At 36.6% G+C, this 72089-nt stretch overlaps 4 protein-coding genes, 2 long non-coding RNA genes and 1 pseudogene across 8 annotated transcripts; 4 read left to right on the plus strand and 3 right to left on the minus strand.

Moving 5' to 3' along the window:
• Positions 1–6492: 6492 nt before the first annotated feature.
• LOC116023206 lies at positions 6493–7656 on the plus strand. Its single transcript, XR_004099378.1, has 4 exons — positions 6493–6726; positions 6943–7171; positions 7256–7393; positions 7478–7656. It is a non-coding gene; the product is annotated as an uncharacterized LOC116023206 (long non-coding RNA).
• A 1393-nt stretch (positions 7657–9049) lies between these two features.
• Positions 9050–10794, minus strand: LOC116023768. Its single transcript, XM_031264778.1, has 4 exons — positions 10419–10794; positions 10260–10305; positions 9728–9803; positions 9050–9174 (listed from the first exon to the last, which is right to left on the minus strand). Exons 1-4 carry the CDS (start codon positions 10655–10657, stop codon positions 9068–9070), a joined length of 468 nt encoding a protein of 155 aa, XP_031120638.1. The 5' UTR covers positions 10658–10794; the 3' UTR covers positions 9050–9067.
• Positions 10795–25872: 15078 nt separating this feature from the next.
• Positions 25873–30337, plus strand: LOC116023074. 3 transcript variants are annotated; one of them, XR_004099357.1, is made up of 5 exons: positions 25873–26674; positions 27155–27229; positions 28748–29368; positions 29453–29578; positions 29689–30337. It is a non-coding gene; the product is annotated as an uncharacterized LOC116023074 (long non-coding RNA). The 3 variants fall into 3 exon arrangements; XR_004099358.1 differs by having other exon boundaries at positions 28748–29578; positions 29671–30337; XR_004099356.1 differs by having other exon boundaries at positions 28748–29578.
• A 20821-nt stretch (positions 30338–51158) lies between these two features.
• Positions 51159–51836, plus strand: LOC116023354. Its single transcript, XM_031264349.1, has one exon. It carries the CDS (start codon positions 51159–51161, stop codon positions 51834–51836), a length of 678 nt encoding a protein of 225 aa, XP_031120209.1.
• Positions 51837–56908: 5072 nt separating this feature from the next.
• LOC116023809 (protein TIC 20-I, chloroplastic-like) lies at positions 56909–60401 on the plus strand. Its single transcript, XM_031264825.1, has 3 exons — positions 56909–57017; positions 58594–58796; positions 59496–60401. Exons 2-3 carry the CDS (start codon positions 58616–58618, stop codon positions 60239–60241), a joined length of 927 nt encoding a protein of 308 aa, XP_031120685.1. The 5' UTR covers positions 56909–57017; positions 58594–58615; the 3' UTR covers positions 60242–60401.
• On the minus strand, positions 59081–59265 carry LOC116023840 (annotated as a pseudogene).
• LOC116023811 (photosynthetic NDH subunit of subcomplex B 3, chloroplastic) lies at positions 60285–63451 on the minus strand. The gene is made up of 6 exons (XM_031264826.1): positions 63206–63451; positions 62970–63083; positions 61586–61639; positions 61149–61211; positions 60986–61048; positions 60285–60557 (listed from the first exon to the last, which is right to left on the minus strand). The coding sequence occupies exons 1-6, from the start codon at positions 63404–63406 to the stop codon at positions 60522–60524; spliced, it is 531 nt and encodes a 176-aa protein (XP_031120686.1). The 5' UTR covers positions 63407–63451; the 3' UTR covers positions 60285–60521.
• Between the last annotated feature and the right edge of the window lie 8638 nt (positions 63452–72089).

The raw sequence follows: 72089 nt of genomic DNA on the forward strand, positions 1-72089 counted from the left end.
GTTATGAACAATACTGCATTGTAATAGAGTTAGTAGTATTAAAAAAATGATTTCTTAATTAATAATATTTGTTTCCTTTTTCAATTTGTCAATAATGATTATTACCAATTATAATTAATAGATATTATTTAATTTTCATATAAAATTTTCTTACCAATTAAGTTTTACTAATTATTTTACTAATAATAAATTATGTAATTAAATATTAGCAAAAGTTTGAGCGGGAAAAAATTTGGAAGGAATATGTTACTTTTATATATAGTATACAGTATAGATAGATATAGAAGTATAGATTATACAGATATAGATTATTAGCATATATATATATATATATATATATATATATATATATAATATAATATAATATAATATAATATAATATGATTGACATTCGTAAGTTTTGTATCTCAGCCAGAATTTGTAATTCGTGTATAATTTTTTTTGAAGACAATGTTCGTGTATATATAAATATTACCAATTTTTATTGCACGTAAATTACTGCTATTATCGTGTATAAGTGACATTAATATGATAATATTTGTTACGATTTAATGAACAAATTAATTTATAATTAATAGATATTATTTTGTAATTTTCAATTCCAATAGTATGTTATATTCTTGATTTAATTTTCAATTCCAATAATATCTCATATTCTTGATTTAATTTTCTACTAATAAATGATTACTTTATGGACGTGATCTTCGTGTATATTTTTTTTAAGACAATTTTCGTGTATATATAAATATTACCAATTTTTTATTGTACGTACATTACTGCTATTACCGTGTATAAGTGGCATTAATATGCTAATATTTGTTATGATTTAATGAACAAATTAATTTAATAAAATAATATTATGTAAGCAAACAATTCGTGTTAGTAGGTTATTATCATTTGAGAATTGGTTAGAAATGGTTTGAAAATAAAATATAATAAATATTTGATTTAATTTTACATGGCAATTGTCAATTACAATTATTAGATATTATTAGCATATATAATATAATATGATTGACATTCATAATTTTTGTATCTCAGCCAGAATATGAGTACATTTAGGTAAATATTACCAAAAATTGTAACAATCAAAACCACATTCTTATCTCATTAATATTATTCTATCATAATAATTACCATAATTACTAATAACCTATTATAACCAATTATAATTAATATTATTCTATCGTTAATATTATTCTATAATAATAATAATTAATATTATTAATATTTATTATTATTATTATTATTACCATATTATTAAAATATCCATACTTTTGGGCAGGAAAATTCTAGAGGAGAATAATACTTTTATATATAATATAGATAGATTACTGACTCTTACAGAGATATTATTGAGCTACAAGCTACTTGGCCACAAATTAAGTACATAATTAAACTTATTAAGTAAAACTTTTCAAACTTTTTCTAGTTTTCATTCTTTTCAAATAGAGAAACATGGGATTTTCTCTCTCTAAACCTTAGAGAGCCCTTTTCCTCCGCAAGATTTTTGGGGTATATCTATTATATTTGTGTTCTATATATGCTGCTGGGTTCTGAACATTTGTCTACTTTGTTTCGGCTCATTCCATTGTAGTGTTTGTTTCCATGCTTACGCTTTGCTCTTTGCTCAACCTTAATCGTCTGGGATGGAGGACCTGTCACACAAATGGGCTACTATAACTTTGGAGAGCGAAGAAGNGGGGGGGGGGGGGGGGGGGGGGGGGGGGTTGACTGCGGTCTCTGGGCTCATCAATAAGCTTCATGGGTGATCGTCGACAGATTTCTAACGGATAAGGCGATTAACATTGATATCAAGCGCAATGTTCTGGCTTCAGTTTGGCATTTGCTTATGGAGGTCTATGTTTCAGAGGTGTAGAACAATCTTTTTCTGTTTGAATTTTTTGATAAGTCTGACGTTCAATGTGTCTTGGTCACACTGTTGCAAAAATCTCCCGCCTAGGCGCTAGGCGCCCCTAGACTGAGACCAATTGCTCCCTAGGTGTCCGCCTAGCGCCTAACTCGGCCGACTGGACCGAATTTGGCCAAGTTAACTCGCATAACTCGGCAGAGTTAGCTGAGTTAACTCGAGCGAGTTTGCCTTGTTACTTTTTTTTTTTTATATTTATATATATTTAAATTTATTTATTTATATAAGTAAGAGAAGTAAGAGATATATATATAATATAATATATGACATACACCCACACACCTGCATTATTTTTTTTTATTTTTATAGGTCGCCGCCTAGGTACCGCTTAGACCGCTTGGGCGCTAGGCGCTAGTCTACCGCCGACTAGCGCCTAGCGTCTACTACAACCGTGGTCTTGGACGAGGGACTTCAGGCTTTCGAGAATGGGTTTTTTTGTGTGGAAACTTCTAGAGTTGAGCGAGGTGTCAGCTCTCAAAGTGTTGAATCGATTGAACTACTGTGTGCAAGTTTTTGATCAGCCGCATGGATATACGGGGAGCTAATGCTTGAGCGAGTTGTTAATTTTCTTGGGATGTTTGTTGACTTTGATAGGACTAACTTAGGGGGGTCTTGGAAAAGTTTCTACCGTATAAGGGTTAGGATGGATGTAACGTGACCATTAAAACAATGCATGAAGTTCTTCATGAGAAATGATTCATGGATGTGGGTAAACTTTAAGTATTAAAGGTTGCACAATTTTTACTCTTTTTATTTGTGGAATCTTAAGCCACACGAATCGATTTTGGAGCTCTTTTGGAAAAAGAGCAATGTTGCTACATTATTGAGCTTTTCTTGGAATCACATAGATTTGGAAATCATGATCATTGATATGCAACCATGGTGTTTGATATGTTACTAAAACTTCCCTGAAAGGAGCAGAATAGGGGAGGCCTGGGAATTCTTACTCTCATTAAAAGTCAGTCGGTACTGCATTGGGTTGTATTGGTGGATTTTAACGATCTGGCTTATCAATCGGGGAAGAGAGGTCTTAGGTTGCATCTTGAGAGTTTATTGGGTGGCTTTAGGGAGGTTGTTGAGGACTGTGGGATGGAGCACCTGTTGGAAAAATAACACTAAAATGACATTTAAGTGGCCATTTTGTGGTATAAATATATGTAGGGTCCAAATCCGATTTGGGTCGTGTCAACATGGATTCGGATTTTTCGTAGTAAGACGAAGAGAGCGATATATTATACGCACAAAATGGATAATGGGTGAATGAGAAATTGGTTCTCAAAGTAGACCCATTGGAGATGGAATTTTAAGTGAGGAAAAGCTTATGTAGCTTTGTCCCACATTGGTTGGGAAGGAAGATTTGCCCCACTATAAATACAAGAGTCTTTTTAAGGCTAATTGACTTGTATGGTATAGAGGCTCTCTTTCGCGCGTAGGGGGGTGCAAATCAAATCCCAAATTGAGCCTAAAAAGGCTTAACTCGTGTACGCCGACATTGGCGAACAAGTTTTCCATCTTAGTCCACGTAAGTTCGAGACATCAAGACGAACTGGCGCGCGCGTCCGATGTCTCGAAGCATGCACTTCTCGATGGTTCACAGACTGGACCATGTCTTGCACTGCGACTCTAGTCCGTTCATAAATGACTCTTGGCATTACGAAATTAATTTGATTAATTCCAATTAAATATTCTGCTAGTGGGATGAGGTTACAAATGGATTATCAATGTCATGGTTAATGCTATGATCCATTTCCTCCACTATATATTCGTTGTGAGCAGTAGGTTTGGAACACACAGTAATACACTGTTTTCTCCTCAAAACTCTGCTCACATTTCCTTCTAGCCACCTGCGTTGAACCCACGTTCCTAGTTCGCCGGATCCAAGTTTGTGTGCTCAAACGGAGGATCGTAGTACGTTTTATCCTGGGAAACCTAGACCGCAACGCTCCAGCACCCCGGGAGGCGCTCAATAAGGTTTTAAGGATAGTGGCAACACGACTCATGCTTCCAACCACCCGAGTTCGTCCGGATTTCATCCTCAACCGTAGTTCAGGTTTTTCAACCTTTTGTAGGTTGTATTTTCCTGTATTATTATCCTTCGTGGATAATTTTCTGTTGTAATTTCCATTATTTTCTTGTATTTTCGAGATCAATTTTGTTTTGTAACAGCACCTACCTATGGTAAGATATCCTTTTGCTTGGGAAAGAGGGAGGGAAACAGTTTGCTGGGTTAAAAAGAAGTTGGACAAAGTTCTAGTTGGAATATAGACTGGTGTGCTTATCACGAGGTTACAAGGGTGTTTAAATTGACACACGTGTTTCGGAGCATCTGACATTGTTTTTAGACATTTTAACACATTTTCTAATATATGTAAATAGTGTATGTTTATAATATGACATGAAGCACGTTGTGGAGCATTTTAATACGTAGAATAATGTGTTTTCTTACGTATATTGATGAATTTTAAGTGAATAGGTGCATTTGGTTATAGTGTAGAATTGTGTGTTTTATCAGTCCTCTGGTGCATTTTAGTACGTAGAATGATGTGTTTTGTAACATATATATATTGCGCATTGATTTTGATGACTTGATGTAATCTAATGGCTGAAAAAAGGCCGCATGGCCACACTTGAACTCAACTATATATATATTCTATTTCATACCCAATATATAATTGCCAAACTCTAACCCTCCTCCTCCAAAATTCCATTCTAGATTATGATTTAACTATAAACATTGTTGCTAATCCTGCTATAAGTATTCTTGTTGTTTAATTTTTTATTAACTATTCTTACTGTCATAATATTTAATGAAATGTCGCAACTTAATTTTATGAGTTGATTATTTATGATTTATGATATGTATAGGATAACAAATAATAATACAATTTAATTTATTTATAAACAAGTTAACGAGCATGCTGATGTTGTGAATTAATACTATTGTGTTTGCATTGTGGTGATATACTTATATAATTATGTATTAGGTATATTTCTTAAATTATTTAGATATACTTATTAAAGTTTTTAAAAAGTCTTAACATGTAGACTTTAGGCTCAAAGTAAGACTTACTTTGAAATCTTTTTAATGGCCTAAATATTAAACAGGCTTTTGAAAAGGCTTTAGGCTAGGCCATGCCAATTGTACGCTCAGGCTTGAGCCTAACAAAAAGTCGACATACAGGCTCAGGCTCAAGTCTAGACTTTAGATTTTTGTAACAGGCCAAAACCTAATTTTCTAATGCTCGGCCTATTTCCACCCCCTATATATATATATATATATATATATATATATATATATATATATATATATATATAATAGATTTTGAAAAATAATGAGTTATACCTCAAGCTTGCTAGCCTAATAGCACGAATCCCTCCTCTATCCTTCAGTGTTGCCCACTTCCTTCACCTCCTAGATGCCCAGACCATCATATAGAGCACCAATGTCATACACAAGCATATACACACATGAACAAACATAAACATTGGACAAGGAAGGAAGAGGAAGAAGAAGGAAATAAAGAAAATGGAAGAAAGGAAATAGAAAGGAAGAGGATGGTTACTGAAATGTCTCTTGATCTTCTGCCTATGCTAATTGCTAGAGCTGTCAAAACGGGCCCAACTAACCCGTCAGGTTGGGCCCGTTTACCCGTGTTTTTGGATGGGTTGGGTCGGAGAAGTCCCAACCCGTCCCATATTCGACCGGACCCGTTTAGCCCGTATTTGATACGGGCTGAACCCGGGTAACCCACTGGTTACCCGGCCCGTGTATATATATATTTAAAAAAAAATTAGACACGGACCGCAAATTTTACTGTGGACCGCGCATCAAAACGACGTCGTTTTGATTAATGAAAACAAACGGTTGAAACGGCCTCCGTTACGCGCAACTACAGTTTCCTTTCAACACAACTACAGTTCCTTTTCAATACAACTGCAGTTCCCTTTCAACACAACTGCAGTTTCTTTTCGATATAACTGTAGTTTCATTCGACATTATACACTCAAATATGTGAAATTATTGTTTAGTTTTCTTTCAACACAACTACAATATCATTTCGATATAACTACAGTTTCATTGAACAATATACACCAAAAAATGTGAAACTGTTATTTAGTATCAGTTCAACACAATTTCAATTCCTTTTTTTATATAACTACAGTACCCAAAAATGTGAAACTATTATTCAGAATCAGTTCAACACAACTGCAGTTCCCTTTCAACACAACTGCAGTTCTTTTTCGATATAACTGCAGTACCCAAAAATGTGAAACTGTTATTCAGTATCAGTTCAACACAACTGCAGTTCCTTTTCGATATAACTACAGTTTCATTCGATAATATAAAAATAAATGTGAGGCAGTATCATTTGAGATGAACTTTAGTATCAGTTACGGAGCTCCGTTATGACTAACAGCCGCTGTTTCTCCCACTTACTGAAACGGCGTCGTTTTATGACCATGGTCCACCATATAACGACCGACCACGGACTTTGGGCATCTGTCGAGTGTCGACTGTGGGAGTGTTTGTTAGTCACGTATAAATAGCAAAATCCCTAAATCCTAATCCCTAATTCCCTATCTTTCCTCTACTGATTGTTGCGATTCCTGCGAACTTGCGAAGTGCGAATGACGAACAGCGGCGAAGTGCAACTCCGACCAGCTGCGCGGACGACGGCGACCAGCCCTCAGCGACCGCGACCAACCCTCCCCTCCGCAACCGCGACCAGCGACCATCCCTCTCCACGCCTCCGCGACCGCGACCAGCCGACTGTGTTCAGTGTTCTGGACCTCTGGTAAGTCAGTTAATATTTTTTTTAAAAAAATTTCTATTATTATTGATTTATTGTTAATGTCGTAATGAATATGAATATATGATTTTCATATTTGGTTGTGATTTGTGAATATTGTTGAGTCAACACAGTATATTTGTTAGCCTTATTCATATTGTATTGCAGATTTGGTTGTGATTTGTAAATATTGTTTGTGATTTATGAATATATGATTTGCAGATTTGGCATATAAGTATATTGTTAATGTGACAGTGTGACTGTGAGTAAGAGGGGTACTGACTAGTGACTACGGAGTGTAAAGAGAAAGATGTATGTTCTATTTTCCTAATATGAGAATGGGACAAGTTTAGTTTCTACTTCAATTTTAACTTCAGCTTCAACTTCAACTTCATCTTCTTCACATGTTCAAGCACATTCCTCTCATGCACGACAAGTAAATTACTTTGGAGTAAGTGTTTTAACTTAATAAATTTATTTCAAATTTTATTTAATATGCTTTCAAATTTTAATTGTGATTTGTGCAATTGTGTAGGAGTATACGGATTTTTCTAGTGAAAATGTTAGTGTTATTAAAAAAATATGATCTAGATACATATCTAGAAGAGTGAATCACTTGAGAAGGCTTCTAACTTCTAATGTTCTTGGACTCTTGGTGAATGAAGTCGTGAAGGTATTTAGAGTTTAATTTTTTAATATTTGTATATCAGTTATTGATTTATTGTTTATTATTATTATTATTATTATTTTTTTTCAGATGAATGATGATGGCATGATGCTAATAATGCTATTTGTATTGAGTATTGTCTAGTGGAGTATTATTAAAAAATTATTGTGATAATTGATGAATGCAAATGAACTTGGAATGTTTAACTTCTTTTGGTTGTTTATGGACTTAAGACTTTAATGATTTATTGATTTATGGACTTTCAAGAATTATAGGATTTGTAGCATTTCAATTTTTTTTTCTGTATATTAATTTTGTCATTTAAATACAAAACTACAAGTATACACCTCTACAATTAAATTGTAATTTGTAAATGTAAATTTATTAAATATAAGTGAATATAACAATGAAATAAATGTTTCAACAACACATTTAAAATAAAAAAAATTTTCTTAAAAAAAAAAACTGAATACGGGCTGACGGGCTGGGTTGGCATTTTTCCAACCCGTATGAGAAATGGGCCGAGTCGGGCCGTCACGGCCTGTTTTTTGCCAACCCGTGACGGGCTAGCCCGTATTGACAGCTCTACCTAATGCTAAGTCTTACCAATCAAGAGATTGGATTTATTCACGGTCCAGGGACCTCCATTCCCACTCACTAGATCTCATTAAAAATCCAATCTCCCGATTGGTGAAACCGATCCCTAAATTGGTAAAATTTGGTCGCTAGATCACACTAAAATCAATTCAATCCCTCGGTAGTCTGAAAGATTGCACTTGCAATTGTACTCTTTTTCCTTTAGCTAAATTTTTTCTCACGGGGTTTTCTTAGTTTAAAGTTTTTAACAAGGCAACCGATGTAAATCGCACCCCTATGCTCAACTTAGACTCAAGGAGCTCGTCATGAACTGTGTACTCGAATCTTTCAACCCAAGCCCTTCCTCGTTAACTCGACGTCAGGGCACAAACTGGGACAACTACTTGATAGGGAATATATCTCGAGTATACTACATACGTATTTTGTATGTATATTTGGTATCGGATACGAGTCTAAGTGCCTATAAAAAGAACCCTAGCCCTTCATTAGAGGAGGCTTTTCCACTTCTCATCTACCTTCTCTAGAAGACTTACTCATTTCCTCTCTACTCCCTCTAGAAGGATGAATAAAAAAGCTTCTAATTGACTAATTTGCTCTACTCTTCATAAATTTTCTCTACACACACTATACATTGACGGAATTTACTATATCAATATATATATATTTAAAGAAATAAGAATTGTTTTGGATCGTCCATCTTTAGATTTTTGATGGCTAAGATTATTTCTTTTGTTTTTTCCTTTTTGAAAATTACTCGTATTAATTAGTGGGGTTTTAGTGTAATTTTGACAGCTTTTTATTTTAGTATGATATTCTATGAATATATTGTGCTTAATTTTAGGTGTTTTAGTTTTGGTAGGATTGTATATTCTACGACATGCCTGCAGAAGATAAAGAGTTCACATCCTTGAGGTTGAATTATAAGATGGTAATACTCTTGAACCTAATCAGTATTCCTAGTTGAAATCTTCTGCTTCCTCATTCTCGAGCAAGAGCTGTTCGGACAAAAGAACATCTTCCAGTTCCTTGCTAAAGTCGTCGTTGTTGTCTTCCTGCAATTCGCCCGCTTCCTCTAAGTTTCCATCAACTTGCATCGGTTCTTCCTGTTGTAGAGATTCTATAGCCAACTGACGACCACATCCTGTTTGTTGATAGAATGAATCCTTCTGTGCATTCCAATCTGCAACTTTCTGCTCAATTGTTTCTCCAATCAATCTCTTATTCTCCGCTATGTGTTTTATGGTTTCAATATCTACAATATTGCTAGACTCTTCAGAAAGTAAACAGGAACAATCAGTGAGCTCAAAAGAAGTTTAAAGGAGGAGCATTTCCTTAAATTATATCATAAGACACATAGATATATTAGACATTAAAAATGTGGAAATTAAGAAGAATAAAAGAGTTAGCAAAGATCATAATGTAATCAGTTGAAATCAGCAGGGAGGGCTTCATTAAGAAATAGAGCCCAAATAGAAGAGAAGTTTCAGGTATTTCAGAGACTTTAGAAACAACTTCGAGTTCAAGCCAGTGGCAAACTAGAACAAATTAATACACAGTTTTCCAAAAGCAAAACAAAAAAAATATTTGGGAAATATTACATGTAGTTGGACAAAGTCTAACCACAGGTACTAAAATGCATTATCTTCAAGAAAGATATAATTCCAACAGAACTTCCACTTTACTTATTTGACTTGAAAATGGGAATAGTACAAGAAATGTAAAGATATTGAAGCAGTTACATACCTTCAATGGTTCGTCTCTTGGCCATTGCATATTCTGTTGATCTTTGCTTGATCAAATCCGCATCAAGTTCCATTCCCTAGACCAATTTTTTAAAGAAATACCATTTTGAAAACACCATGACAAACATGTCACAAGGCATTGATAAATGACCATGTAAAAGTGATCATGACAGCCAATAATTAGCAAAATTCCTTTCATTGGTCAAACTGACCACATTGTACAAATCTGCATATCAGTATAACCCATGGGATATGTGCACATACATAATAATCTGCCATGTCCATAAGTAAAGCAACTTTCCAAGAAAGAATTTGACCAAACTAATGGCACACAAGTTTTACTTGTCCAATAGCTATAAAAGTTTATTTTAGAAGCTACTTACATTCTTTACCCTCTACACACTAAATAATCACATCTTTATTCTATTTCTCCATCTGAAGTGTTGCTAGCAATACTTATGCAACATATGCCTATTTGGAAATGCACATAGCAAGAAGCAATCAATTATCTGACTAGGTGTTGTGGAGCTTACCATGTCCAAATGGGTGTAGTGCTCAATTTTTGTGTTTGCAAACAACCTATACAGCAAAAATGGTTATGGTCACTTGGCCAGTTGCAACAAAGAAACCAAAGATCAAATGGAAGGGAATCCCTTATGTTAATGTGGGGTTTTATAAAATTTAGTCCTTACTTCGCATATGCTGTCTGGACTCTAGCATTCTGTATTTCTGTAAGCTCATTTACTCTCTCTGTTGCAGAGCCTTCGTTTATATCCACAAACCCAAAGAGAAACATGTTTCTATCCAGCATTCTTTTGACTAAAGCACAGACAACATTTATATTGTTGGCTTTTGCATCTGCAACAAGGTTTTGCAGCCTCTTCAATTCTCCTGTAAAAGAGTTAGTATGCATCATCACATCAATGGTCATAGCTATGATTTCAGCAACTGGAATCACTTTTGAAATGGGTACACATCCATTTATTTCTTAGTAAACAATTTGACCTATCAGACCAAATAATGAACAAGGTGACAAGACATTTTTGTCCAATACTGACATTTTGACAACCACCAGCTGGTCTGTTAGAGTGTTAGTTTATCATTACCTATTGTTATGGAATATAGATATAATATATAGAATCTCTATAGATTAGGCACTTAGGCAGTCTTAGAGATTTTGGTGGGTAGGCATATAGAAACTTGTTTCCTTGTTTGGTGTCTTCTAGCTTATATATATATAGGGTTGGGTTGAGTATTCTCTTTTGCGAAGAATGTACAGGATATTAATAAAGTATTCTCTTTACTTTCGTAACATGGTATCTGAGCCTTTACAATAAAAGGATTTTTTTTTCGGCTTCTGCAGTCGTCACCACCCACCTAGGAAGGTTCGCCAGCGTTCGGTGACCGTACTTGCAAATTTCGACGTCGATATGGACCGCGCCGTGGGCCTCATGCACCGCCGCAACTCGCTCCACGCGCTGCCGCGTGCGGCGTCTCCGACGACCGGAAAGTTTCCTGGTTGACACCTCCAGGGTTGCCTGAGTTCAGTAGTCTCAGACCTGGACTTGGTTTGGATCAGTTGCTTCGGTTCTATGGTCAGGTTGTATCGTACACCTTCAGGTTCCTATTTTGTGTGCTTTGTGATCTGGTTTTTGTTTGGGTATGGCTGAATATCAATCTGATATATTTGCTAAGAAAGTCATAATCTTTGCTGATTAGTTTGCTGAGTTTTCTCGGTACTAAGCCTCTTTAAAGCATTCATCACCTTCAGTCACTGCTATTGCTAACTCTGGGAACACAACTTCTTGTATTCTCTCGTCCTCTTCCAAATGGATCATAGACTCAGGAGCCACAGATCATATGACAGGTAAATCTAATCTATTTTCCACATTTTCTCCCCATACGCATAGTCCTCCTGTCACCTTAGAGGATGGATCTTCCTCCCGTGTACTTGGGTCTGGTACCATTTTGCTTGTCCCCTTGCTCCCATTGTCATCTGTCTTGAGCCTTGGTTTGGAAAATTTAATCAACGATGAATTGCTCGGTGGATTTACAAGATGCTCTCCATCAACACTTATTAACACACCGAACAACGGTACAAATACTCAAAAATATAATGTAACATAATATGTTAAATGATATGCCAATTTTGAGTTCTTTGTTCTATTAATTTGCAATAGTTAATGTTCGTCAAAGTCTGTTCTAAGATAATTATGTGGCCACCAGAGGAACACCATTGAGTGCAATCACAAATGGTATATGTTATATTCAAAATATCATTTATTCTTGAGTTTTTTCCCAAAATGGTCCCTCGACTATTGCTCATTCTCAATTTTGCATTTCGACTTTCAATTGCACCTAATGTGGTCCCTCGACTTTCAAAAACTCACCCAATTTGGTCCTTCGTTACATATTCTGTCAAATCAGTGTTAAAATGGAGGATATTTTCGTCCATTTACCTATTGTTAGCCTAATAAACATTGAGAAATAGTTGAGGACTGTTTTGAGGATAGTCAAGGGACCATTTTGGGAAAAACTATTTTATTATTTCATTTTTGTTTATTTTCATTTTTCACACTATAAAAATAGAATTTCTATACATTTTTTCTTACAAATATAAATAGTTAAAATCGCGCAATCCAACCTCAAAATTTTTAACTTTCTTTACAGACTTTTCCCCTCTAAATATACAAACTATTCCTATGAAGTTTTACAATAAGTTCCGTAAATTTCATAAATACTCATATACTTCTTTTTTTTTTTTTTAATTTTTTATGTTCATAGACAATCAATCACTATGTATCACATTAAATATTACTTTTACCATTGAAATAATATTTTTTTTCAAGCGTAGACACCCAAAGAGTGTAAAATGTAGGGAAAATATTGGACCGAAAGGTAAATTTTTCTAGTAAACTTCTCAGGTGAGCCGAAAGTAAAATCTCGTCAATGTTTCCTGCAATATTTTCTGTATTTGATTTCGAAGTAATTATTAAATTTTATATTATTTTACATTATTTAAGATATTGTATGACATCTTTTATATGTTTTCCTCTTCTTATTTTTTTTTTAATTATTAATTATTAAGGCAAGTATAATTTATTTTGTAATGTGGACACATTATATTTAAAAATTTTGATTTAATTAAATTATACCTTAATTATAAAAATCCTACCTAATAATTTTAGTATATTACACGGGACACAATAATTATTAAAAATAATGTTTAATAATTGTCAATTTGTATTCAACAATAAAATTTATAGTTAATTTTTAAGTCAATCATAAAATCTTTTGTGATGTGCGCACATTATTTTTAATTATTTGAGTTTAATAATATTATATCTTATTTATAAAAAATCCAAAGTAATATATTTAGTATTACGGATGTGACTAAGAATTATTTTAATCGATGCTTAAAAAATGAGTATTTATAAAATTTACGAAACTTATTGTAAATCTGCATAGGAATAGTTTGTATATTTAGATAGAGGGAAAAAGTCTGTAAAAAAAGTTAAAAATTTTTAGGATGGATTGCACGATTTTAAGTATTTATATTTGTAAGAAAAAAATGTATAGAAATTCTAATTTTATAGAGTCTAAAAAATGAAAATAAACAAAAATGAAATAAATAAAATAGTTTTTCCCAAAATGGTCCCTTGACTATTCTCAAAACGGTCCCTCAACTATTTCTCAATGTTTATTAGGCTAACAATAGGTAAATGGACGAAAATGCCCTCCATTTTAACACTGATTTGACGGAATATGTAACGGAGGACCAAATTGGGTAAGTTTTTGAAAGTCAAGGGACCACATTAGGTGCAATTAAAAGTCGAAATGCAAAATTGAGAATGAGCAATAGTCGAGGAACCATTTTGGGAAAAAACTCTTTATTCTTCAATACTAAAGTAATTTGATATGAGTTAATTCCATTTTTGGTCCTAGATTTATATGTGACATTCCACTTTTAGTCCTCTTTTATCAAAACATTCACATTTGGTCCTAGTACTATTGTGGCATGACCATTTTTGGTCCTCCGTCAACAAAATTGTTGAATGTCGTTAAATACAATGTTTTTTCAATCATTTTTATACAAAGTAATTTGACCCCGCTATATTTTTATGTTTATTTTTTTTTAAAAAAATCTGTAATTGAAGACCGAAATGCCATTGTATTTAACGACATTTCAACAATTTTGTTGACGGAGGACCAAAAATAATCATGACACAATAATACTAGGACCAAATGTGGATGTTTTAATAAAAGAGGACTAAAAGTGGAATGCCACCTATAAATCTAGGACCAAAAATGGAATTAACTCAATTTGAGTCCAAAATTGTCTGATTTTTACACGTTAACTCTATTTTGTGTTTATTTGTTTCTATTATTGTTTTTTTTTATGGAGGACTAAAATTGTCTTTGACACTATAAGTCTAGGACCAAAAAAGGAGTTGACTCTTTTATTTAATTAGTCATTGTTTGATTTTTACACGTTAACTCTATTTTGTGTTTATTTGTTTCTATTATTGTTTTTTTTTTTTAAAAAATATTGTAGTTGCTAGCAACCCAAATTTATATGCATTGAACACAAATATTCGACCGGGCACACCGTTAACTGTCACAACAGATAGTAACATTTTTCTCCATTAATTAATTGTCTATTTCTTCATCTGTTGTATATATGCTAAAATTTAGGTTATATATGTTTTAATTAAAACACAATATATATACTCTTAATCTCATGTTAAATATGTTTTAATAAAAAAATTGTAGTTCATATGTGCAACATGTGTCCACCGTCCACTCAATATTCTTTTAATATGTCAAATATGTCTACTTCAACGTATTCATCACGCCAACCATTAGTTGATGTATCAAATGGTAATCTAGATTACACTGTTCACGATTTTTTCCATCTTTGTTATTCCTATTTTGTTTTCCCAACTTTTTAAAATTATTAAAACAATAATTAACAATTAGTTATGTTTTCTTTTAAAGTGAAACGAGCAGCACATCCTCATTGTAATCGTGTTGTGCAATCAGTTTTGAGAAATTCTAGTACAACATCGTCAAGAACAAATGCGAGGAATTTAAATATAGATTTCGAACAATTAGTATCTGAAAAGAGTTAATTCCATTTTTTGTCCTATATTTATAGGTGACAATCCACTTTTAGTACTTTTTTATTAGAACATCCTTATTTGGTCCTAGTATTATTGTGGCGTGATTAGTTTTAGTCCTCTATCAACAAAATTGTTGAAATATCGTTAAATACACAAATATTTCAATCTTTTTTTTTTTATATATATAAAAAGTAGGTTGAATGGCTATATTTTTATGTTTATTTTTTTTGAAAACATCCATAATTGAAGACTGAAATGTCTTTGTATTTTACGATATTTAAATTGTTTTGTTGATAAAAGACCAAAAATGGTCATGCCACAATAATACTAGGACCAAAAGTGGATGTTCTAATAAAAAAGGATTTAAAGTGGACTGCCACCTATAAATCTAGGATAAAAAATGGAATTAACTCTATCTGAAAGTAACGGATATGGTGATTTTTTATGAACTCACAAATCTTAGTTATGTTCATTTTCATCACACAACCAATAATATGCGTTAATTATAAACTATTTATGTAATTAGATTACTATTTGGACCTTGGAGATGTTGTTCATTCCTGTAATTATTGTGGTGCCTTATTCTGGCAACACAAGCGCTCAAATCAAAATGTTACATGACGATTGCCGAAATACACAAAGTGTTACTAATAGGCAAGATCCAATTACCTCGCATGAAGGATCCTCCCCATGTTATCCAGAGCCTATACTTTGGCGATAATGAACTGAGCAGACACTTCCTCAATAATATTTGAAGGTATAACAACATGTTCTACTTCACATCTCTGGGAGGTAGACTGGTAGAGTCGATAGGTCAATCAACACCAGTAACACTCCTCTCGCTTTTAGGATTAGTGGTCAAAATTATCATTGGGTTAGAAGCTTGGTTCCAGGAGAAGTTTGTATGCCAAAGTTTGCACAGCTATATATTTATGACACATATATTGAGATTAACAATCGCATCAATTCTGTTATGCAAGTATCCAAATACGTAATAACTTTCGTCTAGATTTCACCAAGAATGACAAGTATTATTTACTTACTCCCATTTGTTTCCTATGAAGAAGATACATTAACTTATGGGATATCCACGAAAATATTGTTGAGGAATTAAAGAACATGCTGGATCGAAATAATGTTTTGGTCAAATGTTTCAGAATGACAATAATTGAAATCTAGTATAATCTAGTTGTTGAGGTTAAAATGAATTTAATAGGTAGGTAGAACAAAGATGGAAGGACATACAATTTACCTACCGCTAACGAGGTGGCTGCACTTATTGTCATGGACCTAGACCCATCAATGGGTGATCTAGACATATTGATCGAGAGCAGAACTGGACAGTTGAAAAGAATAAACCATTTGAACCCCGCATATTTGCCGCTACAATACCCTTTGTTGTTCCCATATGGCGAAGATAGTTATCGTGAAGATATTACATTTTCTGATGCATGGTGCCAAGGACATCATGGTGGTAGGACAAGAATTAGCCCTAAAGAGTATCTCTCATCTATATACATTTTTCTAATTTCTTCCTTAATTCACTATATCATAATTGTTTCCGCGCATCGCACGGGTAAGATACTAGTTCTATATACATGAGAAGGTAAATGAGAAGCATACATTGTTATATTCTAGGAGATTATTTCAACAATACTTGGTTGATGCATATACAATGATCGAATATGCACGCTTGATCTACATTAGAACTCATTAGAAGGCGTTGCGTTATGAAGCTTATCAGGGGTTGAGCAATACATTAACAAGGGGAGAGTTAGATCCCACAGCTCGAGGTAAAAGAATTATACTCCCATCATTATTCATAGGTGGAGCTAGGTATATGATGGCAATTTATATCGTGCACCCCGTACCAAAATGTTAGGATATGAGTTCTGTATATTCTAAGTAATCGTTCTGTGTATTCTAGGCAATCATTTTGTGTATTTTAGGCCACCGTTCTGTGTATTCATGTTAGTAACACATGTTGTGATGTGTTTGTGCATTCGAATGTTTAGGAGGATGAGTTCTGTGTATTTTATGTCCATATTCTGTGTATTCATGTTATTAACACAGGTTGTGATGTGTTTGCGCATTCGAATGTTAGGAGGATGAGTTCTGTGTATTTTGTGTCAATATTCTGTGTATTATAGGTAAACGTTCTGTGTATTCTAGGAAAACGTTCTGTGTATTCTAAATAAGGATTCTATGTAATATAGATAATGAATTCCCTGAAGTCATTCGCGTCCGAGTCCACTAACATCGAAACGACGTCGTTTCGGACCAGGGTCTATAGTGCACTGTGGACCCTGGTCCACGATATAACGATTGGTATATGATTCAAAACTATCCAAATGCAATGGCAATATGCAGACACATCGGTTATCCACATCTGTTCATAACATTCACATGCAACCCGAAGTAGCCTAAGATTGAGCAGTATGCTGCATAACGTGACCGTAAAGTAGAGGATAGACCCAATATTGTTTCTCGCGTGTTTAAGATGAAACTTGATGCTATGATTGAAGAGATCAAAACAGAAAAGCTGTTTGGGGACATATGTGGAGGTATTTGATTATCGTGTATACTTTAATGTGCCATAATTAAATCTAAATTTCAAGTATAAAATTCAACTATTTTTTTAAAAATTTTCTGTTTAGTTATCTATACGATTAAATTTCAAAAAAGAGGACTCCCTCATGAGCACATATTGCTATTTGCCAAAAAAATAAATCGGGCAAATTTTACAGCTACAATTGATGCATTGATTTTTGCTGAAATTACAGACCCAGATACTGACACCGAGTACAATGACGCAGTTAGCGAATTCATGTTGCACGGACCATGCAGACAACTCCGGAAGAATTCGCCGTGCATGGTAAATGGTAAATGTTCAAAGTATTTTCTTAAAAAATATGTTAGTTAGACGATTTTGGATAAAGATGGTTACCCAATCTACAGAAGGCAGGACAATGGACTCACAATCAGTAGGAATGGAATCGGAATTTATAATCATTACGTTGTCGTGCATAATAAACATCTGCTTCTAAAATATCGCGCACATATTAACTTTGAATGGTGTAACCAATTGAGATCGATTAAATATTTATTCAAATACGTGAATAAAGGAAATGATCGAGTCACGGTAGAGTTCATGAGTAATTATATGAATAGACTCAATGGTGATGTGGTCGATGTGATTAAGATGTACTACAATTGTCGCTATATATCAACATTGAAGCCACCTAGCGGCTGTTTGGGTACGTGATACATTAACGCGCACCACTTGTGGAGATGTTATGGGGTCGTGTAACAACTTGTAATAATGGAGGATTTTCCAAAAAAAATGGAAAATTGGAGAAGTAGAAAAAGAAAAATTGGAGAATTGAAGTTGTTTACTAAATTTATTCTTCCAATTTCATTCTCCACTACATTCTTCCAATTCTTATACAAATTTGAAGAGATAGAAATTAGCATTCTCCAAATGGAGAGATGGAAGACACATGTGAATAGTGATTTTGAATGAATAGAGTGCAAAGTCGTGGGGTTGAATCCTACTCAGCACCCAACTTCTCTTTTTCCCATTCTTCTTATCTTGGTTTTCTCCCCTCTTTTTCCCATTCTTCTTTTCTTATGTTTTCCCCCATTCTTTCTTATTTTCGTTTTTTCCCCTCTTTTCTTTCTTCTTTCCCCCCCCCCCCCCCTCCTTTCTTTCTTCTTTTTTCCCCTCCTTTCTTTTTTTCCCCCTCCTTTCTTTCTTCTTTTTTTCCCCTTCGTCTTTTTTTTTTTTCTCATTTCTTTCTTCTCTTATTATTATTATTATTATTATTATTATTATTATTATTATTGCAAATGGCAAATGATTTCTTTACTTCTGTATTTTTAGATGCAATTATAAAATTCGAATATAGATTTTTATGCCTCTACAAATAATGATATTTATTTTTTTTTATAAAAATGTACGCTTATTACTTAATTTTTTTTTACTTTTGTATTTTTATACATGTTATTATTGTGTATTTTATTTTGTGATCGGTTATAATTTATGTAGTGTAAGGTTTTTATTGGTGTATTATTATTATTATTATTATTATTATTATTATTATTATTATTATTATTATTATTATTATTGCAAATGGCAAATGATTTCTTCACTTCTGTATTTTTAGATGCAATTATAAAATTCGAATATAGATTTTTATGCCTCTACAAATAATGATATTTATTTTTTTTTTATAAAAATGTACGCTTATTACTTAATTTTTTTTTTACTTTTGTATTTTTATACATGTTATTATTGTGTATTTTATTTTGTGATCGGTTATAATTTATGTAGTGTAAGGTTTTTATTGGTGTATTATTATTATTATTATTATTATTATTATTATTATTATTATTATTATTATTATTATAATTATTATTGCAAATGGCAAATGATTTCTTCACTTCTGTATTTTTAGATGCAATTATAAAATTCGAATATAGATTTTTATGCCTCTACAAATAATGATATTTATTTTTTTTTTATAAAAATGTACGCTTATTACTTAATTTTTTTTTACTTTTGTATTTTTATACATGTTATTATTGTGTATTTTATTTTGTGATCGGTTATAATTTATGTAGTGTAAGGTTTTTATTGGTGTATTATTATTATTATTATTATTATTATTATTATTATTATTATTATTATTATTATTATTATTGCAAATGGCAAATGATTTCTTCACTTCTGTATTTTTAGATGCAATTATAAAATTCGAATATAGATTTTTATGCCTCTACAAATAATGATATTTATTTTTTTTTTATAAAAATGTACGCTTATTACTTAATTTTTTTTTTACTTTTGTATTTTTATACATGTTATTATTGTGTATTTTATTTTGTGATCGGTTATAATTTATGTAGTGTAAGGTTTTTATTGGTGTATTATTATTATTATTATTATTATTATTATTATTATTATTATTATTATTATTATTAGAGAAATGAATTACGGGAGGAATATGGAATGAAAATTAGAAAACTGAAGAAATGGAAAAATGGAAAAATTGAGAAGGAAAACTAGAGAAATGGAGAAACGGGAAACTGGAAATGGAAAAAATAGAGAAATGAAGTAAACGACCCCTAAATTTTCACTTAGAGCACCAACAGAATGTTATTTATGGGGAAGATCAAACCCTCGACCAGATTGTTGAGAACCAAACAGTTAAGTAGAGCTAGTTCAAAGCTTGGTTTGAGGCAAAAAAAAAATACGAAGATGTTCGGTCGCTCACTTATGCAGAGTTCCCCAGTAAGTTTGTTTGGAAACAAGATCTGCGTGAATGGCATCCAAGGGAGAAAGGGATGATTGTTCTATATTCTGCCAGGGTGTGGAGAATTATACTATCTATGATGCCTTTTAAATCTCATACGTGGACCTTCAAGCCACGGGGATATTCGCACTGTTGGGGAGGCCATTCACAAATCGTTTATGGATGCGTGTTATGAATATGGATTATTAGATGATGACAAGGAGTAAATCAACGGTATTACTGACTCGCGTTACTGGGCATCCACATCTGCATTGCGAAGGTTGTTTGCTATGTTGTTGACTTAAAGTTCAATCAGTAGAACTAAGGTGGTGTGGAATACCGTTTGGAAATTTCTTGCGGAAGATGCACAGTTTCATTATCAACGTCTCATGCACAATCCAGGTACATCAACATCCAATCTATTTATTCGACATTCTTATTTGCTTATCATTATTTATTTAAAAAAAACCATTCCCTGATTTTGTTTTTGTTTTGTTTCGTTTTGGACTATGAAGATTTGTTAGTTATCGGAATATGATAAGCAACAATTAGCTCTGGTAGAGTTGGAGAAGTTGTTATCTTTGTGGGGGAAGAGCATGTGGGTTATTGTTGAAAAAATTGGTCTTTAATCACGGCCAATTGTACGTGGCTTTTTCCTAATTCACTCATCTTGATGGCTTAAAGGTTTTAGCTCTAGACGATGATGGACAAAATTCTGTTACTACTACTAATGTCGTCTACAATGAGATTTTCAACAATGTGTAATTCAAAGCAGTTATATTATGTATTCTTCTTATAGAAATATGACAAAATTGTTAGATATTTACATATTACATATACATTCCGTGCAAATAATTTCTATAACTGAGTTACTACACAACAAGATAATGAGACCAACTAATACAAATCCAAAACATTGATATATAAATTGTTTAAAGTTTCAACACCATATGCATATATCTACATGTTAACTATTATTTGGGTAATTTTTTCCTAGAATTAAAACAATAATAACATCATAAAACATAATCGATTAAACTAAAATCATCAATTGCTCTATATAATATTCAATGTTATAATTTACACTATTGAATATTGATGTAATTATTATTAATATATTATAACAAATACATTTTGTGCATTGCACGGGTGTAAATACTAGTTGATATTAATAATACTAATTTTTTATTATATATTATATTAATAGTAATAATACTAATAGTTTTATTATAGGCTAAAGTGTCATTTAGCACGATGAACTATATCCAATTATTCATGCCGCATCCTGAACTTTCATATCGTATATATCGAGCCACAAACCAAAAAACAAAATTCACCTAGAAATTTTAACAGGTTTCCCTGTCTTCCTGCTGACATGACGCAGATTTCCCATTGATGTGGCATTTGTTTTAACCTTATGTGTCCATGTAAGCATTTACATATTAAAAATTAAAATAAAAAAAACAAAAAAATAAGATACTAAAAAAAATTAGCATTTATATAAATTTGAAAAATTGAAAAAAATACTAAACAAAAAATTAGCCAAAAAAAAAATAAATTCTAAAAAAAAATTGAAACATTAGAATTACAAAATTGAAAAAGTATACATTATGAAAATAAAGAGAAGAAAATTCTGGTTATTTTAATATAATATATATTTTTTAATTTTTAATATGTAAATGGACAACATAACTGTTAAAAGAAATGCCACATCAGTGAGAAACATGCGCCATGTCAGCAAGAAGACATGGAAACCTGCTAAAAGTTCTAGGTGAATTATTATTTTTTGGTTTGTGTCTCGATATATATGATATGAAAGTTCAAGATGCGGCATGAATAATTGGACATAGTTCATGGTGTTATTATATTTCATTTGATAGGTTTGAAGGAATTGAAGGATTTGAAGCTTGGTAGAATGTTCTTTCATGGAATCTATAAATCTATCAATGTGTTTAATTGTTCATCACTTTGAAATGATTTTATTACTTTTTTTAGACTTGGTAGTAAACCAGTTTGTATTAATATTTGTTGACAGTTGGTGTTGGATTTTTTCTGTTTGTGACGTTGAGCATTGGTATTTGGTACTCCTAGTGTCGCCAGTGTGTATCATTTGATATTTTGGATTTCGACTTTGGGCATTAGTAGTAAACAGAATGTATTAATGTATATGTATTAAGTGTTTAATTTACTTGAAGTATTGCTTACTTTGTTTAAGGTTGGTTTTTTGGTAATCGATCGAAAATCGACAGTCAATTTTAGAACCACATTCGATCAATTACAAAGGTAAAAAATCATGGTCGGTTTTTCAGTTTTTTGGTCGGTTACGTAACCAACCGACCATTTTTGGTCGGTCTCTTCTCCCCCTAACTTTTTGGAGTTTAGCTTTTGACTCGAAGAAGAGCAATCCATACAACCTCAAGGTTGTATCAATTGGTGCTTTCATTAAAAATATCAACTTGATAAAATTATTTCCAATCTTGATACAAAAAAAAAAAACAAAAAAACAAAACAAAAAGTTTCATTCGCCAACCCATCAACAACGGAATTGGAAACTTCCACCATTTTATCAACAATGATTTGGAAGTGGAGATCTTCAAGCCAAATCCACAGCGCCATGACTAGTAGAGATTCCACCGGGCAACGAGCGAGGTTGATGACAAGGCAAGAAAAAGCTATTCTGTCAATTGTGTGGAAGAACGGGAGGTCTTCAATGGTGATTGTTGACATTGTTTTTTATATGATGATGGAGACATATTGTGTTAATTATCACCTTGAGAACAAGGTGATTTTGATGGGCGCAGAAATGATACACTCAGAACGTTGTAGTTATTATTATTATTATTATTATTATTATTATTATTATTATTATTATTAGTGTATAGTGAAATCATGGGCAGTTATAATACAGTAATGGGTTAGTGGGTAGTTTTATGACACTGTATATATACCTACCTGTGTATCTGTACCATTCACCAAAGAGTATGACTGCGATTCGTGTTGATAGTGTATTGTAAGTTCAGTCTACTTTGCTTTTACTTTCGAGAGGTTAACACAGTGATCACAATAGGTATATGTGAAAGCAAAATGCATAGAGAATATGTAAAAAGTAGAAGAGAGAAATCTGATAGAGAAAAATGCCAACGTGGACATTTTTCATTAATAACTATTATATATATACACTACTGATCTCGATCGTACATAAACATAAATATAGGAAAAGTGAAAAGGTGGGGATAATGGCCACAAACTGCAAAGATATTTATAACACGTATATAATTTTGTTTAGATTAGTTTTATCATAATAATATTGATAGTATATATATAATTTAAATTTTTGTAATAATTAAGAATATTAGTTTCTAACCTTTTTAATATTTTTAAAAATTAATATTGATAAATGCAGTAATGACCTAAAGAGCTGGGGTGGTGACTTTGCTAAGAGGATTGGCAAGGAAATAGAGTTGGTGCAGTCCCGACTTAATAACTTGAGAGATAGACGTGATGCCGCTGGCTTAGCATTGGTGCGAGAGTTAGATGTTAAATTATGTTTGTTACTTGATTAGCAGAATGCCTATTGGCGCCAGAGAGCCAAGAAACATTGGCTACTAAAATGTTATAGGAATACTAAATTTTTTCACTAGTATGCCCCGGCTAGGAAGAGGAAAAATCGAATAGTGAAACTCTGGGATGAATCGAATCGTTGGGTTGAAGGGAAGGATGTATTGAGGCTTGCAATGCAGTATTTTCAGTATGTTTTTACGACCAAGGGGACAACACTTGGAGAGTCGTTAGATGATTTTATGCTATCAATTCATGCTGTCGATAACGATCAACTCCTTAGGCCTTTTACCATTGATGAGGTTAAAGAGGTGCTATTTTCAATGGCACCGGACAAGTCTCCTGGACCGGATAGATATAGCCCGACTTTTTACCAACATTTCTGGGGAGAGATTGGTGCTGACATTGCCCAGTTTGTTATCACTTGTGCGAGTGAGGATTTTTCCCACCAAGTTTTAATGATGCATATATCACACTTATCCCGAAGAAGGCGACTCCAACCACTATAGGAGATCTCTGGCCAATTGCTTTATGCAATTTTTTGTGTAAAATCCTTTCGAAGATGTTGGCTAACAGGCTGAAAGTGGTTCTTGATCAAGCGATCTCGGTAAGTCAGAGTGAGTTTTTTGCTGGGTCGTTTGATTACTGATAATGTGTTAATTGCTTCAGAGGTGATCCACTTTATGAACTGTAAGCGGGAAGGGCGTGATGGGTGGTGTGCACTAAAACTCGATATGGCCAAAGCGTACGACAAAATGGAATGGTCCTTCCTTGAGACTATTATGAGTTGTATGGGATTCCACGATAGATGGATCCGTATGATTATGCGGTGTGTTACTACGGTCCGGTATAAAGTAGGGGTAAACGGGGAATTGTCCGACTTTATTATGCCATCATGTGGGCTCCGGCAGGGTGACCCTCTTTCTCTCTATCTTTTCATATTATGTGCGGAAGGCCTCTCCTCTCTCCTGTCTAAAGCTACTAGGAGTAACTTGATATCCCATTGCATTGTTGTTAGAGGTGCTCCTGGTGTGTCACATTTGTTTTTTGCAGATGACAGCTTGCTGTTCTTCAAAGCTATTGTCCAGGAGGCTGAAGTGGTTAAGAGCTACTTAGTGGATTATGAACGGATGTCTCGGCAATCAGTTAATTACTCTAAGTCTTGTATTGTGTTCAGCCGAAATACTATTGATGTCATGCGTGCTGTTGTAGCCAACGTTTTTAATGTTGTTCAATCTCCTGACATTGGCCGTTACTAGGGGCTTCCTATGGGTATTTGATTGGTCGTCTGAGCGGCTGGAACAAAAAAATTCTATTCAGGGCCGGTAAAGAAGTGCTTTTAAAAAGCGTTGTGCAAGCTTTACCCACATATTCTATGAGCATCTATTTCCTTCCTGTTACACTTTGTGAGAGAATTGAACGAGTTATGAATAATTTCTGGTGGGGAACAAGTGGTAATAGAGGTGGAAGCATTCGTTGGATGTCCTAGAGTGCCTTGTGTTCACCTAAGTCGAGAGGAGGGCTTGATTTTGAGGTTCTCAGTCGATTTAATGTGGCTCTTTTGGCTAAGCAGGGTTGGAGACTCATGACTAATCCTACGTCTCTGGTTGCTAGGTTATATAAAGCAAGATATTATCCCCAGGATGAGTTTCTTGATGCGAAGATTGGGGCGTACCCGAGCTACTGTTGGCGGTCCATATTAGGAGGATTGGTAATGGGGTGTTACGTATGGGGTCTTATAGGAGGATTGGTAATAGCTAGGATACAAGGATATAGAGACAACCATGGCTCCCGGATGAGGGTCTTCCATACATTCAGACTCTTGTTGTAACACCCCGTATTTTCCTACCACTATTTTAAATAAAGGGGCCTATTTACTCATTACTAATTATTGTAGTAAGATGATTTTTGATATAACTATCTTTGGGCTTGGGTTAATATATTTCTATAGCATATTAATATTTTTCTACCAAATTACCTTAGCCCAATATATATATATATATTTCATAGCATATGATTTCTATAGGGCTATGGACCCAATAAAATATCCTAAGGTCAAATTATAAGCTTACTATTACTAGTCTTGACCCAACTAATTTTAGTCCAATGGTATAGCCCTTTCCTATAAATAGCTCATAGCCCATTTTTGGAAACCTACCCTAAATAGAATATGATCATTGTATTCCCATTTCCGTCTTTCTTCATCTCTGTCTCTCTACCCTCTCCATCTTTCGCCTCTCCCTACTGAGCTAGCATCCAGCAACACCAAGGAAGGTAGCCGGCGACGCAATGGTGAACCAAGATTCTACCTCTTCCCCACTTGGCGGTAACAAGTGCATGGCAACGATGGAGGATCCCGGCAGCCTCAAGCAGGGCATTTAGATGAGCTTTCTCCGATCGGTAGCTCTATTCTCCCCGGCAGCACCTTTTCTCCCTCAGCGGAGGTGAGCTAGGCGAAGAGTGGCAGCAGCGGCAGCGACGGGATCGTGACCGGCGGAATTCCACGACAGCAGCTGTGAGCTTGAGCGGCGAAGAACGTGTGAGGTTTCGGCAATCTCTGATTCGGTTTTCCGACGAGCAGCGGCAGCTCCTCCGGTAAGACCGACGATACGCGATGGCTTCTCTATTTCCGGTAAAGCTGAGCGACGACGGAGCCTTCCCTGTTTCGTGAAGTGAGAAGCGGCCAGCAGCCAGCAGCACTCCGGCGTCCTCTCGTTAGCGGATCAGCGACGGTGAAGGTGGCGGAGCGTCCTTCCCAGTCCGACGTAAGCAGAGCAACGACGCCATCTCTCCCTCGTTCGGCGTCCAGCAAGAAGAATGGCAGCTCGCGTAGGATGGCATCGGCGTGTCTTTCCCAACGGCGTGCACGAATGCATGGCGGGTATCGACGGTAGCATCTGGACCTTGGTTCTCAATTTCTAGCGTCGCAGTAGAGGAATGAAGTGGATTAGCGCCTAATGTCTTCCTAATGAGGTAATTAGCCCAATTCATTAGTTTAATGGTGGTAGTTGCTGCTAGTTAGATCGTTTAGGAGGGATGCTAGTATGGGTTAGCATTTGTATTATTAAGGTACTCCTAGGATTAATTATTAAGCTTATGGTTTAAAAGCTAATTATAAGTATTAGGCCTCAATTCAATTAGTGTTACTGGCTCATGATTAGCATATCTATACACTAAATAGGTTATTCAGTTTAATTATGGTTCGGGTGTTAGTTAGTATTAGTACATAGTGAGACTATAGCCCAGTTAGTTGATTAATTATCGGTTATTAATAATGGCCTAGTTATGGATAAAATGCTAATGACCCTTATTGGTACCTAAGGATGGTTACGGTGCAATGAGTGATTAATTATGGACTCCGGGTAAGGACATTTGTTAGGCTAAATAGGGATCTCAATATTATCATTGTTGTGATAGCCTATAGTGATGGTATTAGAATTGATTAATCTTCAGGTTCATGATTATGGACCTAGCTTATGAGCTGAGCTTAGAGTTGGTGTTTGCTCTTGGATTAATACGCTACAAGAGGTAACCATCATGTCCACTAAAACCTATTTTACACTCTTGATCTATGAATATTATTTGGTGTATTGGAATCCTGTGGAATTCTTTGCTGCTTAGCCTATTCTTTGTTGGTTTGTGAGTTATTTTGATGGATTTATGAACTTGTGTTCTTGATCCTTTGCACCTTGATGTTTATGAACATTTGTTGGTATGGATTCCATGTTTATTTGGCTTCTGGGAGATGTAATCTAGAAAATCTGATCCTATTTTTGTATTCTGGAATGAATATTGCGTATTCTGTCTATTCTGGTCTGGGAGTGGTTTGGAGTTGCTCTTGCGGTAAGGTTAGGCGGTATAATGTGTCCCGCCTAAGTGGTCCGCAAGAACAACGGAGGAAGGGTGTGGCGGAAGGTGGTGCACCGCTGGGCGGCTTCGTCCCTTCGTGCGGAGAAGGATGGTAGACCGGCGTGCTCCGTTGGAAGGCACCGTTGGTGTGGACGGTGGAGTGTGGCGGCACAGGGTGTTCCGCCAAGGTGTACCGCTAGTGTATCCTTGGTTCTGTTTCCAGTGAGTTGTTTAGTGATCTGTTGTCTGGTTGTTTCACCTTTGGTTTTGGATTTTGTTGGGATATTCTGTTGGGTATTTTACCATGTTTTTGGAGTATTTATTCACATCTCTTGGTTCATTATATGAGTCTATTGGTTGGTTGAATCCTTGATTGTATTCTCTGGGAGTTGGTTGTGTTCATAATCTGAGATGAACACTGTGAGTGGATTGTTCTTGGGTTGAGTCTGAGGTTGGATATGGAGTGGTGGATCTTTGAGTATCTTTTGGGCTGTTGAGGGTGAACTAACTGTGGGCATCATTTGCCTCTGTGAAACTAACTTTGGGCTTTTGCCTCTGTGATTGGGCATTCATTGCCTCTGTGATTGGGCATTCATTGCATATGTGATTGGGCATTCATTTGCCTCTGTGATTGGGCATTCATTGCCTCTGTGATTGGGCATTCATCGCCTCTGTGATTGGGCATTCATCGCCTCTGTGATTGGGCTTTTGCCCCTGTGATTGGGCTTTTGCACCTGTGGACTAACTTTGGGGTTTGGTGATTGGTATGAGGGATGGTATTTCGGTTGGAGGGTAAGGTTTGGTGCTTATCTTTGGGTTGAGGTCTGTTTGGTTCCTTGTTGATTCTTGAGTTGTATCGTATCTCGTTGATTTTTTGTTATTCCTTGATATATTGCGGTTTGGTTGTTTCTTGTGAGTGTTTGGTTGAGTTTATGATTCGGCTGATATTCCGTTATAGAATTGTTGTCTTGTGCAATTATGTTGGATATTGGTATTGTTGGAAAGTCCTTGGTTTATTGCTTATTCAGCGTGTTGTTGTTGAGTATCCGATTTAAATACTGAACAGTTCGTTGGTGTATATTTTCTATATGGGTGTGTAAACCTATTTACAAGCTTATTATATATGTATGTTTATCACGGGTGTGAATGGTGGTTGCTTAGCAGTCTTTTGCTAATGGTTTCTTACATGTTTTCCAGGTATGGAATAAGTCTAAGCGAGAGCGTGTTAGAGCTTACCGATATGAGGCTGCTTAGACTTAGCTTACGTTGTTTAGACTTTGTGTTTTGGGCCTGTGTGCTGATGTTGAGATTATATACTCTTGATTAGATTCTTGTTATGATGACAATGTTTTTAGGATTCATACTTTATGCAGTTCAGTTTTTGGATAGCCTGTGCATCTAGGCCGTGTTTTCTTACTTAGATGTGGCATGATACCCCTTAGATTATAAATCGCTTCCGCTATGTTGTGTTTGATAGTTGAGATAGGCAGCTTTTGTGTTAAAGTTTTAGCTATCTCAGCTTGTGAAAGGTTGGGGTGTCACACCTATGTCTGACTATAACCCGGATATGAAAGAAAGTGACCTCATTCATCCTGTATCATCTTATTGGAATCTAGAGTTTCTGAATACTATGTTTTTACCGCGTGATGTGGGTCTGATCATTAAAATTCATGTTAATGTCTAGTATGATGACAAATGGTGTTGGAGGGGTGATATAAGGGTGTTGTACTCTGTCAAAAATGGGTATCGATCTTTGTCTGCTTTGCTTGTCAGTACTGGCAATGCTTCTTGGAGTTCAATTTGGAGTTTATTGCATGCGTAAGGTTCTTCCAGTTCTGATAGCGCTGTTTGGCCGTCGAGTGGTAATGGACGTAACTTGCTCTCTTTGTCGTGACCATGCAGAAACACTTGACCATTTGATGAAGTATTGCGCATGTGTCGCACCTCTCTGGCAGATAATAATGAATGGTCACATCCCGGATTTTGGGGACAATTGTGCAGCTTGGCTCTTCGACGCTTTATCACATGGTGAGACTTCTTTTAAGCTTCGCGTTGTTGCTATATGGTGGTGTATTTGGAGGGCGCGAAATGAAGTTGTTTGGAATAATAAGCCTTGGCAGTTAACAAATATTGTGCAGGTCTATCGCAGCTTGGAAGCTTGGCAGGGTTTGGAAAATGGAACGCCGGTTTCGGGTGCAGTTATGCATGCTGTGCAGACTGGTGCTACTGAACATGATGGTGATATTAGGGTCTTTGTGGATGCAGCAGTATACTCAAATGTTAACCATGCTTATTTCGGTTTTGTGATTTTGATTTCAATCGGTAATTACTAGGCTGCCCGGAATGGTCCTCTACGCTGCATGAATGATGTCTATCTAGCTGAAGCGTTGGCGGTCAAAGAAGCACTCTCATGGGTTAAAGATCAAGGCTATACCTTTGTTCGTCTGTAGACTCTAAAATCCTGAACTCTTTTCCCGCCGACCAATTTCTAAAAATTTGGTTCAGTTGAACCAAGCTTTATTCTGATTGTTAGACTATGTGTCATTTGCTAAATGGCTCAGGGATTGATTGGTCTTATGTTGGTTGTGCTATAGGTGCATGTAATGGGTTATATTGACACTTTTAATTAGTGCCTTTTGAGTTTGTTCCTAGATCAGTGAATAAGTGTGCTCATGCTTTAGCTAGAGCGGCTAGTTCGCAAATTGGTCCTACTTGTTGGATTTCATCTATTCCCACTTGTATTGAACATTTACTTTAATGAAAGTTTGTTGCTTTGTTTTAAAAAAATTAATATTTTAATAAATATTAAAATTAAAAGTAAATTTATTAAGTTTGAACTTATAACAAGTTATTATTATTCTAAATTAAAAATGTAATTGTGCAATGAGCCTAATATATTGTAGGCATATATATATATATGTGTGTGTGTGTGCGCGCGCGCGCGCGCCGGCGAGGGGGGGGGGGGGGGGGGGGGCNGGTTGGGAGAGCTCAAGTGAAAATATCTCCTCATGAAAAACGTGAGGACTTTCTAGGCTTATTCACCGATAAATTATATTGTGAGCTAGGATTCACATTGTAAGGTAAACCACCAATTCATGTTTATGTAGGGAAATTATATTTTTTAATCCTTCAATTATTACATATTATGAAGTTCAGTCCTCAATTATCAATTTTAAAAAATTTAGTCCTTCAATTATTTTAAAGGTTGTTAATTCAATCATTATCTAACACCAATTTAGTCCTTCAATGTTTAAAACCAAACTTACAAAACAATTGATGATTTGCCAATCTTTAAAATAATTAAATAACTGTTATAAATATATTACTAATGGTCATTATTTTGAGACTTTTCATTTGCCACTTTCCAACTCCCTCATTATGTTGAGAAATGAAGAGTTGTACTATTGTATATATATACATGTTGATGGATGAATAAAAGGTGGCTTTTGAGCTTTTGTGATCTTGTGTTCTTGTTATTCTTCTTCTCCTTTGCCTTATCTACACTACACTATCATATATATAATCCTAAGCAATTACCGGGCAATCACCACGCGAGAACTGATCTAATTGAGAAGCCAAATTACAACACGTTATCAGCACGAGTCTCTATCGTGATTCTCGGTGAACGGTATGCTTGCTATCTTGTCTTGTGCATATTATTATGAAATCTATGACTTTGTTTGTGCATAGTGCCTTCCAATATGAATTGGAACCTCCAATCCTTGTTTTTGCGAAATACGTATTCTCCCTTTTGATTTTATTATCTGTATATGTGTGCTTATGATAATTAGTGTGATAATACTCCATGTTTGTTAACTAAGTATATGAACCCCTCATCAAGCTATGGTTAAAGTATTTGGGTAAATACATGGTTTTGTAAATATAAATTCTCTTGATTTATCCCCCCGAATCATGGATATAAATTAAGCTCTACATGAACCATGATGCTTGAAAATGGTAAATACATGTGGTTATATACCAAATTATATGTATATGTATCCATGTATGTTCTATGACTTTGGATATCGAATGCATAATCAATTCTTATTATGTTTGTATCGGATTGCTATGGTTGCATCAGAATACTAAGATGCATATATGCATATTTTTGTAAAATAGTGTTTCTTCATCCATTGTTTGAACATGTATTCAAAATAGTGGTTTTCCCATTGTTGTCACATATTGCTTTGTAGAGTTACATGAAAATGATGATCTTGTAGATCATGTCCTCCATTGCCAAATGTGGTTTTATTAAACTCTCTTTTGGTAGAAGCGATTATTAAACTTGGGCTCTAGATATTGAATACATTTGGCATCTAAGGAATTCAGACAAGCTTTTGTTGCTAAGTCACAGAGCACTGATACCCAGAAGGTAAAAGCTCTCTTTTTCATACGTCACCACTTGAACCGCGACCTTAAAAATGAGTATTTGATTGGAAGTCCCTGAAGGACCATTTCGACCAATAGTCATCAAGTGTCCTTCATTAGGCACAATTTGACTAGCTTTTACTCTCGAGTTTTAAGATTATAAGTCAGTAACTGACTATAATTTAGCTCTGCATAAAATAGTCTCGCAATTAAAACTCTGCAAACAAGAAGTTTCAGATAAATACTTATTTGAAAATACTATGTATACTTTTCATGCGAGTAACCTTGTACTCTAGCAGCAGTACAAGACAACAAATTATGAAGCATTCTAAGCTGATTAGCACTCATTGTAGCTAAGAAACATAACTAGTTGTTGATGAAGAATCAAAATGCATGTATTGTTGGTTTTGCACTGGTGCTTGAAGCACATAATGTTGCACAGTCGAGCAACTTTATAAGGGGTTGAGGTCGAGGTTATAACTGGTGTGGTATGAGTTTCGAGCTCAAAAATAAGAAGCAAAGTGATCAAGGTAATCAATGACGACCATACTTATTGAGGCAAAATTCTAGCCAGAAGTTTGCTTTCAATGTTGGTGTGAAGGGCATTGGTCCCTACATGCCGCGCACCAAAGCATTTTGTCATCGAAGAATGAGTCTCAGCTCATCTTGTTGGTTCTAGTTTGCTTGAAGCAAATACTGTAATAAATGATGATAACGAAATGATGAGGTATTGATGAAAAAATGATTGATGTCATTATAATGTTTGAGTAATGCATGAAAATATATTCATGTATGAGGAGTTAGCGTATGCCTGAAGCATCTAAGAAGTTAGCTCATGCTTGAAGTATTTGAGAAGTTAGCTTATGCTTGAAGCATACGTGACCGCAATATTTGAAAAGTTATTGCATGGCCGAGAAGTATATATATACTTACGAGTGCAAAGAAATTTAAATTTACTGATTTTCTTTGCTGATTTTACTACTCGGTTTAACTATTTGAAATTTACTGTTCAGAAGTGTACTTCTCTAAGCTTACCTCTCTAAACTTACCTTTCTAATCTTACTTCTCGTTTTACTTCCCGGAGTTACTTCCCTTAGTTTGGATGCTTATTTATGAAAAGTTTTCTCATGCATGAAATCGTGACCCTCGTATGCAATTAGCTGGTTGCTAATTCAAGGTTGAAATTGTTCCAAAAATCCTATATCAATCCTGGAAGGATTGCTATTATCAAGAAATTATGATAATCCTTCTTTGACTAATTTTAAGATGCCAAGATATCGAATCTCCCTATGAATATGTCTTAGTGCAATTCTGTGTTATTTAAGGAGTGGTATACCCCTTTATAAGAATGATCATTGACTTATGACATACATGATATGATTGATTTAAATGTTATTAGCTTGAAATATAGAAGCAAATGATATCATATCAGTTTGTCCGAAGCAAACGAATGAATGAATTATATCATATCAATTTGCCTGAAGCAAATGAGGGAGTGAATTATATCATGTGAATTTGCACGAAGCAAATTAACCAGTGAGTGAAACTAATGGATAGTTGAGGATAGAGATCTGGAAGATCTATTTTATTTGACAAGCTTCCCAATTTTCCTATGATTATTGTGTACCCTTATAATATCATTTGATATGTATGCTTTCATATTTGATCATAGATGATTGCGTATATGTTTTGGGTACTTCATATGTTGCGGTACATTTTTTTTAAAGGCTTTAAATACCCAAATGATATTATAATATGGGATGAGCTAGTGGGTTGCCTTGGGCAAATATTTTTTTTGGTGAGTCAGATTCCTTCAAGTGCATATTATATAAAGCATATTTTGTAGAAGAAAATTCTTAAACTATGTATTTTCTTGTTGGGGACATCAGTTTTATATGCTATCAGAATCTGACCCACTGCATATCATAATTATTCCCCCTAGCTCCTAATACGTGGTATAAGATCAAACATTTCCCTGTGTGCGTTTTGTTCATAGTGTGCAGCTTATTTTACTATATTACCGCCATTGCGTACCTCCAAGGGCTATCAAAACCTCCGTCTGTTGTTTAAATACTTGAACCCATGATATGGGATCAATATATAATTAGGTACGCTAACTGCACACTTGATGAAGATCGTTTCACGGCATTAGGGGGAGATAAAAGCCCAAATTTTATAGAATGCCGAGAAATTTCATGGAATGATTGATGAAAAAGATCTTCAGTATTTAAACCCACGTATTAGGTAGACTGAACTAGAAGTTCAGAAGAGGTAAACTGAACTAGAAGTTCAGAAGATATCTAATATGCCAATATATATACTGATAAGAAAAGTGACTAGGTCTCACATATCTTCCCCAACTTGGACCGTATATTTATTTACCAATGCTCCTTGACGCGAGAAGCGTGGAGACATATTGGTATAAAAGACAAGAATCCGCGGAAAGCTAAATCTAGTAAAAAATTTCGTCACTCTTGAAATCTCTTAAAGAAGTATGTCTTGAAGACATTTGTCCAGAAGGTGAAAACCCCCAATAAATTTACAGGTGCACCCAAAATAATAATATTGGGGATGCGGAACAACCAGATAAAAATATCTCTGGGAAATGGCTAGAGTCTGGTTGATTTAGAAATTGCCATGAATTTTATATATATGGGAGATTTTATGAAAAATATTATAGTTGTCGACAACACAATATACTTATAAATTGCTCTTAATATATAAGAATCTGGATCCAGAGCTAGGCACCAGTAGTGCCCTGATTTTTTAATGTATAAAGGAGCAATTAAGGCATGTACAGCTCAGCTCGCTAAAACTGTATTCTCTTTATAATATGTACACCATTTAATGTTAACCCAGCAGGTTACAAATGGGTGTTTGTACAAAAGAGAAATACAAACAATTTGGTGGTATGATATAAAGCGAGACTGGCAGCTTAAGGGTTTACGCAGAGACCCTGAATTGATTTTAATCAAATGTACTCTCCCACAACATATGGCATTACATTCCGCTAATTAACATCATTGGCAGTGAATTGTAAATTTAGATATGCAGTTGATGAATGTCATGACCGCAAACTTATGGGTCATCATATGCTAATATTTATCTGTAAATCCCTGATGGATTCAACACTTTTGAAATGAGGAAAGTGAAAATTGCAACATGTATCATTAAATTACTAAAGTCTTTTTATGACTTGAATATTATTGACTGAGTGTTTTCCTCCCGAAGAAGGAATATGCAAATAATAGGTACCATTATGTGTTCGTTAAAGAATTGCTAATGGAGTTATTTATTTTATCTTCTCAGTTGATATTGATGGTTTATATGTTATTGAAGCACATAAAGAGCTTGGTGATATTAGCTCATGCTGAAAGATGGAGTTTTGAAATGAAAGACATGGGAAACCCAAGTATTGCCTCAACCTGAAGATTGAGATTCTCTTTGAAAGAGTTTTATATACCAGTTAGCCTACTTGAAAAAAAATGTCTTGAAGATGTTTTATATGAATGAGTATCATTTACTTATCACACTAACGGTAGTTCAATAATCTCTTGAAGTAGATAAGGAACTATTTAGACTCGAAAATGATAAATAAGGATATTTTGGGACTGGAAGTCCATTATCGTTGTTATTGGAGCACTATTATGGAACTAGAAGTTCCATAGTCGCATCAGGCCTGATATTGAATTTGCGATGAAATTGCTAGCAACGTTTAGTGCTCCATCTACAATGAAATATTGAAATGATGTTTAACATATCATCTAGCATCTTCGAGGTATAAAGATTATGATATTTATGTGAGAAACCAATACGTGGTTTTGGCGGGCTACTTGGGTATTGGCTCTTTTATTTTGATCCCCATGATGCCAAGTCCCAAATTGGTTATGCTATATTTTTACACCCCCCCCCCCCCCCCCCNCAATGCTCCTTGACGCGAGAAGCGTGGAGACATATTGGTATAAAAGACAAGAATCCGCGGAAAGCTAAATCTAGTAAAAAATTTCGTCACTCTTGAAATCTCTTAAAGAAGTATGTCTTGAAGACATTTGTCCAGAAGGTGAAAACCCCCAATAAATTTACAGGTGCACCCAAAATAATAATATTGGGGATGCGGAACAACCAGATAAAAATATCTCTGGGAAATGGCTAGAGTCTGGTTGATTTAGAAATTGCCATGAATTTTATATATATGGGAGATTTTATGAAAAATATTATAGTTGTCGACAACACAATATACTTATAAATTGCTCTTAATATATAAGAATCTGGATCCAGAGCTAGGCACCAGTAGTGCCCTGATTTTTTAATGTATAAAGGAGCAATTAAGGCATGTACAGCTCAGCTCGCTAAAACTGTATTCTCTTTATAATATGTACACCATTTAATGTTAACCCAGCAGGTTACAAATGGGTGTTTGTACAAAAGAGAAATACAAACAATTTGGTGGTATGATATAAAGCGAGACTGGCAGCTTAAGGGTTTACGCAGAGACCCTGAATTGATTTTAATCAAATGTACTCTCCCACAACATATGGCATTACATTCCGCTAATTAACATCATTGGCAGTGAATTGTAAATTTAGATATGCAGTTGATGAATGTCATGACCGCAAACTTATGGGTCATCATATGCTAATATTTATCTGTAAATCCCTGATGGATTCAACACTTTTGAAATGAGGAAAGTGAAAATTGCAACATGTATCATTAAATTACTAAAGTCTTTTTATGACTTGAATATTATTGACTGAGTGTTTTCCTCCCGAAGAAGGAATATGCAAATAATAGGTACCATTATGTGTTCGTTAAAGAATTGCTAATGGAGTTATTTATTTTATCTTCTCAGTTGATATTGATGGTTTATATGTTATTGAAGCACATAAAGAGCTTGGTGATATTAGCTCATGCTGAAAGATGGAGTTTTGAAATGAAAGACATGGGAAACCCAAGTATTGCCTCAACCTGAAGATTGAGATTCTCTTTGAAAGAGTTTTATATACCAGTTAGCCTACTTGAAAAAAAATGTCTTGAAGATGTTTTATATGAATGAGTATCATTTACTTATCACACTAACGGTAGTTCAATAATCTCTTGAAGTAGATAAGGAACTATTTAGACTCGAAAATGATAAATAAGGATATTTTGGGACTGGAAGTCCATTATCGTTGTTATTGGAGCACTATTATGGAACTAGAAGTTCCATAGTCGCATCAGGCCTGATATTGAATTTGCGATGAAATTGCTAGCAACGTTTAGTGCTCCATCTACAATGAAATATTGAAATGATGTTTAACATATCATCTAGCATCTTCGAGGTATAAAGATTATGATATTTATGTGAGAAACCAATACGTGGTTTTGGCGGGCTACTTGGGTATTGGCTCTTTTATTTTGATCCCCATGATGCCAAGTCCCAAATTGGTTATGCTATATTTTTACCCCCCATGTCCCAGGTGGACAAATAAAGATTGTGTTGTCCAAGCAAGTAATAGGTTTGTTAATGAGAACCTTACAAAAGATATTGCACCTAAGTTTTACTACCCACATGAACTACAGAAGATTGGTAAAATTCTTGTTGAGAAAGTTCGCCCCCGTGAACAATCTGGCAGATATGTTCACCAAGTCTCTGCCTGCATCCAATTTTGAGTAAAATGTTTATAAAATTGCGATGCGCAGGCTTAGAAGATTGTTATCTTCAGGGGGAGCGACAACCTCTAGCTACACTAGAATGGAAAGTCTAGAAGACTTTTGAAATCCTAAAGATTATGCTCTGAAAGCATATGGTTGTATTCTTTTTTCCTTACCTAAAGTTTTTCCCACTGGGTTTTCTTAGACTAAGGTTTTTAATGAGGCAACTAATATAGGTGCACTTGAATGGATAGTCCTGAAGACCTTAGAAATCTTGAAGATTATGCCCGGAAGGCTTATGGTTGTACTCTTTTTCCCTTAGCTAAGTTTTTTTCCCACTGGGTTTTCTTAGGCTAAGGTTTTAATGAGGCAACCGGTGCAACACAATGATTTAACATATTTCATGTACTCTTTTCCTCGTCTAGGTTTTTCCCAAAGGGTTTTTTTAGCGAGGTTTTTAACGAGGCATGAATATGATTAAATAATGGCCAAGGGGGAGTGTTATAAATATATTACTAATGGCCATTATTTTGAGACTTTTCATTTCCCACTTTCCAACTCCCTCACTATGTTGAGAAATGAAGAGTTGTACTATTGTATATATATACATGTTGATGGATGAATAAAAGGTGGCTTTTGAGCTTTTGTGATCTTGTGTTCTTGTTATTCTTCTTCTCCTTTGCCTTATCTACACTACACTATCATATATATAATCCTAAGCAATTACCGGGCAATCACCACGTGAGAACTGAGCTAATTGAGAAGCCAAATTACAACAATAACAACATTTCTTAAAATTGATAATTGCAGACTAAATTGCATAATAGACAATAATTGAAAGACTAAAAGTGTGTTTTTCTCATATTACAAGTTTTTTTTTAACCAAAGTTACAAAAAGATTGATGAGTTGCCAATCTTAAAAATAATTGAATAACAAACTTTTCTTAAAATTGATAATTGGAGACTAAATTGCATAACAGACAATAATTGAAAGACTAAAAGTGTGATTTTCTCATATACTACAAATTTTTTTTAAAGTAAGACGCCTGAAAAAATGAATTTATAATATACTAAAAATGAATCTGTAATACAATAAAAATAAATAGAGTTTTACACTTTTATTATGTGGGTTCTCAAATTTTACTTTCTCAACTATACTTCGTAATGTAGCAAGCATGTACAAGACATCTACTATATATATATATATATATACTAATAAGAGCCAAAGAGAGATAGGCCTAAAATGGGTAGAAAAAATAGCGGTCAAATTATTTAATCAAATGGATGGTTCAGATGAATTATTTAATCAAATATATGGTTAAGATAATTCAGATTAATATTATTAATAGAGATTACCTAATTTAACCTTATTTTTATGATTATCCGTTAAGTTTTCCGTTAAATATTCTCTTCTCCGTTAATGTTCCGTTAACTTTTAACTTACCCATTAATTTCTATAAGAAAGGTCTTAGGTTCGAACCTCATCTCAATCAAAATTGACATAATTAAGTTTCTCACTCTATTTTACTCTTATTAAATTAAATAAATTAGTAGCTACAACAAAAAATGATACATATGTATTTCTTTAATTTAGAATTATGTGTCTACAATACCTTTATTTGAAAAAATTATTCATTATCAAAAAATTAAATTAAATNCCCCCCCCCCCCCCCCCAATGTCCCATATGTGGACAAATAAAGATTGTGTTGTCCAAGCAAGTAATAGGTTTGTTAATGAGAACCTTACAAAAGATATTGCACCTAAGTTTTACTACCCACATGAACTACAGAAGATTGGTAAAATTCTTGTTGAGAAAGTTCGCCCCCGTGAACAATCTGGCAGATATGTTCACCAAGTCTCTGCCTGCATCCAATTTTGAGTAAAATGTTTATAAAATTGCGATGCGCAGGCTTAGAAGATTGTTATCTTCAGGGGGAGCGACAACCTCTAGCTACACTAGAATGGAAAGTCTAGAAGACTTTTGAAATCCTAAAGATTATGCTCTGAAAGCATATGGTTGTATTCTTTTTTCCTTACCTAAGTTTTTCCCACTGGGTTTTCTTAGACTAAGGTTTTTAATGAGGCAACTAATATAGGTGCACTTGAATGGATAGTCCTGAAGACCTTAGAAATCTTGAAGATTATGCCCGGAAGGCTTATGGTTGTACTCTTTTTCCCTTAGCTAAGTTTTTTTCCCACTGGGTTTTCTTAGGCTAAGGTTTTAATGAGGCAACCGGTGCAACACAATGATTTAACATATTTCATGTACTCTTTTCCTCGTCTAGGTTTTTCCCAAAGGGTTTTTTTAGCGAGGTTTTTAACGAGGCATGAATATGATTAAATAATGGCCAAGGGGGAGTGTTATAAATATATTACTAATGGCCATTATTTTGAGACTTTTCATTTCCCACTTTCCAACTCCCTCACTATGTTGAGAAATGAAGAGTTGTACTATTGTATATATATACATGTTGATGGATGAATAAAAGGTGGCTTTTGAGCTTTTGTGATCTTGTGTTCTTGTTATTCTTCTTCTCCTTTGCCTTATCTACACTACACTATCATATATATAATCCTAAGCAATTACCGGGCAATCACCACGTGAGAACTGAGCTAATTGAGAAGCCAAATTACAACAATAACAACATTTCTTAAAATTGATAATTGCAGACTAAATTGCATAATAGACAATAATTGAAAGACTAAAAGTGTGTTTTTCTCATATTACAAGTTTTTTTTTAACCAAAGTTACAAAAAGATTGATGAGTTGCCAATCTTAAAAATAATTGAATAACAAACTTTTCTTAAAATTGATAATTGGAGACTAAATTGCATAACAGACAATAATTGAAAGACTAAAAGTGTGATTTTCTCATATACTACAAATTTTTTTTAAAGTAAGACGCCTGAAAAAATGAATTTATAATATACTAAAAATGAATCTGTAATACAATAAAAATAAATAGAGTTTTACACTTTTATTATGTGGGTTCTCAAATTTTACTTTCTCAACTATACTTCGTAATGTAGCAAGCATGTACAAGACATCTACTATATATATATATATATATACTAATAAGAGCCAAAGAGAGATAGGCCTAAAATGGGTAGAAAAAATAGCGGTCAAATTATTTAATCAAATGGATGGTTCAGATGAATTATTTAATCAAATATATGGTTAAGATAATTCAGATTAATATTATTAATAGAGATTACCTAATTTAACCTTATTTTTATGATTATCCGTTAAGTTTTCCGTTAAATATTCTCTTCTCCGTTAATGTTCCGTTAACTTTTAACTTACCCATTAATTTCTATAAGAAAGGTCTTAGGTTCGAACCTCATCTCAATCAAAATTGACATAATTAAGTTTCTCACTCTATTTTACTCTTATTAAATTAAATAAATTAGTAGCTACAACAAAAAATGATACATATGTATTTCTTTAATTTAGAATTATGTGTCTACAATACCTTTATTTGAAAAAATTATTCATTATCAAAAAATTAAATTAAATAAGATATATAATTTCATTAGTTATATTCTCTTTATTTTCTCTCATGCAAAGATTCTTTACATTCAAATTTATCAGATATTCATTACATTGTCCATTATCTTATTTTTACAATATCTTGTAATTAAATATCAAAGTTATAGTACAAAATAATGTTATATATTTATTTACCAAGTATTTTATTAATACTATGAAAAAAAAATTAAATAATTTGAAGCTAATTATTTTTTTTTGTTGAGTGGAGGGGACCCGGGGGTCCCCCAATTAGCGCCTTCTACACGTAGCTATGTGTTGCGCATCACGAATTAGCAGATCCCGAATCCCATCAAGGGGTGTATCCAATAAGGTAGTACCATAGGGAGAAGTCTGACCCATGTTCACAAGGCAATCGGCGCACTGGTTACCTTCGCGGAACACATGCATCACTTTAGAAACTTGAAAATGGTCCAAGATTCTTATGCAATCTGAAACGAGCGTGTTAACCGTTGACAACGAATCCTCCTTCTTGTCTAAAGCCTGAACCATCGCTTCTGAGTTCGTCTCCGCCAAGATTTTCACATAACCTCGGTCTTTAGCGATGATCAACCCTTCTCTAAGTCCCCATAATTCCGTCATGAAGCTGCTAGTTGATCCAGTGTTGGTCATAAAGCCCACAAGCCACTGACCTTGATGATCTCTGATCAGGCTTCCCACACTTGCCAAACCCGTGTTAGATTTTCTAGCTCCGTCTGTGTTGATTTTTACCATGCCTGGTTGGGGAGGTGACCATGACACCCAAATCTGTTTGGCTGCCAACGGACCTGAGTGCCTGAGGAGTAAATTTTGAGCTTCATTGGCAGCCACCACAACTCTATCAACAATGTTTTTAGCCTGGGCTGATTTCCGGTTGAACACCAAGTCGTTCCGGGCTCGCCAAATGTGCCAAAGAATGTAAGGAAAGATGATCCTCCAGCTAGTGCCCGACCGCGTCACATGCTTCGTCACGCAGCCGCCTTTTAACCATTGGGAGATGACCGGTAGCAAAGAAGTCCGCTGGAGAAGATGAGAGGCTCCAGCACTCCATTACCGTTTCACAGCGTCTGAAGAGGTAGTCAGTAGATTCATCTTCCACGCCGCAAATCGGACAACTAGCTATCTCCGTGAGACCTCTTCTCCTTCGCTCATGATTCACCAGAAGTTCGTTCTTCACGATCTTCCACATGAAGAGTTTGATCTTTTCGGCGTAACTACTTCTCCATAAACAGTCATAGGAGTCATCGAGCTCACTTTCACCTGCAATGTAAGTGAAAGCGGTGTGGACAGAAACCATACCTGAGGCAGTGTGCGGCCAAACTACGTTGTCATCCCGGTCACCGAAGGATGGAATCGGCATTGCACGGATTTGTTCCACCAAGTAATTCGGCAGATAAGAATCCAGTGCCTGAACATCCCATCTGTTATGATCGTTTATGAGATCTTTGATCTTGAGGTTTTCTTGACCTATAGGAATGGTGACAAGAGGGTTATCTTTGAGGGAAGAGTCTCCAACCCATTTATCGTTCCAGAAGTTGATGGTCCTGCCGTTTCCAATTTGCCACCTAACGCCTTCAGCCAAGATATTGCGTCCTTTCAGGACACTCTTCCACCCCCACGAACTGTTGGTCTTAGTGGGAAGATGCAAGAAATTATCTTCTTTAACATATTTCTCCCGGAGAGCTTTTACCCAAAGTCTATCTTGATTCGAATAGATTTGCCAGGCCATTTTCGTCAAGAATGCCAAGTTAAAATCCTGGGCTTTTCTAAGACCTAACCCTCCAGAGAACCGAGTGTAACACCACTGATTTTTGGGCACCTTAAAATTATTTTACTAGTTGTTGTATCCTTAAATTGGTCCATTTTAAATTATTCTATCATATTATTTGGCTCAAATTATATTGAAACTATTTTATTACTATCCTCAAGATTATTCCTAGTTCAAAATCCTTGTTTCCTAATTTTATTTTATTTCTTGGGCTCCAAGTCTAGTCTAATATCACCCTAAACATATATTATATTTAGTCTTATACTTTCCTAATTTTAAAAATCCTAGTAAAGATGTACAATATTTCCCTAATCTTATTTATATACTATCTTAATCTTAATATATGTATTTATGTAAATATATGTACGTAGGTATGTTTTATATTATTATTATTATTATTATTATTATTATTATTGTTATTATTATTATGTTATACAGGAATGCTACACGGTAGTATGTACATATTTATTTATTATTTGTTTATTTATCTAATCTTATTATATATAATTATTTTCCTAATCTTAGTTTACCTAATTGTATTTGCACTCTATAAATATTCTCTATGAGTTAACCCTAGGTCCATCATATATTCCTCCTCTCTCATATTCTCTCTTGATTCTTTTTCTCTGCAAATAAATAAAACCCTAGACTCTCTTTGTTCATCATCAATTCAAGAATTAGAGGTCAAGAATCATCAAGTTTAGGTGCTTAATTTTGGACTTTCGAGGTAAGATTTATGTCCATCTAAAATTATTTTTACCCCAAAAACAAAAACTATTTTCCTAAGTGTTTATGTGCGAAACCTTTTCAAAATCTATTAAAAATCTATTTTTTTTTATTATTTCTAAATAATTGCAATATAATTCACGATTTTCGTGAAAATTCTGTTCATTATGCAAGCTGTTTGATTATATATATGCATTAACTGGGAAACATAGGACTGTATATATACATATATCCTTGTGAATGCCATACGTATTAGTTAATTTGCATATGTGTACTTATATGTATTTTAGATTAATTAGTACGTGTGAACTGTGTACTATATGTGTAATGGCGTACAATATTCGCAAATGATCATCGTACAGGTGGCTATGCATAGTTAAATGTACTGCATTCGTGTATATATGTGTGTTGTATATGTAATTAATATATCCATGTTATAAGTGTTGATCATAACTAAGTTATATTGGTGAGACTAGTATATGGTACCTAGTGAAACTATTTTATTTATGGCGGCTAATTGGTGTAATAATGAACTGTAATGTATATTGGGTAATTTAATTGGTAGAAGGTGCGCTAAGGGGTGTATTTGGAGTAATGTTATAAATATTGTGTTCATTTGGATAAGTGTGAAAGTGTGGTATATTTTACATATATTTGTATATATTTGAGTATAGTGGAGAGAACAAATTATTTGGTATAAAAATTATATTTAATTTTTGGACACGGAGGATTTATACTTGGATTTTTCTTGTGAGTTTGGTCTCTCACGATTGGTTATGAGGTGGTGGAAATCCACAATTTGGTTGTATCGATACATACCGGAGTGGGCCGGATAGCTAATCCCACGATCGATTATGGATATAGAGTCTACTTTACATACCGGTGTGGGCCGGATAGTTAATCCCACAGACTCTTTGAGTTTGTTCTACCCATTGGTGTAGGTCTCCCATTGGGGGTATGCATACTTAGGAATCGATCTCGGGCCAACTGTGTGGGTCTCCAGTTGGTTTTTCTTTTGGTCACTGGGGCCGGGGGCCGAAGTAATGGCTCTTGCCTGGTATTTCTCCTCCTTCCGGACAAAATAGTTAAATATGGTTAACTGTGAAAATTCTATTGTGGTGGAATACTATAAGTATTATATATTATAAAATCTTATTTTGGTGAGAGTGCTATTAATTGTTAATATGTGTTACATGTTGGTAGTAGTGTATTCAGTAGCATATTATGTGATTTTATGTGATGGCTTATTTTCATACATGGCATATATCTAGCATGTTCAGCTTATTTCATGCATGAGGAAATTTAAGATAATAATGATAAGGCTATAATAAGGGGTTATATGATGTGCCATTTATGTGTCTTGTGTATTATGTGCTATGTGCAAAATATTTTACGGGGTGGAGTAAGTCTTACAAGCTTTATGCTATTTGTTTCTTTGTGTTCTTTCTCCTTAACTCTTCTTTTTGCAGGTGATGTTGCATAAGCACTGGGCATGAGAGCGACTCACCTAGAGATTTATTAACTTATTAGTTATTTAGATTAGTTGGATTAATAGTTTCATTTAGACTCGATTATTAGTTGTTTTTGTATTAGTACCTACCTTGGGATGTTATTATTTTCAATAAATGTTTTTGAACCTTATATCATGAGTTGTCTTTGGTTAGTTGTTTTAGCCTGTGCGTTTAGATATAAGTTATATCTAAACGTGGCGGTAGCATCCCTATTTTCTATAGTTTTGGTTTTGGGCACCCGCTATTATGAAATATTTTTAATTAATAAATCCATTTTTAAAGAAAACATTTAGTTATGAAAATGGGGTGTTACACCGAGGTTGGCAAATTTCCTCCCAATTTACTGAATGAATTTTTTTTTTTACTATCATCATGCCCCCACAGGAAGTTTCTGCAAATCCTGTCGATACTTTTACACGTACTGATCGGGAGTGCCAAGGACTGTATGGTGTAGGTGGGCACGATCGCCAGGGAGGATTGAACCAAGACCCTTCTACCTGCCATACTGAGGGAGTTGGCCTTCCAGTTCGCCAACTTACCCCGCATTTTGTCAAGGACCGAACTGAACGTGGTTTTGGAGACCCGTTTTTGGAGTATCGGGATCCCTAAGTATGAACCAAGATTGGGGGATAGTGGAATATTCATTTGTTCTCTAATGGTCATCTTCGTACCTACATTAAGATTAGGAGAACAATAAATGAGGGATTTTGAGAGATTAACCTTAAGCCCGGAAGCCGCACTGAATCTCTCAAGACAATCCATCATGATTTGTGCTTGACGTACGGACGCTTCTCCAAAGAGCATGATATCATCTGCAAAGAAAAGGTGAGATATACCAATGCCACCTCTAGAAATATGAACGGGCGTCCAGGACCATGCATTAACTCTGCTTTGAATATCGTAGGCCAATCTTTCCATAACTAGATTGAAAAGGTAAGGGGCGATAGGGTCTCCTTGACGGAGGCCCCGGCCCGGGGAGAACGGAGAAAGGCGCCCCCCGTTCCATAAAATGGATATATCGCTATCGCTGAGAGAACAGAGAATGAGATCGATCATCCGTCTAGGGAAACCGAAGGTGGATAACGTGTCGTCAAGGAACTCCTAGGAGACACTGTCATAGGCCTTGTGGAGGTCCACCTTCAGAATCATGAGACCCTTCTTTCCTTTTTTATTATGCATAGTGTGGACGACCTCTTGAGTCAGGATGATATTATCCATCGTGGATCTCCCCGGCAGGAAACTATTCTAGTGAGGCCCAATAATGTTGCACATTATCGGTCGGAGTCTGTTAACAAGCACTTTTGAGATAACTTTGAACGCGACGTTGAGGAGTGTGATAGGCCTGAAATCAACGGCAGTTTCAGGCACGTCCTTTTTGGGAATCAAAGTTATGAAAGCCTGTAGAAGATTCTTATTGACAGTTCCACTTGTTAGAGCTTGGTTCACCATGTTGGTCAAAGCCGATCCTATGCTATTCCAGAAGTGTTGGTAGAAAACAGCTGGAATACCATCTGGACCAGGACTTCCAAATTTCTTCATGCCAAAGACTGCCTTTTTTACTTCAGATAATGGCGCCTCTCGTAGAAGTCTTGCAACTTGGTCTGTAGGGATGGTTCTCGCATTATCAATTGGAGCTAGCTCCACCCTGTCACCTGTAGGGGGAATAACCACCTTGGCTTCCGGGAATTCAATTTGAGCATTGATATTCCACAGGACTCTGTCTAATCTGCGCATTTGAGTAACTCTGTTTCCTGCAAACCGGTACCAAGTGAATTTGGGTCCCGATGCCCCCGGGTCAAGGAGTCCACAGGCGTTATAAGACTCCACAAATTTGTCGAGGAGGTTATTGTTAATTGAAGAGCTCCCCCACTGCTCCTCAGTTGTTGCAATGTCGTTCAGATCGCCGAGCACCATCCATGGGCCCTGAATGGAGCTAGCGAACGTCCTACAATTCTCCCAAAACCTGCACTTAGCAAGCATGTTAGGTCTAACATAAGCAAATGTAATGAATCTGTCCTTAGTCCCGTTTTTCACCTTAGTGTGAATAGCTTGGGAATTGTGACAGATAATCTCAAGGTCGATATGGCCATTATTCCAAAATAAAAGAAGGCCACAAGCAAAACCCAAGGGCTCAACGAAAAAATGTTTATTGTAGCCTAGCCTGGAGGCCACCTCAATCATCTTATATGCCTTGGAGGTACGGATCTCAAGGAGACAAAGGGCATCGGCCCTTGACGAGTTCAGGAGTTCTTTAACGTGCCTCCTGACTCGGCCATTGGTGATACCCCGACAGTTCCAGGAAAGAATCTTCATGGAGAAGAGTCAGCAAGACGGGAAATTTGGTTACGGTTTTCCCTCAACGTGAAACGAAAAGAGGACCCAACGTCAGGTTGACTGTGGTCCCCCGAACACTGCCCATTGGCAGTAGAAGAGGAGTTGCCAAACTGGAAAACTCCACCATTAACCATATTACCCATCCAGTTAGAATTGGGTTCATGCTCCTCTCTAGGGAGGTGGTTGCTCCGGCTCACACCTCTGCCCTTCCCCCGGTTAGACGTAGTTTTTCCACCCCGACCGCGCTGACTATCCCCTGTGATGGGCATAGTCCCGTTCTCTACCGGAGTGGGAACGGGAGTCTCAACCGGCGTCTGGGTAGCCAAGGAAGGGAAGTGGGACTTACCTCCGGGACCCGCACGAGGGTTCCCGTTACCTTTTGACAAAGAGAGTACTCAAATAACCCAACAAATTGAAGCGGAATCACTATATTTTACTCTTATTGAATTAAATAAATTAGTAGTTACACCAAAAAATGATACATATGTATTTCTTTAATACCATTAAAAAAATAAAAAAGAATAGTTTGAAATCAATCATGGTAACTACTTGGGGGATTTGTTGACAATGAAAGTACTCAAATAACCCATTACCCAGCAAATTGAAGCGAGAAACTACCTTTTAATATCTTTGGAATACATAATATTTTAAATTTTCAAATTTTTATTAATTTATTTAATCTTATTTCTTAAACTAGGAATTTCTTTATCCACAGTAACTAATTTAACAATAATGGTTGAACCAAATGAACCCCAAGCAGAACACCTAAAGGAAAGTCCATAGCTCCTATATCATAATCTCATTGCATGACGTTGTCATCTATGCTACCAACAATAACCGAATTGCAAATAACACACTACCAACAAAAAGGAAGAGAACAAATAGTAAAGATGAAGACAATGACACTGTTACTCAAAAGAGAATTAAGAACACTTCGAAAAATTCAAATTAAAAGTAATATTTATTTAGACTATCATTTTTAGACCAAATATTTAGACTATCGATTTTACAAGGTTGCAAACATTTATTTTAGTAATAATTATAATGAATTTTCTATATTATCTTGGATTCATATACTTTGAGTTAGATATTTAAATAAAAAAATTCGACATTCAATTACTCATGTATAAACTTCTCCTATATAATATTGCATTGATATAATTTCAAATATTTATTTAAATATAAACATTAGGCATTAACCCATTCGCACAATGCGCGTATAAAACTAGTTTTTATTATGTAAGCCTATGAAAAGTTATCTACATGACTACATCAATAAATTGAGAATAGAGAGTAAAAGTTGGAAATAAATTTGAAAGTAAATACGATATTTTTCAATGAATATATGATATATAAAAGAGTTTATTACCGAAATGGTCCCTCGACTATTACGAAATTACCAATTTGGTCCTCGACAATTTTTTGTGCCCAATTAAGTCCCTCGACTTTGAAAATTTTAACCAATTTGGTCCTCCGTTATTTTTTGCCGTTAAACATCCGTTAAAACCGGGATCAAATTGGTAATTTTGCTATAGTCAAGGGACCAAATTGGTAATTTTGCTATAATCAAGGGACCATTTCAGTGAAAATTTAGTTACCAATTTGGTCCATTGACTATAGCAAAATTACCAATTTGGTCCCGATTTAACGGCAAAATAAACGGAGAACCAAATTGGCTAAAATTTTCAAAGTCGAGGGACTTAATTGGGCACAAAAAATTGTCGAGGACCAAATTGGTAATTTCGCAATAGTCGAGGGACCATTTCGGTAATAAACTCTATATAAAAAATAATCTAATCTGTCTTATTTTATAAATCATGGTTCATGTGGTATAACCTTGGTTCTCCACCTCAAAATTCATATTTTCCAGTTTTACTGTTTAGACGTTGGGGAGCGCCGTCATTCAGTTGTTATGCCGTGGACCTAGGTCCACCTTGCAAGGTGGACTTGGTTCCAATACGACGCCGTTTCACAATTTTTTTTAAAAAAAATTAACGGCGTTAACGGCTCCTCACCGCAAAAGAACACAAACTCTACATTCACAGACCCTATACTCCATATTCACAATTTGAAAACTCCACGTTCACATATTACAGGGCTATATGTTTAGTAACTATAATACCACTGTTATGCATTCACACATTCAAAACTCTATATTCACAGGTCCTATACTCCATGTTCACAACTTGGAAACTCCACATTTACACATTACAGTGCTACAAGTTGCTAGAACTCTGTTAAATCTACTACAGATTCACACATTCATAACTCTACATTCACAAATTTTATACTCCATATTCACAATTTGAAACATCCACACTCACACATTTCAGGGCTGCTAGAACTCTGTTAACTCCACTACACATTCACACATTCATAACTCTACATTCACAAATTCTATACTCCATATTCACAATTTGAAACCTCCAGTACATTTCAGGGCTATATGTTTAGTAATTTAAAAAAAAAAAATTGTGAAACGGCGTCTTATTGGACCTAGGTCCACCTTGCAAGGTGGACCTGGGTCCACGACATAATTTGCGGCCGTCATTAGATTCGGCCCCACAAACACTTTCTTGGTACGCAAGCTTTCTATACATTAAATGTTTCTCTTGTAATATTGCAATTAAAAAAATTAAAAATACTAATGCTACTTACTTACTTAGTACTTGCTAAAAATACGAGTATCATAGGATACAACTTATTTAGGCAAATTTCTCAAATTACAAAATTGTTTTATCACCTTTTTTTTATTATTTTAATACAAACTAATTTTATATGTATAAAAATATCAAGCTTTGGACTGAAAACTTTTCTAAATAAAAATTAAATTCTAAGGACACTACTTAAAAAGTTAAACTTTATAGATATGACCTAAATTAAATTTGAGTTAGTCTCACACTATTCAAATTCATACTACTCTTATATATCTTTTATATTAATTCTTTTTTTAAAATACCAGAGTTTTATAAAAAAAAATAATCTAAAGAATTAATGGCCCACGCCCACCAATTGAATTTAATCCTATGACCATTCATTTAGAATGACAACAGATATAAAAGTTATAAAAAAAAATAGGAGACGATGGAAACTAACGGGAAAGTTCTCTCTTCTCAACGGTCTGCTGAAGATCAAGATCTGCTAGAGCGTAGCACGAAGAAATCCAAGGTTTCCAATGGCGATCCTGATACTTCGGCCATGGATATTGCGTCGGAAACGAAAATCGATCCTGCTGGGATCGCATCGGATGGAGATCCGGTGGATCTGATGTCGGAACCTCCTGTTGCGGATGCTTGTGCGAATGGTGGTCTGGTGCCGAACGAACCGGTTGAGATGGTACCTGAAACTCCACTGGGAGGGGAGGTTGGGCAGAATATGGGTGGACCGACGTCGGGTGCAATGGACGGCCAGTCATCGGCAGATCCTCTCGCCCAATACCCGAATGTGGAAGTGGGTGTGCAGCAACGTTCTTATTTGGAATCGGTGGTGGGAACTGGCTCGAACACGGCGCCCTTTCTTCTCGCTAATGATACTAATACGGAGACTCTAGGTGAGGATGTGGCGGCTGATCCCAGTGAAGTTGATGATGATCCGACGTGCCCGACTATCCGCCTTACGGAGCAGGAGAAGGAAAGAATCCGGGAGCCTTGGAGGAAGTCTCTTATCATCAAGGTTATGGGTAGAAGGTTGGCTATGCTTACCTCTCCCGACGTTTGAATTCTCTTTGGAAGCCGAAGTGTAGGATGGAATTGATTGCTCTAGAGAATGATTATTTTCTTGTCAAGTTTGGGTCGGATGAGGATCTCGCATTTGCTATGTTCGAGGGTCCCTGGATGATTCTCGACCATTATCTGATCGTGAAAGAGTGGGTTCCAAACTTCGACCCTATGTCTGATGCTACTGAAAAGGTTCTGGTCTGGGTTCGGTTTTCGAATCTTCCCGTTGAATATTACAACCTCCTCACAATGCGTAAGATCGGAAACAAGTTGGGCAGGACTGTTCGGATTGATCATACTACGAGTCTAGTCTCGAGGGGCAAGTTCGCTCGTGTTTGCATTGAAATTGATATTACAAAGCCCCTTATTTCCAGGTTCACTTTAGAGGAGAAGGTGTGGCAGGTGGCATACGAGGGTATGCATCTAGTGTGTTTCTCATGTGGTCTTTATGGCCACCGAAAGGAAGCTTGTCCTCTGCTTCGACAGAATGCTACAGATGCTGATCAGGAACCGCCGGGAAGGGAGGGTGCAACTTCCAGTGGTGATTCTGGGAAATCTCATACGAACGGAGGGCGTGCTCGTGCCCAGTCGATTTCGCCGTCTAATGCTCCTTATGGGCCGTGGATGATTGTTACTAGAAAGGAGCGTCAACCACCTGGCCGGCCAGGGAATCAAGGCCGACAAGGCGACAAATCGGCTCAGTAGCGTAGAACAGCTCCGGCTCCGCCTGCTCCGGCGGCTTCTGGATCGAGGTTTGCGCTCTTGGAGTCTGAACCTGGAGACCCTCAACATGCTCAGACTACGGATGGTGCTTTGATGTCCCAAACCCCCCACGATGGCGCTCAATCTGTGAACGCTCAGACTATGCACCAGAATGATGCCTCTACGTCTTCTGGTCTTGGGTCTCGATCACGACGACCGAACGTCATTGCTAATGAAAGACAGATAACTAATGCACCCTCGGTTCCGTTGAAGTCGGTTCATACAGCGGCTCCGCCATCTGGTCGGCGATCAACAGGGGCTGGTTCTAGGCGAGCAGCGGCGGAGGATGAACACGTGATGGTCAGGGGCGAACAGGGTGGCAATGTTATTGAGACTACGCGGGTTACTACCGACGATACTACGGCCAAAATCGCTTTGGCGGCCGAGGATTGCCATGTTACTGAACATCACGCTGATCCGCCAGATGGTTTAGATTTGGAGAGCGACGTGGTTATGGAGATTGAGGATAATCCGCCGCCTACTCCGGCCGGCGGGGCTGCCGAAGCTACTCCTGTTGGAGTTTGATTGTGTTTTGTTTTTTGTGGTCTTTTTGCCTTGTTTGCATCGTTTCTTTGTTGTTTGTTTGTTTTTATGAATAGTATTGTTTGGAATTGCCAGGGCGCGGGTGGTCGTGCTTTCCACCGCACCCTTAAAAACCTCATTCACACCGATAAACCTGCCATTCTCGGCCTTGTCGAACCTAAGGTCTCGGGTTCCCAGGCTAATGCTATTTGCATGAAACTGGGTTTCTCAGACTGGGTTCGGGTTGAGGCAGTAGGTTTTAGTGGGGGAATTTGGATTTTTTGGAACAGTGGTTTTAATGTTTTAGTTCCTTTCACCCACCCTCAATTCGTTCTCTTGCAGATTCGGGAGGGTGCTCTTGATGGCTGGTTTTTTGCTGTGGTTTATGGCAATCCTACCCACCATCTTCGACGGCGGCTTTGGAATGAACTTTCGATGACTAAACGAGGGATCACGGGTCTCATGATGGTGGCGGGGGATTTTAATTCCGTATTGACACAGGATGAAACTGCTAATTATAATGCTTTTTCTTTGCAGCGCTGCTCAGATTTTGCGGATTGGATCCATTCGGAAGGCCTTATAGATATGGGTTTTAATGGTCCCAAGCACACTTGGGTGAAAGGGAATCAATCCGGTTATACTAAAGGGGCTAGGCTTGATCGAGCCCTATGTAACCTTGCTTGGAGGCAACGTTTTACGGATGCGACTGTTGTTCATCTACCTTGGATCTCCTCGGATCACTCTCCTCTTCTCATTCAGATGTTAGTCAATGATAGGCCTTGCAGAGAATCGACTTTTCGTTTCCAGGCTGCTTGGCTAGTGGATAAGCGTTTTGAGGGTATTGTTCGTGAATCCTGGTGTTGTAACCGGGCTCTACAGGACAATGTCCCTATCGTATCGGCAGCCTTATCAGAATGGAATAAACATGTTTTTGGTCACATTCTACATCGCAAGCGGAAAGTCCTTGCGCGTCTCGGCGTGCAGCAGCGTCTCTCCCATAATTTTCATGGGGGCCTTTTCAAGTTAGAAAAAAGTCTACGACAGGAATATCAGGATATTCTGCACCAGGAAGAGCTTTTGTGGTTTCAGTGGTCCCAGGAGGACTGGATTGTCTCTGGAGATCGGAATACCAAATTTTACCATGCGGCAGCTTCTGTTCGGACTGCTCGTAAATCTGTTTCCAGCCTTAAACGGGAGGATGGGGAGTGGATAGTGGATACGGAGCTCCTCCGGGGTCATGTTCGCCAATACTATATTAGTCTGTTCTCTTCTCAGCCTACGGAAATTGGGACTTCGGTTTTGGAAGGTTCATTTCCGCATCTCCCGCATAGTGATTGGCAGGCTTTTGATTCTATTATTACTAAGGAAGAGGTTCGATGCGCTCTTTTCGATATGGCGCCTTTCAAAGCTCCTGCCCTGGATGGTCTACATGCCGTTTTTTATCAACGGTTGTGGGATGTTGTCGGGGACAATTTGGTTTCCCTCGTAGCGGATGCGTTTGAGCATGGCAGGTTGCCGGAGGGGCTTAATGACACCCTTTTAGTCCTTATTCCGAAAGTCAATTCTCCTGAGTACATTAAGCAGTTTTGTCCGATTAGCTTGTGTAATGTCAGTTACAAGGTCATTACCAAGACCATTACCAATCGCCTGAAGAAAATTCTAACTAGTCTCGTCGGTCCTTTCCAGAGTTCCTTTGTCCCAGGTCGTCAAATCTCGGATAATATCCTGATCTACCAAGAGGTTATGCATACCATGCGGAATAAGCGAGGATCGACGGGTCTTATGGCCATTAAACTGGACTTAGAAAAAGCATACGACCGGTTATCTTGGGATTTTATCCATACATCGCTCACGGAGGCGGGTTTCAGTTCTAAGTGGATCGAGGTGATCATGCATTGCATTCGTTCACCCCGGTTGTCTGTGCTTTGGAATGGCGAACGTCTGCCCCTGTTTAGTCCGTCAAGGGGTATTCGTCAGGGAGATGCGATGTCTCCAGCTATTTTTGTTCTCTGTATGGAAAAGTTGAGTCAAATGATCACGCTCCGGGTCCAGTCGGGGGAGTGGCGCGGAATCAGATTCGCTCTTGAAAGTCCTATTTTGTCTCATCTCTATTTTGCAGATGATATGGTTCTTTTCGCCGAAGCTACCTTGGATCAAGTGGAGGTTATCAACGATTGCTTATCAAGATTTTGTGCTGCTTCAGGTCAAAGCATTAGCTTTGCGAAATCTCAGGTTTATTTCTCAAGGAACACGGACTCGCGCCTAGCCGAAGATATTACTCGAAAACTCCATATTCAACGAACTGAGGATTTGGGTCGTTATTTGGGCGTCCCTTCTATTCATGGACGAGTTACTTGCAAGTCGTATACCGAGCTGTTAGATAGAGTGAACAATCGTCTTGATGGTTGGAAAGCGAAGACCCTTTCTATGGCCGGAAGAGTCATTTTAGCTAAATCAGTGATTAGTGCAATCCCCGCATATTCCATGCAAACAACGCTGATTCCTAAAGGGGTTTGTCAGGCTATCGAACGGAGCATGCGCTGATTTGTTTGGGGCAGTGATCGTACAGATTCTAACAAACTACATCTTGTTAACTGGAATGTGGTAGCTAGTTCTATAGCTTCGGGAGGACTAGGACTAAGGAAACTTCAGGAGTTGAATATGGCGTATATGGTCAAACTAGGATGGCGTTTACAAACAGAGAAGGATTTCCTTTGGGTTCAGGTTTTAACTGCCAAGTACAGGGGTACCACTCCTGCCAATAGTTCTAATGCTTGGAAAGGTATCCAGGCTGCGAACTCTTACCTTGAGGCGGGTTTGAGTAAAATTGTCCGCAATGGGCGGGATACCCGTTTTTGGATGGATAAATGGGTTGTGTCTTACCCTCTTAGACAGCTGGTTAATGCCCCGTTTAGCCTCCCAGTGCTTTATGCCACTGTTCGTGATTATTGGGATGAGGTTAGCGGTTGGAAATGGGTGCTTATACAAGACCTTCTTCCGGTGGATATTCTGCAAAGACTCGCTAGTTTCGTCTTGGCACGGGAAACTGAAGGCGCCGATGGTGTTGGGTGGTGTCTAGAGCCGAATGGGAATTTCTCCGTGGCCTCGGCCTATGACGCCTTCTTTCTTCCTTTACCAACTGGGTGTTCTTTTGATTGGAGTTGTATTTGGGACATCAAAGTGCCCCATCGTATTTGTCTCTTTCTCTGGCAGCTTAAACATGGTCGCATTATGACCAATGTTGAGCGTGCACGTAGGCACCTTACTTCTAATGTTTCCTGTGTTTGTTGTGCAGGGCTGTACGAAGATTGTGATCATATCTTTCGGTATTGCCGCGAAGCGATAGGGGTTTGGAGCGCGGTTTTGCGGGCCTCAACACTGTTAGCTTTTGACGGGCTCGACTGGGATGCTTGGCTTGCGACCAATCTCACAGGCGATCGCTCTGTTGGTTTTCCTGCAAATTGGCCGCAACTTTTTACAGTCCGAATTTGGTGGCTGTGGAAGTGGCGGAACGAGGCTGTTTTCAATGCTCGGGTAATCCCGCTTAACCAGAAGCTCGCTTGGATCGCGCAGCAGGTTGTGGAGGTTTCTGCAGCGTTTGCTGCTAATACAAACCCAGGTAGATATGAAGCACAGGAGGTGGATGTTTGTCTTTCATGGAAGAAACCTCCGAATGGATGGTCTAAGATCAACGTGGATGGCAGCTGCTCCAAGGTAGATGGGACTGCGGGTTGCGGAGGGGTGCTATGTGATGAGGCTGGACATTGGATCAGCGGGTTTTCTTATAAGATTGGCTGCTGTTCAGTTGAAGAGGCGGAGACTTGGGCGGTGCTCCAGGGTCTGCGTTTAGCTTCCACGAAGGGTGTTCGAAGATTGATAGTGGAGAGTGATTCGATGCACTTGGTTGCTCGTTTGCGTACTCAATCTCCAGGGCACGGGAATGGGGGCAATCTTCTGATGCATTGTTTTCGTGAGGTGACTGCTTTTGAGGAGGTTAGGTTCGACCATGTGTATAGAGAACAAAACTACTTGGCTGATGCCCTAGCCAAGAAGTCGTTATGTCAACCACTTCTTCTACTCCAGCTTGACGAGGTCCCAAATGACCTGCGAAAATTTTTACAAGACGATATGATAGGGGCTGGCACTCTCCGGAAGATCTCTGCTGTTCGGAGATAGTTTTCCTTTAGTTTCTTCTTCTTTGGGATCACCTCCCTCTTCTCTTATCTAAAAAAAAAAAAAAAGAATGACAACAGATATGCATCGCACTAAATATAGTTTACAAATTTTTTTTTATTTAGAAAATATGATATTTATTTAATATTTTTACGTATTAGAAAATTATTTAAAACTTATTTAGAAAATATGATATTTATTTAATATTTTTACGTATTAGAAAATTATTTAAAAATTATTTAATTAATTTTGATTAAATCATTCATGTTAACTCACGCTTTTCTTTTCTTTTAAGAAATTCATTTAAATATATAGGGAGCGGAGGGTGATTATAAATTCCCGAAGCTCCCACTGCACGAAGCTTCAGGAGAGGGGTGGGACTAAGACAATCTTGTATACGCGAAGCCGCCTCTTCGGTTTTGTTGATAGGTAAATGCATCTTTCTTCTCTTGTCTTTGTAATGAAAGCTTTCATCGTATGGTGATCCCTTAATTACAGTATCTCTTTTCATCTCCATTTTGCATTTTAAAGGAAATATTGAAGTTGCCTTATGTTTTCTTGTATTGAATTCGCTTAGGTTTCTTGCACTGCCCTTCATACCATGTTGCCGCCTCTGTCAGTTTGAATATGATTATATGAAAATGGTTGTAGCTGTGTGTTGTTTGGTTACAACTTGTGCTTTTAAGACACTTTTGGTAGGAAAAAGTCTAAAAACTGTTGCAAATTTCAACTTTATATTTAAGGAATGATGATGCTGATGATTAATTCATTGACATCTTGTGGCCAATTTAATCAAAAGGTAGTTTTGCTGAAGCCATTGTGGATGTCTATTGGTTCTTTTTGCTATAAACTATTGGCGAGGGGAATTGCTATGGGGTTTCTGAGAGGCTGAGATTGAAGGTGCTGGGGATTTTCTTAAGAAACCAAAATAACAGGTATATAGGGGAACATCCCCACCTAACCTAAGTGGGGATAAAAATGATGACCCCTAACAAGCACGAAGCAGAGGACGCTAACACAATATAATGTATGATCATATGCAAGATTTATGAAAATTCTGATTAGCATTTGTAATATCAAACTCAAGATTTTTGGGGTGACCCCAGCCAAGGTGGCAAGAGATTCACACTTGTAACCCAAAGGTCACGCTTTCAAATCCTTGCTCCCTAGTTTGAGTTGGTCAGCTATGAGTAACCTAGGTTGGTTAACTTCCTTGTGGTCCTTTGCCGGCAAAGGTACAAGGCTGGGTTTACCTAAACCCCAAAAGGGTTTGTGGGGTTTTCCTCAATATTTCATGATATACAAGGAAAAGTGTAAAAGTTTGTAGTTGCAAAACAGTAATTACTAAGTGACAGGAACACTCAATGCTTGAAGACTATCTGATTATATATGAGATTTTCATGATATTAATATTTTTTGTTTTATATTATCTTTCAATGTAATGTGCAGCAAGAGTTTTGGAGATTTAGTTATTTCTTACTGGATTCCATACCAGCAATTATGAAATAAGCCATGTGTGAAGTGATAGACATTGCAACATCTACCATGTCATGCACCACTTAAAATATCTAGCTATTTATTACCAGTGTAATTATATTCATTATGAAAAATGAAAAATACAATATTTCAAAGTACTTTAATTGCTTTTTAGGGTCATATCATGGTTGGAGTAAATTAACTTGTACTCTGCATTTAGGAAAGGAACTTGTGTGCCATACCTGCTGGAGAGTAGTTGCCAAATTGTTCTATGAAAGGAAAAAAAAGTCTGTAAAAAAAAAGAATGAAAATATAAACTTTTTGGATGTTTGCTGTTCTTTTGTCAGTTGCTTTACTCTGCTGATTCTTTGGTATTCCTTGATTCTATTGTTGGAGAAGTCGTGAGCCATAATTGTTCATTCTATAACAGAGGAAATCTTTGCCATTACATAAACATTTGTGCAGATATGGATTTTAACTATGTATGTTGTTAATGGTACTTCACTTCTCGTTCTTCTCTTCTGTGTAGATCTGGACTGAAGGGTTTGGATATGATGCTAAATGGATCTTGTCTGACTTCTGGGGTTGGTTATAAGCCTTATATGCCCAGCACTGCTAAGTCTTATAATTCAGCTTACTTGTGCATTCCTCCTCCACCTTCCAAAGTTGCAGCCTCTTCTATTAGAAGTTCATTGAAACCCCGTCAAACTCTTTTATCTTGTTCCTACAGAGGTCAGAATTTATCCTTCTAAGATAGCATTCTCTTTACACTTTAGCTCGTTTGATCTCCTTGGTGCTGGAAAAGTGTACATAGAAATGTTGTTCATCTTTCACTGTATGTTTATTATTAAAGCATTTGATCATGTTCCAACTTTTTCTTGTTTATTAGAGAAAAAACAGGTTTCATGAATCTTTTTTTTTTTTAATATATATATATACACACACACACACACACACACACACACACACAAGAAGACTGCTGTTTTTAAATGTCTGAAATCTAAAGTGTGTGCTAGCAGATTTACACTAGGCCAAAGTTGTAGTGCCACACTTGGGCAACATGCTACCTTATGGACTCTTCCCTGAAAAAAATAATTTGGGTTAATAACTTAATATAGTGTGAGTCAATTATCCACATAGCTAAATTAATAAGAAAAATAGATATTACACTTGATCTTAGCCAAGAGACTGAGAAAGGTATCTAAAGTGATTTTATTTTCCTTAATGAAAGATTAGTTTATTAACTACTAAATAGAGTTAGGCATGATATATGTGCTGAACAAATTAGTCTTAGAATCTTTAAGCCTGAGATATTTACATCTTATTAGAAGGTTATAGCAATTTTCTATATCCCTTGGACAGGATTGGTACTTGATAACACTCACTTAACTTCTTGTCTTAGCGAATTATATGCTTTGGTTGTCATTTCAGGAATTTCTTCTGTATCATCACTCCCTTTGCATTGGAGAGATGATGCCTTCTCATGTACTACACCGAAATTACAAAGGGAAAGCCATTTTCCTCTTTTGCCTAGAAGAGCATTCAAGGATGTTTCCCTTGCCTATGGTGCACTCTCATTGCATTCTAGCAAGCTTAACTTCTCATGTGCTACTTTGAAATTACCAAGGCAAAGACGTTTCTTTCTCTCTCCTAGAGCATTCAAGGATGGATCCTACGATTACCCATACCGTGCCATGACCGAGAAACCAAAATGGTGGTGGAGGACCTTAGCATGCCTCCCATATTTGATGCCTCTTCATATGACATGGTATTTCGCTGCAGAATCATATCATCTTCGTCCTCTCATAGAGAAATCTGATTTCTTGTCGAAGCCTTACAATAACTTCCTACAAAGATTGCCCAGCTGGCTTTTGATGGCATATACCTTCATTGCTTGTTTTGCTATTGTGAAGAGAAAGGAATGCCCCCATTTCCTCAGGTTCCATGTGATGATGGCAATACTGCTGGAGAATTTGATGCATATCATCATAATTGTATATGGTTGGATGCCGCCTTTTGTGCACTGGGGCAATAATATTGGAACTCACATTTGGACAGCCGTTACATTTGTGTGTATCATGACAGTCTTGAAGTGCATGAAGTGCGCACTTTCTGGTATGTATGCCGACATTCCATTCGTGTCTGATGCTGCTGATTTCCATCTTAAATATGGATAAAGACTGCATGATAAATCTTAGAAATGTTATAGAGATGAAGAAATTCATGCATAATATTAGTATATTACACCAGTGTAATCTACATCAAATTGAACTCTGGCTTCCTTTTTGAGTAAAAGGACATTGTTGAATTGTTAACAAGCTCATGTGTACAACTGCAGATAGCTTCCTACATTTCACTACTCACAATGGGGAGAGGGGGGCGGGGTTGTATATTTATATTTCTTTGAATTTCTTCACTGGGTTGTTTGCTGTTTTCAGAATGGTATTTTATTTGCTTTCACTTCTTCCATTGAGGCAGCCTCTGGACTACTACCTGTGATGTACAATAGGCATGTAAATACCACAACAGAAATGCATAAAACAAAAAATCAGAGGATGTTGGGACTGGGACTAGATTAGTGATGGCCGGAGGCCGGTAAAGGCCAAGTTTAGTACTCAGTGGCTGGCCGATTGTTGGGCGGAGGTCAGTAAAGGGCTTAATGGGCCAAGTCCAACGCCTATCGTCTTGAAAATGTATGGTGACATAAAGAAATAAAGTTGTGTCACAATTTGTATCCAAACTTAACCTAAAATGGGTGAGATTGGAGCGGTTGAACTACTCTAATTGAAATTTTTGCAATTGAAGCGGTCACTCTAAAGAGAATAATTGAATCGGTGGATTGCCTTAACTGCTCCAATTGTCTTCCAAACACATTTAGGTTCAGTTTTTTCCCTCCCTCATGTTTAAAAGAGAAAATATACCTTGCCAGAGTTCTCTTTATTTCCAACTATAGTCTGGCATGCTAGCCTCCATGACTCTGGTTTCTGCAGAGTTGAAACATGAATGAAATAAGCAAGTTTTCTGCATAGTGACAAAGGGGTATATGGTGACACAAGAGCAGAGTAAGGGCAATGCATGCCATGCCTTCTTTAGATATCGGAGTTCTGTATTTGTCCTCTCGTTTAAGAGATCATTTCCATCTATAATCTGCACCAAGAATCCAGGATCAACATGTAACAATATATAAGCTCTAGTAGAGCTTATAGCTTATTTTCAGCTACAAATAATAAGTTCGGTTTGGTAAAACATGAAGAGTTTTAAATAATAGCTTATTTTTTATTAATTTACAAAAACGATTCAATACACTTCATTAATCAAAATCTTAATATCTTAACTTGTCATTTTATATTTAATTTAATTAAATGCTTTAATTTCAATTAGTTAGCTTATTAGCTACTAGCTTTTCAACTTTCAACTAAGTCTAACCAAACACGACAATGAAATACCAAAAAGGATGTATACGAGAATGATGATTTTTCAACTTGCAATATCTAGTTGAAGAGAGCATAGATTACATATACCTCCACAATACAAGTACCACAACTTCCACCACCTCCACAATTCATCACTTTTCCCTGTCAAAACAAAACAATATGCACAATTGCACACGTCCAAGCTGAGAAAGCGATGCCATCAAGATATAAATCAAGACTTGAGATTAAGGAATTTTTATTTTGTTTGATCACAGGGTAAGGGTATACTAGAGCCCCATATATTAAGGGTGTGTTTGGTTCGCACGTGGGAATCGGAATGGAAATCAAATATTTGATAATGATAATGGATTTTGGTAAAAGTATTTTACATGTTTAGTAATAGGGTGGAATTGGAATGATTACCATTATTGTTGTTTGATTATGTATGATCCTATAATGGGAATAAATGTTTTAAAAATACAAGAACAAAAAATCAAGACAATTTATTCTAATATAAAGACATTTAAAGCACCAATATGAATAAAAAAAAATAAAAACAAAAATATGAAAGCACTCGTCCAAACTTAAAAATCAAATTACCAATTAGGAGAGGAAATAATGGAATGAGACTCTTATTTTATTAGGCAATGAGTTTTCTAATTAATGGGTAATCAAATCACATAGTAGTGTTCTAAAAACCTGTCAACTAAATAATAACAATGATTTTGATTCTCATTCCTAATATCTAAACCCATAAACCAAACACACCCTAAGATTAATTTTTTGTTCGTGACTAGTTATTTCATCCATACTTCAATGGGTAAAATAAGGAAATATTATGTTGTCTGGTCTGCACGGACAGCTCTGTTGGTAAATTGTAGACAAGGAAATAAAATCGAGTATGAGTTACATCCAATGCCACCTTTCTAACAGGTCAAAGCCTGACAATTTCGCCACCTTTCTTGTGGATTATTGGAGTTTTGACCACTAATAGGTTGTTTGGTTGGATGTAGTTGCAATTCAATTACAACACAATTTTTTGGCCACAATTACAGTGTTTGGTTGAAAAGAATTGCAATTCCCATCATTTTGTTGAATTGCAATTCATACCCTCCCCATATGAATTGCAATTCAATGGGAAAAAGGAATGGAAAAAAAGAAGAAAAGAGATTTTTTTACCCTTTATTATTAGTAGTATGGACTATTATTATTAAATAAGGACACTTCTTCCTTCCTCCTTCCCAATAATTTTATTTTTCAATGTAATTTGAATTCATATTTTATTCTCACATTATTCATTTTCCTCCAAATTACATTCTTTCCCCCAATAATCCCTTCATTCCAACCAAATGTCCTGTAAATTTTTGGTAATACATAGTGAAATTATAAAAAAAAAAGTGTACTATTATAGATAGAAAATGAGAAATGTTGTAAAGAATGAAAAGAAAATTATTAGCATTTTAAGTAGGTAGAATTGGCTAAGCAAACTTACATAGGCAGCATAAAGCTCAATCTTGTTATCCGCCATTATATTCCTAAGAAGCTTCTCACCACTCACTGCCGTGGCTTTATCGACTGGGTACTTCCCATCCGCTTCTGCTTTTGGCTGCACAAAATCCACAACTAAATTTCCACAACTTCGTTCTATGATGTCTGCATATTTAATTTTGTACCATAGTGTTATACTTATTACACTAAGAATGAAAGCATTAAATATGAACTGTGTACCCCTATGAACTCTAGCTCGATTAGAGGCTTTTCAGTTGTGGCCGAGGAAAATTCCAGCGACGCGGCGGTGCAAGAGATGGAAATGCGTTTCTTCCTGCAGGGGAGAAACGTGGTGGTGGCTCTGCGGTGGTTAACGGCGGTGGTAGGTGAAAATTGTGGCGGCCGGAATGTGGTGGGCACTGCCAGGTTCGTGGCACCCATGCTACTGTCTGCTTTCTGATCCACCACTTTGGAAATTGGAAGTGCAAAGGTGTTTGGTTTTTATTAGCTGGGCCAGCCTCTCTTTCCTACTTGTGGTTCCAATTTATTTTTGTAATTAACCACAACTACTCGAAGAACATACTAGCATCATCGTAAATTGACTCTGGGCGCCCATCCTGCTACAACATTACATAGCAGTATTGTGACCCAATGACTTATTAGGTAAAAAAATAAGGCAAATTATTGCATGGACCACGGTCCACACAGCTGTGTGGACCAAAAATAAAAAGTATATTATTTTTGTATTGAAGGTACATTATTTTTGTACTGTAGGTACATTATTTGATAGTATATATCAAATAATGTACTTTTAGTACAAAAATAATGTACCCTAAAATAATGTACCTATAGTACAAAAATAATGTATATTCAGTACAAAAATAATGTACTTTTTATTTTTGGTTCACACAGCTGTGTGAACCATGGTTCATGCAATAATGATTGAGAAAATAGTGTTTGATGGTTACAAAAAATTCATCACATCGGATATAATTCTTATACCGTGACTATTACAGTTTGATCGTGTGTCATTATTTATATTCTATTACTCAGGAACCAACTGAGCTATTCTTAGGACAATTTTAATTGTTTAGAGTCAAGATAGAAAGAAGCTGAATAATTATTTTAACCATTAATTATATTTGATGAATAAAATTAACTCGATTGGACCGAATTAACTACCCAATTAAATGAAAGAATAAAGAAGGTAAAGACAAGAAAAATGCTGGTAAAGGACAAGAATAAATTTTGTAAAGCTTACTTGAAAGTTACAAAGATTGTGTACTAATGAATCAAACTATTTAAACAATACAATGGAATAACTATTTATACACCCACTTCTAAGTAATGACCTGCGACAAACGAAAGGCTGCAATGGCCTCGGCCGACCGCTCCCTTCTCCGACTTAACTTCCCCATAAGGTTGACCACAGTTCTGTTCGGATTCTGAACCAATTATTCTCGATTTTAGAAATGGTGAATTGGAACTAAAACCTTCTATAAAGGTTCTGGTTCTCATTTGAACCGTCGGTTCCAACTTCTTCTTTTTTTTTTTTTCTCTTTTTCTTTTGTTCTTTTTTTTTTTTTTTTTTTTAAAAATCTATGTTCAACTTTTAAAATGATCCAAATTCAATAATTAATTGTTTTTAGAATTTTTTTCGTTCTGAAATTTTTAAAAATTGATTATATCAAACATTTAAACTTTAAAAGTTAAACTAAAAAAATTAAATTTTCTAAAACCTTTGTTAAATTGTTTTGTGTTGTGTTTCTCTATGGATTTGGATCCTTTGTTCTCTTATATAGAACTAGTATTTTCGCCCGTGTGTTGCACGAAATGGATTTGTTATAATATTTTAATAATATTTGGATCGATATACAATTATATAAATTATAACATCGAATATTATATAGCGCATTTGATAAAATTAGTTGGATCGATTATGTTTTATGATGTTTTTCTTGCTTGAATTAGAGCAAATAATTGTCCAATTACTCATGCGATGCATGGATACATTTTTTTTAATTATATATTTAGATAATAAAAATAAAGATAAAATTATAAAAAAAAATTCTAATCTTGAATGTGTACATTTATTTGATTATAAGATTAGTGCAAAAGTATTACCCAATTAATTGAATAATATATGACTTGTTTGTCTACAATTATCTTAAAAAGATCGATATGTAATATGACTTATGTAATTATATTATTACTAAAAAATACGGAAAATGAGAAATAATTTAATTATAATTATTATAAAAATAAATTCAACGATCAATGATTAGCTTAATTACCATAATAATCATTAGGCAATTATTATTACTCAATTACACTAATATATGTGCAATTATACTTTTATACCTTAAATATACTCATTTTCACCATATTGCATTTAGTTTTTCCTTCCTCCTTCATATTTTAATGAATTAATTTAAATTATTATAAAAAATCTAACAACCCATGTTTAATTAATTTTTTAAAGTTTAAATAATTTAAAGTTTTCAAAAGAAAAGTGTAATTAAAAATTATTATAAAAATAGGCACCGAGGCCGCCTCACCCACACATGGCCGAGGTCGCGCCAAAGCAATGCATGGCCGAGGCCGAGGCCACCTCGGCCACGCGGTCGCGCCTCGGCAGCGCATGGTTGAGGCTAATGCCACCTCGGCCACGCATGGTCGAGGTCACGCCTTGGCCCGCGGCTGACCTTTGAGATTTCATGTTGAATGTTATGGTGTTTGGAGTTTTCTTCCGGTGATTGGTTGAGACAGGGAAGCACCCAATTGTCATCCCCATTCACGGACCTTATCAAAAGAATAAACATGATGATGGGTATTACTAGTAATAGGAGGAGGATGAGTGAAGAAGGCGTGAGAGAGCATGGTTCCAAACTCATCCAGCAGCTGCTTCCTCACCCTCTTCGCTCTGCAGTTTCTAAACTAGCGTTGTGCTTGAAACTCTCAAGCATGGAGTCTACAGTCTGGAGATGCTCAACCATTTTGATGCGCTCCATTTCTGGGCTTGGATCGAGGCTAGGCTAAAATTGATATTGCTGGTGTTCCATTTCTGCCACTATAGTATCAATCAACAAAGACAAGGATCTCACCGGCCAAAATGGCACAAACATCGACAGTCTCCATGGACCTTTTGAACTGAGATGGCGCCTGGAGATTGGACAGAAATGGAGGTGATTTATAGTGGCTGCTACTAACAAAACAAAACAAAAAAAATAAAATTTAAGTCGAGGCGCGCGCCTCGGCAATGGCAGCCGAGGGCGTGCCTCGGCTTCTGCCATGGCCGAGGTGGTCCTCGGCCAAAGCGGCTGAGGCCTCCTCGGCCATGGCAATAGATGCCTCGGGTTCAGCCTCCCAAAAGTTTTATGAGATCGAGAGCATCTGACCTGAAACATTTCAAAGTCCAGCAACATGAAAAGCACCAAACCCATGTGGTGGATATACTTATTATCTTCATGGACTTCAGTTGTCTAGAAACACAAGTGACAGAGCATGTGGTTGTTCACCTTAAGTTTGGACACCTATGCCCAATTGTGCCAAGAATATGATGTGATCATGAGGAACACTTGAACAAATTTAGTTCCTGGATTTGTGCTCCCAGGATGTTGATAAAAGAAAAATCATCCACACGAAGGCAATCAATGGTTAAGCTCTTGACCCCCTTGAGCCTACCTACAATACTTTGCAAAGTCTCGGAGTATGGATAAAATCATAAAATACAGAGAGATCGAGAGAGGAACGAGAAGCAAGAACTTGACAGACAGCGGAGTGGAGGCTCCGGGACACACAAGCTGCGGTGCAGAGAGATTCTAAGTCCAGCTTTAGCAGGAGTTCGTTGATTATACTGTCCGGCAGCCTCTCCCACTACCAATGCAAGGTGCCCCTACTCCCTTCGTCACCGGGGAACTTATTTCCAATCGCATCCGTGAAATCAACCCGTTTTCTCCTACAATCTGCTGCACAAAATGCCGCGCTTCCACTTGAGTTTTGCTGGTGACTGCCTTGGAACTGGTTACTTGCTACATTTACTTTGGGCGGTGGCCGACTTGGGATTCTCAAGAAATGACAGTGCAATAATTCTCATGGGAAAGTCACATCTTAAATTAATGCACTTGGAATTTGAAATTTGAATCCACCCTCCCTCCTGATATTGTGTTGCATGTGCGTGGATAATCTGGAAAATGGGTGGACGTGCATATATAGATATGGATCAGGTGTATATTTGATTTTGGTTGCAATTTATCCAACGATGGGTTTGTTGGAATGGGATTTTGGTTCTGGAATTCTGGTATGTGTTTCGTGAAGATCGCAGACCCGTGATGGGTTCGTTATCCTCTTTTATTTTTTTTGGGTAAATGTAAATGTGTATTATATACCCGAAAGCACAGTACAAATACGCAGGGCATACCCTGGGAATACAAGAAGTAAGAAAAGAGCAGGAAAGGATAAAAAATTACTGGATCCATCCTGCCTACCAAAAAACAAAGTCATGACTGAAACTAGATGTATAAGGATGATGGCTATTTCAACCCCCACATGGGAAAGATATAGCAGATCATCCAACCAGCAAAGCAACACTATCAAAGGATCATGATAAAAACCAACAGAAAGCAAAACTAGCACATTGGGCACTACGTGGACAATCCCCACTTAACCTAGCCCAAGATAAAAAAACCAGCAGAAATAAAGCCATGCAGTGCTGTATCAAGAGAGGAGTTGCTGCTCACACAAAACAGTAGCCAACTCAGAGCCAAAAATACAAGTACTCGGGGCATACCCCGGAATCCAGCTAAAAGGAAACGCAGATAAACATATCAAGCAGAGGAAAAAACGTAGTATGTCAAAAAAGAGAGCAAGGGACTAAAGCAAATTACACAACTACACGAGGCATACCCCGGAAACCAGCAAAAAGATCCAAGTAACCAAGAAACAGCAAGAGCCTATACTAGAGAAAGGGAAGGAAAACAAAAACAGCAAAGGGGGGAAAGAAGCCAAAAGCGGGCAGCACAAAACAAGAGATAAAGGGAAAAAGAACACCCAGCTAGGCTGGTGACTCAAGAAAGAAGGCAGAAAGATTTTTTATTTTTTTTTTTTTTTTAAGAAGGAGAAGCAGCCAGGGAAGGAAGAAAGGATTCCAAAGAAAAGTAACTCCCAAAGAAACCAAGGGGCAAAGACCATGAAAGCAAGGAAGGCTGACTAGACTCAACAAGGCAAAGACTACTGCCAAAAAAAGCTTAAGAAAAAAGGGAGAGATCATGAAGCGGGCTGATCATAGAAAGAAGGTTGAAAAATAGATGGGAAAAGGCACAAAAAAGATTGCCCAGCAAGGTTGACAAGCCATAAAGAAGAGGGGCAAAGAGATAGCATGAAACAAAACAAACCAGCAAGTATGTACAGCTACATCACAGAAAAGCTAAAGAGGGCAGAAAAAGAAAGCAGGGGGAGACTACCACGAACATCCTACCAAGGAAACAAACTTCCAACTAAGCATGTAAGGATAGGAAAAAAGTTCACACTCACAGAACAGCAGGAAAAAAGAGCTGTTAGCCAAGTTGGATAGGTAGAAACCAGAAAAGAACTTTTTTTTTTGGTTTTGTATTGTTTTTTTTTTTTTTTGAAAACAACTGGGAAATTACAACTGAACAGAAGAGGAAACTCTAAGAACATCAGTTGCAATACAATTAACAAGACCATCCAGAGTGGGTCTAACCGAATCATGAATGACAAGGTTTCTAACTCTCCAAAGATGGTAAACAGTGCACGCAAGAGCAATGTAAACAGCTTTGGAATGTCTGCGTGATGCCTTGAACAGCCTCCTAATCCATTTTATTGAGTTGCGAATGGCAATGGTATTCCTAGGGAAGCCAAAAGACTCCCTTATTTTGCTCCAAACCTGTTGAGAGAAATAACATCTAAAAAAGAGATGGTTAGTTGATTCTTTTTGTCCAATGCACAGTGAGCAGTCAGATTCAAAATCAGGCAAGAACAGCCTATCTTTTGTTTTCAAGCGATTCCAAAGGGCGAGCCACAATATGAAAGAAAACTTGCAAGGAATACAAGGTCTCCATGTAAACTTCCAACACACTGCTTCATTGGCTTTATGCCTCAGCAACTCATACACCAAGGCCGTATGGAACTTGTTCTTCCAAAACGCAGACACAAGGAAAATACGGGCAAGTTGGGGACTGCCTGTGTGCTCAATAATGGCACACTTCACTTTATAGACTGCCTTCAAAAGAGGTGAGTCCCTGGCCTTGGGACTCCATTCCCATACATCAACAGAATTGAGATACACACCATTAATCCACCGAATCCAAAGGGAATCACGCTTGCTGTGAATATCCCAAAGGATCCTGGAGAGAAAGGCCAGATTCCAAACTTGTAGATTATGGAGTCCAAGGCCTCCTTCTTTCTTAGGGTGGCAAACTTTTTCCCAAGCAATTGAGGCGGGTTTATCACCCCATAGAAAGTTTCTACAAACAGAATTTAAGTGATCAAGAACATTAACCGGAAGGTAAAACATTTGTAGCCAAAAACTAATGGTCCCTTGATCACCGAAGATAGGAGTTCAAGTCTGCCAGCAAAGGTAAGATTGCTCCTCTTCCACTTGGATATATGGTTAGTGACAACATCAATGAGTGGAGAGAAGTAGGCAACCTTGAGTCTTTGAGCATCAAGGGGAACACCCAGATATCGAACAGGCAACGTTCCGGCAGGGAAATCAACAAAATTAAGAACATCACCATGGACTCCTACAGTAAAGATATTAGATTTATTGATGTTGACAGTTAGCCCTGATGTTTCTTGAAGATGATTAAGGGCCTCCAGAAGGACTTTGACAGATGGGGGATCCCCCCTACAGAACAACATGAGATCATCTGCGAAAGCCAAGTGCGTGATTTTGTCATTGGACATTTCGGATGGTAAGAAAACCACGGCACTCTTGTCATACTGATGATGGTTCTTGACAAGTATTCAATGCAGCAAGCAAAAATAAGGGGAGATATGGGATCCCCTTGTCTTAGCCCCCTTTGACCTTTGAAATTCCCATACAAGCCACCATTGATTGAGATGGTGAAAGAAGTGGTGGTGATACATTCCATGATCCAATTGATAAATCTAGGTGGGAAGTTGAGGCCAGAAAGGATTTCTCTAATAAATTTCCAATCAATTGTGTCATAGGCCTTTCTGAGATCCACCATGAGCATGCATCTCGGCGATGTTCTTTTCCTTGCATATCCCCTTATTAGCTCTTCGGCCAAAAAATATTGTCTGACATAGACCTTCCTCCAATGAATGCTGCTTGGGCATGATTTATAATGGCTAGCAGAACATGACTGAGTCTTGTTGCAAGAATTTTGGATATGACTTTGTATAACACATTGCAACAAGAGATGGGCCTAAATTCCTCCACCCGTTGTGCATGCTGTGATTTTGGGATCAAGGCAATGACAGTGTAATTAATCTGTTTCAGCAGCTGGCCTGACGCAAAGAATTCCAATACAACATCGACCAGGTCAGACCCTATCACATTCCAATTCTTCTTGAAAAAAGCAGCTGAGTAGCCATCCGGCCCCGGGGCCTTTTGATCATTAATATCTGAGTAGCCATCCGGCCCCGGGGCCTTTTGATCATTAATATCAAACAAAGCATCTTTTATTTCCTGACCGGTTACCTCCTTTAACAGAATATCATGCAGATCATTACTGAGGGTGGGGCCATTGCACAAAAAGTCAGAGGTACACGTTGATCTTACCCTTTCACCTCCAAAAAGATCTTTGAAGTGTTCCACAAAAAGATTGCCAACTTGGTTCAGAGATGTAGTGGGCTGTCCCTGCTGGTCTAAAATACAAGTGATACTTCTGTCCCGGTTTGACTTTTTAACTAGATCATGGAAATACTTGGAACCTTTGTCTCCATCAATTAAAACCTTGAATTTCAATTTCTGATTATAGAATTGTCTTTCAGCTTCTGCCAGAAAGCTTGCACGGTTCCTCAAGTCACTCAGCTTGGATCTATCACTCTCTGTTNGAAAGCTTGCACGGTTCCTCAAGTCACTCAGCTTGGATCTATCACTCTCTGTTGCATTTACCACATCCAAAGATTGAGCAAAGTGACTGAATTCTAAACTTGCTGCCTTGGCCCTTTCAGAGATATGCCCAAATTCCTCCCTATTTAGCCGTTTCAGGGGTGCTTTGAGAGCCTTAAGATGCTGCACAAACTGATACTGGCATGTCCCAGCAATAAATCTATGCCAAACATCCTCCAAAATCTGCTGGAAACTAGGATGACTAAGCCACATGTTGAAAAATTTGAAAGGTCTGTTGGTTGCCTCACTGTTGTTGAATAATTTGATGAGGATTGGGCAGTGATCTGAAATGAAATCAAAGTCTTTGTATTCCACCCAGCAATTGAAATTCCCATTAGCCCACAAAGGATCAATAAGAACTCTATCTAATTTTGCCTTGACTCTACCATTTGACCAAGTGAACAAGTTTCCAATGCTTGGTGCATCCGTAAGATCAAGATTATTGCAGCAGTTCACTAAGTCTTTGGTAAAATAATTAGTAGGTACTATACCACCTATCTTTTCATTTGGTCCCTTGACAGTGTTGAAATCCCCACACACAGTCCAGGGAAGGCTAATTGATGATTGGTAAGTTTGAAGCTTAGCCCATAGATCCCTTCTTTCCACCACTGAGTACAATCCATACACGATGGAACAAAAAAAGGAGTTGTTGGAAACTTTACAACGTAATTTACAGTGAATACATTGAGGATTAACATCAAGGATTGAACAATCCACCTTATTGGCATTCCAGACAAGAACGATTCGGCCACTCCTTATGATATCATAGTCCACAAAAAACTGTTCACTAGGGAGCAAATCCTTCAGCACTTTCTCATATTTATTTGCAGAAATTCTGGTTTCAAGTATCCCATAAAAGGAGACATGGTGCTGTCTAACAAACCCAAAAATTTTCCTTCTCTTCAGAGGCTTATTGAGGCCTCTAACATTCCAGATTGCACAAATCATGACAAAAACCGGGAGGGGGGACGCCGCCGGCGACTGCCGCGACCAGGAGAAAACGCCATCAAAGGGACTGGTAAA

The sequence above is a fragment of the Ipomoea triloba genome, chromosome 6, assembly GCF_003576645.1.
Source record: "Ipomoea triloba cultivar NCNSP0323 chromosome 6, ASM357664v1".
In the NCBI taxonomy this organism is placed as follows: domain Eukaryota; kingdom Viridiplantae; phylum Streptophyta; class Magnoliopsida; order Solanales; family Convolvulaceae; genus Ipomoea; species Ipomoea triloba.

Bases quoted from the DNA above. Each gene is read 5' to 3' on its own strand.
- LOC116023354 (XM_031264349.1), top strand. From the start codon at position 51,159: ATGGAATTGATTGCTCTAGAGAATGATTATTTTCTTGTCAAGTTTGGG.
- LOC116023809 (XM_031264825.1), top strand. From the start codon at position 58,616: ATGATGCTAAATGGATCTTGTCTGACTTCTGGGGTTGGTTATAAGCCT. The intron at 58,797-59,495 runs GTCAGAATTTAT...TTGTCATTTCAG, and splicing joins TTTATCTTGTTCCTACAGAG to GAATTTCTTCTGTATCATCA.
- LOC116023811 (XM_031264826.1), bottom strand. From the start codon at position 63,406: ATGGGTGCCACGAACCTGGCAGTGCCCACCACATTCCGGCCGCCACAA. The intron at 61,640-62,969 runs GTAAGTTTGCTT...TTGTTTTGACAG, and splicing joins TTGAGCTTTATGCTGCCTAT to GGAAAAGTGATGAATTGTGG. The intron at 61,212-61,585 runs GTATATGTAATC...TTCTTGGTGCAG, and splicing joins GTGGTACTTGTATTGTGGAG to ATTATAGATGGAAATGATCT.
- LOC116023768 (XM_031264778.1), bottom strand. From the start codon at position 10,657: ATGACCATTGATGTGATGATGCATACTAACTCTTTTACAGGAGAATTG. The intron at 10,306-10,418 runs GTAAGGACTAAA...TTTGCTGTATAG, and splicing joins GTCCAGACAGCATATGCGAA to GTTGTTTGCAAACACAAAAA. The intron at 9,804-10,259 runs GTAAGCTCCACA...AAATTGGTCTAG, and splicing joins ACTACACCCATTTGGACATG to GGAATGGAACTTGATGCGGA.